At 37.3% G+C, this 60,889-nt stretch overlaps 7 protein-coding genes and 1 non-coding gene across 15 annotated transcripts in view; 5 read left to right on the top strand and 3 right to left on the bottom strand.

Moving 5' to 3' along the window:
* The window catches only part of LOC140778429 (probable NADH kinase), a 3,422-nt gene extending 1,290 nt beyond the window's left edge, over positions 1–2,132 (bottom strand). Inside the window, exons 1-2 of one of the 3 annotated variants that reach the window (XM_073123131.1) lie at positions 1,937–2,132; positions 220–465 (exon numbers count right to left, since the gene is read on the bottom strand). In XM_073123131.1, the coding sequence (XP_072979232.1) occupies positions 220–465; positions 1,937–2,029 (339 nt within the window). In that variant the 5' untranslated portion in view covers positions 2,030–2,132. The remainder of the gene's footprint in view (positions 1–219; positions 466–1,936) is intronic. The other 2 variants (XM_073123133.1, XM_073123130.1) reach the window with 2 other exon arrangements.
* Positions 2,133–2,618: 486 nt separating this feature from the next.
* LOC140779913 (serine/threonine-protein kinase 12-like) lies at positions 2,619–12,182 on the top strand. 4 transcript variants are annotated; one of them, XR_012107411.1, is made up of 13 exons: positions 2,619–2,993; positions 3,572–3,646; positions 3,760–3,855; positions 4,915–5,000; positions 5,110–5,230; positions 6,284–6,363; positions 6,502–6,561; positions 6,712–6,830; positions 7,594–7,679; positions 8,752–8,873; positions 10,194–10,305; positions 11,063–11,562; positions 11,734–12,182. XR_012107411.1 is itself a non-coding variant. In XM_073125247.1 (12 exons), the coding sequence occupies exons 1-12, from the start codon at positions 2,673–2,675 to the stop codon at positions 11,204–11,206; spliced, it is 1,422 nt and encodes a 473-aa protein (XP_072981348.1). In that variant the 5' UTR covers positions 2,619–2,672; the 3' UTR covers positions 11,207–11,726. The 4 variants fall into 4 exon arrangements, 2 of the variants coding, with proteins under 2 accessions (XP_072981348.1, XP_072981349.1); XR_012107412.1 differs by lacking the exons at positions 11,063–11,562; positions 11,734–12,182 and adding an exon at positions 8,348–8,426; XM_073125247.1 differs by lacking the exon at positions 11,734–12,182 and having other exon boundaries at positions 11,063–11,726.
* Positions 12,183–15,871: 3,689 nt separating this feature from the next.
* Positions 15,872–32,627, top strand: LOC140778943 (alpha,alpha-trehalose-phosphate synthase [UDP-forming] 1-like). Of its 3 annotated transcripts, none has more exons than XM_073123854.1 (18): positions 15,872–16,583; positions 17,054–17,516; positions 17,816–17,913; positions 18,073–18,461; positions 18,958–19,072; positions 19,314–19,415; positions 21,921–22,071; positions 22,847–22,935; positions 24,178–24,226; positions 24,936–25,036; positions 25,960–26,147; positions 26,935–27,052; positions 28,605–28,784; positions 28,855–28,977; positions 29,058–29,145; positions 29,256–29,386; positions 30,327–30,425; positions 31,886–32,627. In XM_073123854.1, exons 2-18 carry the CDS (start codon positions 17,087–17,089, stop codon positions 32,339–32,341), a joined length of 2,907 nt encoding a protein of 968 aa, XP_072979955.1. In that variant the 5' UTR covers positions 15,872–16,583; positions 17,054–17,086; the 3' UTR covers positions 32,342–32,627. The 3 variants fall into 3 exon arrangements, with proteins under 3 accessions (XP_072979955.1, XP_072979954.1, XP_072979956.1); XM_073123853.1 differs by having other exon boundaries at positions 15,873–16,671; XM_073123855.1 differs by lacking the exon at positions 15,872–16,583 and adding an exon at positions 16,796–16,815.
* Positions 32,628–34,185: 1,558 nt separating this feature from the next.
* LOC140778807 (early nodulin-like protein 1) lies at positions 34,186–35,093 on the top strand. Its single transcript, XM_073123676.1, has 2 exons — positions 34,186–34,348; positions 34,467–35,093. Exons 1-2 carry the CDS (start codon positions 34,186–34,188, stop codon positions 34,922–34,924), a joined length of 621 nt encoding a protein of 206 aa, XP_072979777.1. The 3' UTR covers positions 34,925–35,093.
* Positions 35,094–35,602: 509 nt separating this feature from the next.
* Positions 35,603–40,725, top strand: LOC140779641 (proton pump-interactor BIP131-like). The gene is made up of 8 exons (XM_073124813.1): positions 35,603–35,750; positions 36,720–37,111; positions 37,307–37,501; positions 37,595–37,774; positions 37,873–38,067; positions 39,071–39,169; positions 39,251–39,775; positions 39,878–40,725. The coding sequence occupies exons 2-8, from the start codon at positions 36,725–36,727 to the stop codon at positions 40,193–40,195; spliced, it is 1,899 nt and encodes a 632-aa protein (XP_072980914.1). The 5' UTR covers positions 35,603–35,750; positions 36,720–36,724; the 3' UTR covers positions 40,196–40,725.
* Positions 40,726–43,348: 2,623 nt separating this feature from the next.
* Positions 43,349–50,074, top strand: LOC140777513 (protein unc-13 homolog). The gene is made up of 5 exons (XM_073121673.1): positions 43,349–44,139; positions 44,931–45,800; positions 46,091–46,543; positions 48,389–48,578; positions 48,660–50,074. Exons 1-5 carry the CDS (start codon positions 43,627–43,629, stop codon positions 49,580–49,582), a joined length of 2,949 nt encoding a protein of 982 aa, XP_072977774.1. The 5' UTR covers positions 43,349–43,626; the 3' UTR covers positions 49,583–50,074.
* Positions 50,075–50,564: 490 nt separating this feature from the next.
* Positions 50,565–58,038, bottom strand: LOC140777872 (probable inactive ATP-dependent zinc metalloprotease FTSHI 2, chloroplastic). Its single transcript, XM_073122274.1, has 12 exons — positions 56,520–58,038; positions 55,309–55,481; positions 54,969–55,070; positions 54,731–54,895; positions 54,002–54,142; positions 53,372–53,530; positions 52,254–52,339; positions 51,952–52,030; positions 51,715–51,837; positions 51,576–51,632; positions 51,248–51,489; positions 50,565–51,062 (listed from the first exon to the last, which is right to left on the bottom strand). The coding sequence occupies exons 1-11, from the start codon at positions 57,868–57,870 to the stop codon at positions 51,274–51,276; spliced, it is 2,652 nt and encodes an 883-aa protein (XP_072978375.1). The 5' UTR covers positions 57,871–58,038; the 3' UTR covers positions 50,565–51,062; positions 51,248–51,273.
* A 169-nt stretch (positions 58,039–58,207) lies between these two features.
* On the bottom strand, positions 58,208–58,280 carry TRNAK-CUU (transfer RNA lysine (anticodon CUU)). The gene has a single exon. It is a non-coding gene; the product is annotated as a tRNA-Lys (tRNA).
* Positions 58,281–60,889: the final 2,609 nt, after the last annotated feature.

The following is a 60,889-nucleotide window of genomic DNA, read 5'->3' as shown; positions in this document are numbered from 1 at the left end:
CTGTAAAGTAAGAAAGTAGAAAATCAATCACCTTATAGTAAGAAAGTAGAAAATCAATCACCAAGCGTGTCTTTGTGCTGGACAGAATGTGGAACGGTAGAGTAGTAAAGGATAAAAAGAGCAATTACTGCAGTTGATACAACCACCTAGAATGGCTATAACTCAAATACCTCTTAACGATCGAGTTGTAATTGAAATTCATGGCTTGGTTATACTGACCTCTTCGAGACGTGTAGGGTCTGAATTAACTCCTAAAACTGGAATTGAGCCATCCAAAAAGTGACTGGCTTGGAGAAGAGTGCCATCCCCACCAACAGTAATCACAAGATCAGCATCACACATTCGATGAGACAAGTGGTTACGCAACAAAGGCTTCCAGTCAAGAGATTTTCGTTGCAGAACACTCTGACAGAAATTGATTGTATCCTTATGAACTCTACATCTGTCGTCTAAATAATTTAAGACCTGCAAAAACCAGAAGAAAGAATTGGATAAAATATTGAGGTGATGCAGGGGAAAGATCTGCAGCATGAGAAAGGGATAGCTTCACAAAACCAATCGAGCATTTAAAGGAGTGCATTTACATCCCAACAGTTTAATGCAGTCTGCAGCTAAGGGCATCAAATCAGAATTCACTCTCATGACTATCTTTTGGAGGGGCCTTTCCAGACAAGCAATGCTAGCGTGCCTCTCAGCCATCTATTCCATGACATTCATCTGGTATATATGCAATATGAAATACAAAATTATCAAAAGGAAAAAGAGGTGGACATAATTGGATAACCTGTATACCTAGAAAGTGCTAAATATATATGGTCAGACCTGTTTCAGGAAAGACTCAGCTCTTCCAACCTCAGGGTGAAAGATGCAAACAATTTGTCTTCCAACTTTATACTCACATCCTTGCATTTTATCTTGTGCACCAAAGATTCTGTTTGGTAATGAACTCCAGAACAAAGCCAAAGGTTGTCAATTTGGCTAGATGATCCACATAGTAGTGGGGACCCTTAATATGCAAGAGCTGGAAGCACCTCAGAAGAAGTGTACTTTAGTGTACTAAGCAAGGAAGACTGAATTTGATAAAAAGAAGATGGAGGAAGAGGGAAAAGGAGAGCAGAGCAAGAGTGAGTGTGAGTGTGAGAAACTAAAAAGGAATCACAAACGGCATTTTATAAGTTTAATAAGTGAAAAGGAAAACAAAAAGAAAAAAAATTAAAGACTAAAAACCATATCCCACCAATCGAATACTCGAGACTACAGAATACATTAATACGTACATTACCCAGTATGCTGTAAACTAGTATATATAGGGATAAGGATCAACCCAAGTTCCTAATGATTTTACCACCACACATTCCTTCTAGTAAGCTATCCTAAAGGGAAACATGTAATGAAACACAAGACAAGTAGTCCACTACATTGGCGGGTGGTGAGGTGCTTCATTTAAATCTCCCAACCCATAAGGCTCAACTCAGCATGCCTAAAATGTCTTTTTTTCTTTTTGGGATCAACAAAGCTACACTAAGTGAAAAAGAAAACAAAATAGGACGATCATTCTGATACATTGACCTGTTTCATACTGTCCAAGGAAGCCTAATAGGAGGTAGCTGCACATGAGTATCAAATGTACTAGTAGTTACAAGAATAATTGAAATCTCCCCAAGCATACTATATATATGACCATGCACTTATCGAAAGTTAACACCTTTCTCCTCTCTAACTTCAGCCCTGAACTATATGAAAGAGTATGGACAACATCACGCAGGTGCATCAATTTCTAAGATATTACTACAAATTTTGACGAAATTCTAAGAATCCTTCTTAAATCTAACATAGAATCGAAGTGAGTATCCAAGGCTTTTGCTAGTTCCCAAGATCAAAGAAGTTCGTCTTCCACAATGAAGAGCTTGCGAGAGCAAGCGAGAGAGATGAGTACCTTGGGATTGGCGGCGCGAGGTGAGGAGGACGATGGTCTCGGGGGATAGACGTCGAAGGGCTTCAGCAACAGCAGCACTCGGCGCCGAGCCATGGCCTTGCAGGTAGGAAGAAGAAAGCTTCGTGGTGCGGCCTGCCTCCGACCCAAATCCTACTTTGATCTAATACCTATTCTACTCCCCATCACTATTCGTCCCTTGCAATGGGCCGTGTGGGCCTCTTCCACTCCTCTCCGTTTAGATAGAAATCTTGAGAGCGATTGGGGGAGAAAGGAAAGGAAAAAAAAAAAAAAAAATGACCCGTCACTCTTTTTCCTCTCAAAAAGTCAAAGAAAAAGGAAAATAAATTTCTTCATTACTCTACTGTTTTCTTCACCCAGACATAGCCTAAGTATTAATTTAGTCCAAATATATAAAGTTATTCGATCATCAACAACATTGTCTAAGGGATTCCTCCAAAGCAAGTAACAGTACCGAATAACAGAGATCACAAGTTTAAATTTCGTAAATATTGAAATTAATATAACTCTTTAATTTATGAGTTCATAATATATATATATAAACCCACAGCATAAAAAGGTCAAAAGCCATGGTGTGGGTCCCGATCCACGTCTACGACGATAGAGTCGTTAACCTTTCCCTCTTCCAACGGTATTCTCTTTTTAATTCCCCTCGACTCACCGCCAAAAGGAGGAGGCGATCGACCCTTCTAGAGCTCCTCTGAGTCCGGGTAGGGAGATGGAGTCGAAGTTGACCCACCGCTTCAGCCTCGGGAAGCAGTCATCCATGGCGCCCGATCGCGGCAGTGCGGATCCCGAGGATGCGCTTCTCGGCGTCCCCGACGAGATCGGCGACGACATCCGCCTCATGTACCTCGCCAACGAGGGAGACCTCGACGGTATACGGCGGCTGCTTGGTTCAGGTGCCGATGTCAACTTCAGGGACATCGACGGCCGGACGGCGCTCCACGTGGCGGCGTGCGAGGGATTCGCCGATGTTGTCGAGTTGCTGCTCGAGAAGGGGGCGAAGGTGGATCCGGAAGACCGATGGGGCAGCACGGTATGTGCTTTTCCCGTTTTCCAATCACTATTTTGCTACGTTTACTAAACTCTTTTTTTTTTCTGGAAAGAGAGAAAAAGAAAAGTTTAATTGATCTAAAATGTGGATGATTCCGTTTGTTTTGTGCTCGATTTATGATTTCTTCGATGAACTGTGGGATATTCTTAAATCAAGCAGGGAAACTAGAAGAACTAAGCGGAGGGTCCTTTTTAGGAATTAAACGAAAATATAGGGCTTAAAGTAGAGAGGTTGAAAAGATATTTATTTGTCTACGTTGATTGCAAAAGAATTGGTTCTGCCGCGAATATATGGTCAGAAGGTAACTTAGTCTTTTTCGTATTTTTAATTATTTTACTGTTAATCTGGCTAATTGAACAAAAGAGTTATAAAATATTCAACATGCACAGAGTACCTCCTGAAGTGGCATATGCAATTGAAATTTTCACTTCACTTTGTTAGATCTACCACAAGTTAACTACGTGAATTGTATGTGTTGTTTGATCCTTTAGAAGCTTGCATAGAGTAGAATGATATCAGGTGATTTTAGACCAAGATTCTTACCATTATTGAATTAACAGCCACTTGCCGATGCAATACATTACAAGAAACATGAAGTGATAAAGCTTTTGGAGAAGCATGGTGCTAAGATTAAGGTATATCGTGCAACTTTCTTATGTATCTCTGCTGGATGAGATATTGGACAGTTTCACCCTGTTCTTTTATTGAAGATACAACTTTAACTTTTCTTGTTATGACATTAATATAGATTGCCCCTATGCATGTCGATAGCGCCCGCCAAGTCCCAGAATATGAGATAGACCCCAGTGAACTTGATTTCACCGATGGCACCAGTATAACTAAGGTACTTATGATCTTTTCCTGTCATTGCTGTGTGATTTAGAAGTAGCTATTTTGGAAAGTAAAGTCTGTATTTCTTTCTTGTCTGCTACTTCTGTAACCGGAAATAATATACATAAAGGCACACACAGGAATCATTTAACAGCAGTTTAATGCTTATAGTTACCCTATGTGACAATACACCATCTTGCATCAATTATTTGAGTAAGCCTTTAATCAGATAACAGAACAAGAGTATAGAGGTTGAGACAGAGTAAAAGAATAAAAAAAGAACATCCCCATTCTCTTATATTAACACTTCATCAGCAGAAGATCTATATCATTTCAAACTGATTACTTACTATTTCTGTTCAACCGACTGAGGAGCTTAATCTTTTAGACCTAGTCTTAAAATTCATTTTGTGTTTGATCATGTTTAGTTTTTCTTTTATTCTTCAAATTTGTCAAATAACACTTCCTTATCTGTATGCAACATATTCTTGTCCTAAATTGATTCATGAATTCTAATTTCTCTTTCCTGAATCAACTGTAACTTCTCGTAAGGCTTCCAAACACGTATTCAAATCGTTAAAATGTCAGCCATTGTAGTTTTGCTTCATAAATTGATTCATTAATTCTAATTTCTCTTTCCCGGATCAACTGTAACTTCTCATAAGGCTTCCAAACACTTATACAAATCTTTAAAATGTCAGCCATTATAGTTTTGCTTCATATCTAGCTAATGTTGGGATTTCTTTAATATAGTAAAGTAAATCTAAAATTATTTCAAGCATAAAATTTAATTAGTTTCTTTAAAACTACCAAAGTTCCAAAAGGGTAAAATGCAATTATTTTTTTAACTTTTCTACAAGTTGATAATATAATCACCTTTGTTGCATTTCATGAATTAGAAGAATTGCTTGCTCTCGTACTGATGAAATCCTGATTTTAGATGCTACTCAGTTAAACTCTATTTTAGGTTGCTATGTTCCCTGGCTTTCATGTGTCTTCTGTAATTTATTTTCTCTTTTTATTTTTCTTTTTCTTTGTCTTTTTCCTTTTGTTTTGGCTCCTCTCCCCACAGGGAACATATTGTATAGCAACATGGCGTGGAAGTCAAGTTGCTGTTAAAAAGCTTGATGAAGATGCAATTATCGATGAGGATAAAGTGTGGGTTGGGTTTCCCTTGTTGTTACATCATTTTGGCCCAATTAATTTTTACCTTTATTTCTTGATCATCTTTGATAAGCCAATTAAAACATGTTTTCTGATACTGCAGAAGGGCTTTTAGAGATGAGCTTGCCTTACTTCAGCAACTACGGCATCCAAATGTTGTCCAATTCTTGGGTGCTGTCACTCAAAGTAGTCCGATGATGATTGTCACAGAATTTTTGCCCAAGGTTGTTGAATGTCTGAGTAATTGTTTACATTGAATGCAAATAACTTCACTCTAGGTACCCATAATGTTTTGCCCGAGGTTGTTGAATGTCAGAGTAATTGTTTACATTGAATGCAAATAGCTTTACTCTAGGTACTCATAATGTTACTCGTTCCATTTTAATGGCAATATATAATTGCATTTCATTGTCGTCCTTGTTGAAGTTTGGCTCATATCAAGCATTCCAAGCTCCATGTGCCGGACAGTTCGAATAGGCCTTGGGGGCAGTGAAACGCCAAAGCCTGAGAAGATTTGCTCATTGAAGAACTTCATAGGTGTTGGAATGGTTTCCGCTACCTTCCACCCAGTTGGCTTTAAGCACAACAGTCCTTTCTTCCAATTATGTCACAAAATTTCATATAGCTAAGTCACCTCTTTGAAAATGTCATCCTTGAGGGATTTGGTCATCACCAATAACTGCATATAGTTTCTGCTGCACCATCTACCTGACAATTTGTCATCTCATTAAAAGGGACCTTTTGTTTATTGCATGGCTTGGCAGAACTTAGTTAATGATCCATGTCATATGGCTTGGCTGAACTTAGTTAATGATCCATGTTGCATGGCTTTGCTGAACTTAGCTGATAATTCAGCAAGCATTTGATGAGAAGAGCTGAGATCTTATCATTCTTTTTTTTCAGATGCAGCTCCATGTGTAATTTTGCTTTCAACAATGCATTCTGCAGTTTATCCGTAGATTGTGAATTTACAGGCACCTCTTATTTTGACTGGCTTGTATGAGTGTCCTTAACTTTCTATTTACAGCTTGCCTTTTCTTTAGAGACAATTTATTTTATCTAATGCATGAGAAAAGTATGTAGAACAAGTGTTTAATGGAGGTTTTTGCACTTTTACTTCAGATATCTGATTGTCATCACTGTCATTAATTTCATGTTTTTATTATTTTTTAATCAAAATTTAGTTATGTTTCTTAGTTATGTTGCAAGTTGCATCTGACTCTTTGATTTTGCTTTTTGAATTCCAATGGTGCAATCCATTTAATTCTAATATGCAGGGTGATCTTCGTGCCTTATTAGACTGTAAGGGAGCTCTAACGCCAACATTAGCAGTTAGATATGCACTTGATATTGCAAGGTTTCACATAAATGTTTACAATCATTTCTACTTTTCTTTGTTATCGTGAATTTAGCAATTGGCTGTTATAGTTTGCTCACTTAATTTCTGTTGCATTCTATTAACCAAAAGTTATTTTCATCTTGTAAAACTTGCCAGAGGAGTGAATTACTTGCATGAGCATAAACCACAAATCATCCACCGTGATCTTGAGCCTTCGTAAGTGTTTGTGTTATATACTTATATCTCATTCCTTTTCTTGGTTCTTCACTGATGAGTTGAAACAAACTTCATACTCTTGCTGTATGAGCTAACTGAATAGTGTGCATTTTCTTAATATGAGTTTCTGTGCCCATTGTAAGATAACAGAAATATATTGCAAGACGACTCTGGTCATTTGAAAGTTGCTGACTTTGGTGTTAGCAAATATCTGAAGATGGCAAAAACAGTTAGAGAAGATAGACCAGTGAGCTGTCAGGACACAGCCTGTAAGTTTGTCTTTTTTTTTTCTTTTGCTAGATTGATTGACATGTAATATTTGGACTTTCTTGTTCTGCACTAACTAATGATATTGGAACTTAAAAATAGTAACAAGTGATGCTACCTGAGAATGTGATTGTCTATGGAAGGTAATTTTCTAGGTAAGAAGAATATTTTTTGGATTTTTAATTGTATTACAAGAAAAATGTGAAGATGAAAACCTACTGGTTTCAGTCTCCATATTCCGTGTTATGGATTCAAATGGATTTCTCAGAATGCATGGAATCTAGTCGCCAAAATTAATAGAAATCTGGCATGTTGTGACAAAATGGAATGTCTTGTTGATGTATATCCTATTCAGTAGCATATCTTTTGAGATGTTACATAAATTTAACATGATTCTAGTAAAACATTTCCATACGGAGCATAGGAAAGAACAATGTTGTATTGGGCAAGATATGGCCATTAAGAGGCTAGCATGATGGTTGACTTGAACTATGGTCTGAATCTATCGAGGGAATGCAAATTTGCAGAAGCAAGAGTGCAAAAATCTCTATCTAGGATCCCTTTTATCAATATCTTTGTCACAATTCATGCATGATAACCTGAAAGATAATAAATTTAGCCTTGTTTCTGATCTACAACTGTATGAAGGTTTCAGTGCATTTTTTGCCTAAAAGTTTATGTTAGATGATGATGCCTGATTGTCATCGTACATTTTCACATTCTAAATTGTAGTTTCAGCCAATACATTTATAAGTTTATAACCAGGCAGGTATGTGGCTCCAGAGGTCTTCCAAAATAAAGAATATGATGCAAAAGTGGATGTCTTTTCATTCTCTTTGATTCTGCAGGAGGTAAACCTAGAGACTTCCACTCCGAGACTAATAACTATGTTTTCTTAGGTTCATCTAAGTAAATATATTTATTTATATAAACGTATGTAGCTGTCAGTTGATTGCTGTGCAATAGAAGAAAAAGGATCATGCTGCCCTAATGTTGATAGATGCAAAATTTACAATTTTCTTTTCAGCTACTGTGTATAATGATGTGAAGCTTGAGTTTAGTTATTGCTATGTATACTTCAGATCATCTTTCAGTATGTAACTTACTTTCTGCAACTAGTTCTCTCTCCTCTCTCTCTCTCTCTCTCTCTCTCTCTCTCTCTCTCTCTCTCTCTCTCTCTCTCTCTATATATATATATATATATATTGAGTTGCTTGGAAGAAGTGGTGAGAGGTTTTCATATTTAATTTATTGCAGTTGATGGGCACATACATGAGGGTGGTTTTTCGACTCGATACCTTTCTTAGCATCCTAACATACAGCAAAAGTAGTGATGTACATTATGGCATATCTTTCCATAACAACATTTGAACTTTATATTACATAATAATATATCCACGTCAACCTTACCTTAAAGTTTGGACTTGATTATCTGCTTGATTAGTGTCATCATGTACTTAGAACACATGTTCACAATGCAAATAAATGCATGCCCACTAAACATGAAGCGGTTTTTCAGTACAGGACCAAGGTAGATTCTCTGATGGAACATATGAGCTGGATTGGCAGTTCTGTTGTCCTTTCATTTGCCAAGATAGGTAGATTCTCTGATAGAACATATGAGCTGGAGTGGCAGTTCTGTTGTGCTTCCATTTTCCAGTAGATGGTTTTGTTAAAATGAAGTATGAAAGGGAAATTGTAGTTCACGGCTTCACGCTTATATCTTTTACTAGTTTTAGTGCATGTGCTGTAGTTTCTAAGGAAAAGCTCTCCATGTTCCTAAAACTTGGTCCCGTCTTTGTCCTATTACTTGTAGCTTGCATTTCTGAATGTCATCATCATTATATCTACATGTTTTGCGTAAAAATATATGGAGCTAAGTGACCATTAACATTCACTTGAAGTTCTTTTGGTAATATCCAGATGATCGAAGGATGCCTACCATATTCTCAGATGCCAGATGCTGAAGTTCCACAGAGATATGCTTCTAATGAAAGACCTCCTTTTAGAGCTTCACAGAAACTTTATTCATATGGATTGAAAGCGTAAGTTGTTCGCCAAATCCGGTGCCCTCACATTTTTAACAGAGCTTGTCTTTGCCTATTGGTTTGATTCAACACACACAATTGCCCATTTTATTTTTTAATGTTTACACCATTATGGATACAACAATTTGTGTGCTACCATAACAGTGACATCTTTAGGATTTTCTAAGTATTATAGGCATCTATCATGGAAAAGAATATATTTTTCCTATTACGTGGAGCCAGCTTCACTTTGCTGTATGTATGAACTACAAAGGCCAGAAACTTTTGTCACTTTGCAATCAGGGTAAAAGAATATGTGTTACTGTATACATTATTTTGATTTTTTTTTTCACCTCACTTTCTGGTATGAGAAACATTCTATGGTAGAACATTATTAGATTATTTTATGAAATTGTAATTTGGGCAATTATTGGAATACGATCAGCATCTTTTGAGTTTTGACTTCTCTCTCTTCTCCCTTTCACAATTTTCCCTTTTCTTTGTTTTCTTCCTAGGATAGCAATAGCCTAAACTCTCTGTGTGATAATGTGATGACCAATTAGTTCTCGTGTAATCTTGCGGGGTAAAGCCTTTGTAGAGATCAATTAGCAACTTGGGTAGTCTGATGTACTGTTATTGCTCCACTATTGGCAGAGATAAATATCCTATTTATTAGCTATACTTTCTCTTAGTAACTTACCTCTTAGATATCATTGCTGCAACCTACAGTTCGCTTTTTGTCATTTGTATTGTCTTTTGGAAATAAACCTTTTATTTTTTATCACATAATTCACACATTTTCTCTGTCATGTATGTCACTGCTTTCCGACTAACTTGTATTTTCTTATATAGCATAATGTTTACAATTATATATTTAAGGATTCTTTGGGCACTTTCATCTTTCAATTGTGTACAAACATACTGATTTCCTGATGTGCACAAGGTTTTGCCTGGTAAATAACAGCGCATTGATTGCCCATCCTGTTGTTTAGCTCCAATTTACCTTATATCTCTTTCTGCCATTTTAATAGCATGTAGCTTGCCTGGAAAGTCTGTAATTCTGTATAGCATACTGGTAGCAAATCTGTAACCAAGAAATATAATTTTGTTGTCATTTCATTGTACATTTTAATTGCACTGTTTTCCTATGTCTGCAGCTCATAGCATATATATATCTATTATATCCATAAATAATTTTCATGCTTTCTTATAGTCCAAGAACCTTGTTACTGCTATATTATGTAGAGCATTCATGTGCTTTCTTTACGGCTGTTAAATTTCAACTTCCCTTTCTTTCATTCATTTAGGAGTTCATGTCCTAGATGTCATACTGTGCAGGTTAATTGAGGAATGTTGGAGCGAAAATCCTGCTGACAGACCTCCTTTTACAGTGATAATTGATCGATTATCATTGATCCACTCTGAAATTGCTCAGCATAGGCGCTGGAAGGTATGTTTCTATATTCCTTATGATGATTCACTGCACACTTTTGAGTAAAGCTCTACTTGAGTTTGTTGGTTCTTAGATGGCCTTGTGCTGCATAAAGTAGCTCAAGCATGAGCACTAGCTTCCATGCTTGAAATGAGATGTACCATAATTTGTATTCCAGAATCTAGATTCTAGAATTTCTTTTTATTTAGAGAGAAGTACTGCAGTATCTAGATTGAAGAAGAATTATTCACTCAGAGATGCCAGAGATTGTTTTGGTTTATATTTCACTAGAAGTGATCTACTGATTGATTAAAAAGGTGGAAGATTTAACTCCTTTCTTTTCCTACAGAGTAATATGTTCAATACAAATGCTTACCTGCTGATTATTTGCAATGGACTTGGTTCCCTATGATTAGAAATTTAAATGTGAAGTTGGTTCCCTATGATTAGAAATTTAAATGTGAAGTTGGTTCTCTATGATTAGAAATATGCATTGGAAAATGCAATGCAGCTAAAACTGCAGCATGCCACCATATAATGATTCAATGTTGCTTTCATCCAGATAAAGATGCAAATACTGTACTTATCATTTTGGTATGCCTCAATCAAGAGGTGCAATAAAAAAAATATTCAAAGTTTGATTGGACAATTAGTTCAGAAATGCATCACATAGATGTACCAATCTTAGGGCTTGTACTAAGAATTCCTTACTAGATCACCATAGAATCTTTAATAAATCTCAGCTGTTTCACTAAATGTGGTCAAATGTTTCCAGATCAACATTTCGCTGATGCTCCCTCTTATGTGCTTTCTCCAGGAGAGAGCCTCAAAATTTCTCCAGAAACTAGAATCCTTGTGGAATAAATATCACTACAACCTTAGCAACAGGCCATCTCGATCATCATGCTCCTATATCTGAACTGAGGAATTTTCCTTATCAGAGATGAAAAGATTGCTGATTTCAGGGAGAAGAGCTAATTCAAGATACTAGATGGGGAAGGGCTGTATTGTCTTTGTTGCTACAAATTTGTCAGCATATCTTTTGCAGGTTTCACTGAGAGTGGCTGCTTCTTATTACTTTCAGATCGTCCATTTGTGAACATTTAGATTAGTTCTTTTGAAGATGTATATTCCAAATGTTCATATACCGATATCATGTGACAAACATGTGTGTTTGGGAGCAGCTGGTGGATTTTCAAAGTCTAGTAGTTTTGTCCTTACGCACTTCAACAAAATCTGATATATGTGATAAACATGTGTGTTTGGGAGCAGCTGGTGGGTTTTTCAAATTCTAGTGGTTTTGTCCTTAGACACTTCAACAAAATCTGATATTCATCTCAATTGATTGTCCATGTCCACATATTTTTCATACTTGATATTGGATTACTATTTGATGCACATATCTTCTGCTACAATTGACCCTTCTCAATGTATGTGATGGTGCAGGTCTCATGTCATGCTCCTTTTGAGAAAATATCCTGGCTAGCTCTTATCAAATTATTACAGCTCTATTGAACCACAGAATCACACACAAAGATGGATGCAAAACAAATCATAATGTTCATGTAGCAAAGATCATGGGAGACTCTCATGTTTGTTAAAGATAGAGAGATAGAGCCACATAATAGCATCTAGGATGCCAACTTTGGGGTTCTGTGGTGATGAAGGAAGACAAAATTGATACTTGATAGGACTCTGCTAGGTGACATGCAGAGGCATCCTATGCTCCTCATGTCCCTCATATGTTGGCCTAAAAGGTCAGATATCCCATTTGCTCCTCTCCATAATCTGGAGCTCTTTCTACCTTGTGATGCTCCTTTTAATTGATTTGTTTCTAGAAGGATTCTGATGATCTTCTACTTTCCTCCTCTCTTCTTTACTCTTCTCTCCTTTTATTTTCAAGCCTTTTCTTCTATTATTAAAGTTTCAAATGAAGGCCCTTCTTTGGCAAATTTCTGAAAGTGTTATCCTTAATTTATCGTGACAGCCTATGAAAGCCTTTTCTCACTTCTCTCAACAACAACAACAACAAAAAAAGAGCCAGCAAGATGCACATACGGGTAAAGGGAGTGATACATTTATTCATGGATGCACACAATAGTGATTAAAAGATTGTATCTGGGAAATATATATATTAAAAATTGCAGGAATACACAATGCATATGATCAATTCTATAATCATTAGCTATGAATAATGTTGCAAATCATCGAGATAGTTGATCTCATACTGGTCTGCCATCAAATCTAATAAGAAGGGGGGGAAAAAAACTTAAAAGAAGAGATAGAAATTTCAACAGTTAAAATCTACTGCTAGTGATGGTGGCAGCACCATGCAGTAGTGACATATCCACTGCCTTTTTTTTGCACCACTCTGTAACTGCTCACGTATATATGGATGGTGAAAACAAGAAGGGAGTGGTGATTCACGTTTTTTAATATTTATTTATTTGAGGGAAAGAGTGGTGATTCACACGTTGGGAGGAAAAAAAAAAAGAGAAAGAAAAAGCTAATGGCATTTGATTTGGTGGATGACAGTTCTTCCTCTCAACTTGCACTAACCATACCGAATCTACACAAAATCCTTCCTCTGTCTCTCACCATTTGACTACTTTTTAGTCAAAATGAAAGACTTTTTATCTACTTTTATCTAATCCTTAGGCTCCAAAATGGTTGAGTTTATCTTCATTCTTCAGAGGTCCCATGAATGCTCCTCCAAAGTAAATATTTTGCAGGTATGTTTTTCGAAAAACCTTTTAGGTTTTGTGTAATAAGTTTAAACCCTTGTTTTATTTTATCGAATCTAGATAAATATAATACTATAACTTTTAGATAAGTTGGTGAGTTAATAAAAACCGTCAGTTTTAAATAGCGATATATGTGCAAAACAAATCCCTAATATCTATTGATGGTTTAATCTCTACAAGCTATTGTGTGCATCTTATGCTAACTCCTAGTTAAGATGATGAGTATTTGGTGTAAAGTTTTTGAGATTATTCTTTTGGATGGTAATCAAAAGATGGGCTAAGAACTTTAAAGATCCATTTGAGGCAACAAAGTTAGAGCCTTTTGGCAAAGACAACGAATGTGATGGAAGGCTTTGGAGGGTGGCATCAAAGCCTTTTGGAAAGCGTAAGCAACAATTAATGATGGCCAGCTTCTGCACCTTTTAATTAGCTAACTATCGCGAGCCTAATGCTCATTAAAGTATAATTAACTATACACTAATGACACCAATAGAACCTTAGCTACAAAGGAAGAGGAGCTACGGCTTCTCCTTGCTTACATGTGGTTAATTAAATAATCTTCTCTTCTCATGCAATCCAATCAAGAAATTAGTAACTAGTATCTTATAGCATTTCATAACCAAAAAACCTATATAGTTCATATGTTAATTAACTCTATATGTTAAAATTACTTGAACTTAGCTCTCATATCAGTTATTACACTAAACTAGTAGCTAACATATATACACATGTCCAATTAATTAAGGTAAACCTTTAGGGATGAGATAATGATGCCTAATTTCCATCCTTAAGTGTGATAATTTTCTATAAAGATAGCCCATATATCCCAAAGCGATGAAAGGGATCTTTTAAAGATGATGCTCCACAATTCCACATACAAAAGAAAGTTTACATATATGACACACATTATTTTTCAGTATCAGATTCTGGTCTTTTCATTCTCTCTCTCTCTCTCTCTATATACACATACTTATTCTCCTATTCCAAAATAAATCCGTTTTATTCTTAAATAAACATGAAAAACACGGGATGGGGTTGCGGAATAGGAACATAGAATAAAGTAGTATCATTATTCTGAATATCTCCATTCATTAGGATAGAAATTTTAGAGTAATTCACTCACTTATTCTAAAACCCAATTGATTTATTCGCCCTCTTGATAATATATTAGAATATAGTTATATATTATAGTTTAAATTCGATTGAAATACAACCTGATTGTAATATACTTAGTAACATATTCGAATATATTTGTAGTGAAAAATATTTTGGCATGGAATGTTCATGTTTTATATTACTTATGATGGTATTGTATTTTGTGCAAATGATGATAGATTAAGTTATATTATTTTTTAGCCAAAAATTATATAATAATAATGAGAAGATAATATGTAATAGTTGAAAAATAAAAATAAAATTCCTATTTAATTTTAAACCTATTTCCTATAGTTCTCAAAATAAAAAATAATAATAATAAATACTTTTTTACATTCAACTAGAAAATGAGCAATAAGATCAATGTAATCATTTTTATCCCTTATTCCAAACTATCACAGCCAACCACTATCTTACCTTATATTTTTATTCCAGCATTTATCCATCTCTTTGACAACCTCCAAATTAAAATTAAGATTTTCTCCTGAATAAATCCTCTTTTTCTTCCAATTATATATATATATATATATATATATATATATATATATATATATATATATTTTCTCTTCTTTGGCAACCAAGTGGCTCTTAGTCAATATGAAAGGCCAGCATCTCTTTCTCATCTTCCAAATTAGCCTTTAAGCATTTATATATCCATCCTTATCGTTCTAAATACAATTATTAATTCCAAATGGCACGAATATTTTATCTTTATCCTTGAATAAATAAAAATAGAAATCATTTTACTTTCCCTTCCCTGGTGGTTGATATTATTTTTGCAGTCTCTTTGTGAGAAGAAAGGAGAATGTTTACAGCACCTACATGGTCATATTATTTGATATGTTCTCATTAACTGCATGCATGTCATATCTAAAATAGGTGTTAAATATTAAGATATCTATTAAGTCAATATTTTCTATGTTAGATTTGGTCCAGTTTCACCACAAATATTTGAAGATCTTTAATATATATATTTTTTTTGGTCTCAAGGAACTGTGCATGGGGATAACTAATCAAAAGGTAAGTACAAACTCTTTTATCCTTCTCCTTTTAAGCCATGCCAAAGTTGCATGATGTCAAACATCAAGGAATAAATTGACTGTGACAACTAATAAAAGTATAGGAAAGGAAAATATCCAAATCCATTAATGCCATTGCAAAGGTTTTCCAGTATGTCTACTTTGTATTAATTAATAAGAAATGTTACTCATCAACACTATTTGTTTTACGACAAGCTTCTATATTTGAAGAAAAGAAATAAGATCAAAATTCATGACTATTAAACAACTTTGTATATATATATATATATAGTTGGCCTTTGTGCTGTTACTGGGATAGCTTTTTATATAGATGTTCCATTAGCTTTCTATACTATTAGATTTTGTTTCTTGAGGTAGACTCTTGGTACAAAAATGACCAGTCACTGGTAGTGGGCATCAAAGAAAAGCAAGGTAGCTCTGAGAGCATCAAATGTATATCCATCTGCTGGTCTAAAGTCTGCCAAATAGTTCAGCATTAATTCATTTCTATCTATAAAATCCTCAAGGAATAAAGCTACTTAATTCGTCCACTTTCTTTTCCTTTCCTTTCCTTTGTTTTATTTTTATTATTTAAAGACAGTCAGGTCACCACTTTCCTTAGTGTCACTAGTACTTCTTTGATCTTCTGATAACATCAGAGAAGTGCATGCAGGAGAGACTGGAATGAATTCAGCCTCCTGAAGAGAATTAATTCTCAACCCGATTAAATTGTGTGATGAATAAGAACAAAAGTAAAGAGGAGGTGGAGAAGAGAGGAGATATGAGTTAGAGACAAAGAGTGATATGAATGAGGAGGAGTGAGTTAATAAATGAATGAGTGGGTGGGGGTAGCTGAAGTAGTGAAGTGAAGCGAGCAAGGGGTGTATCAAATCTTCCCTTGTTTATATTATTATTAATATATGGTGCCTGTCCTCTGTTCGCCAACTACGCACACTTGTTTGGCCTTGTCTTGGACTCCAACTCCCCAGTCCCCATTCCCCATTCCCCATTCCCCATTCCATCTCTCTCTCTCTCTCTCTCTCTGGAGTACAGCTGTGTTCTTGTTTAATTTCACCCCCAATTTAATCAACGAAATGAGCTGCTCTTCTTTAGTTGTTTGTTTGTGTTTTTTAATTGACACTCCGGAAATTCATAGTTCCATTCCTCCGGGACGCCCGACTGATGCAAGAAGTCGACGGAGCCAGCCAATGGGGTGGGGGCAAGTGGGTGGAGTGCAGGGTGTTCCTGCAGGTGAGGGTTGGAGGGGATCCGATCAGGTAGTGGGAGTACGCGTTGCTATATTTTAAGTCGGGGCCTGGAGTTCGAGATATGATGCTATATAAAGGCGTGTGGCACCTGCATGCGTTCTTCGCAGCCGGTGAGAGCTATAAAAGCGGGGGAGTTAAGAGAGAGAGAGAGGGAGAGGAAGGAGGCTTCTCTCTCACTCTCGAGTGGAAGACGAGGCGGTGATCTTCTCTCTCTCTCTCTCTCTCTATTTTGTTGTCACTCTCTCTTCTAATTTGTTTATTTGGAATTTGCCATTTGCTGCCGTTTTATATACGCGTTTGTTAGGGTAAATTGACGGCTAGATCATCTTGATCCGAACCTAGGTGGTGATCTCCTTCGATCCGAACCCTAATCCGTTCTTTTTTGTTGGGATTTCTCAATGCCGATGTATAGTTGTTACGATCTGTTTGCTTCTTCTTTTTTTCTTTTGTGTGTGTGTGTGTGTGTGTGTGTATGTATTGTTCTTTCTTGATGTGATTTGTGAAGTTTTGTTTGATCTGGTTTATTTTATCATAGTGCATGGATTCGTTCTCAAGTCGGTTCGTTTGTTTTGAAATGCAGAGGAGCTTTTAAATCAAGTGGTGGACGGATTGCATGAATCAAGACGGCGATCGCATGCCGGGGAGCAAGTACGGGGGACGCAACCCGACGAGGGTTGAGCGATTGTTGCGGGATCGAGAGCTCAGAAAGTTCAACAGGGTGTTCCAGAGCGATGACGCCAGCAGCAGCGGCTCTGGTGCCGGCGGTGATGGCCCTGGCAACGATGCTGACGTGCCTGAGCCGGTGGCGAATGGTGTCGGGAGTGCCAGGTGGGAGGGCGACGTGGCCGGCAATGGGAGTGCCGCTGAGGTGGCTTTGACGACGGTGAGGAGTTCGAGGGAGGGGAGTAGGAGATCAGGAGCGAGGATCATGAAGCAAAGGTTACTGGTGGTGGCGAATAGGTTGCCAGTGTCAGCGGTCAGGCGGGGGGAGGATTCATGGTCTCTTGAGATTAGTGCGGGCGGCCTAGTCAGTGCTCTTCTTGGTAAGTGCTAGATTTGAACATTGTTGCTATTTCTATAGTCAAAAGATTGCATTATTTTTATGTCAAACAGGAGTGCATATCTATAGTAGCTGTAAGCAAAATGTGATACCAATTGATGAACAGGGTAGGTCACCAATTTTAAATTTTGGTGCTGTTTTGTATGTCAAATAATTTATTGGTTCTTTTCGTTTATCATGCAAACTTGATCAATTGTTTAACACTGCAACTAGTAGTTGCCATTCTCAGTATGCATTTTAATTAGAGAAGTAAATATTAAGATTTCTGATTCCTTTCCCCAGGTGTGAAAGATGTTGATGCCAAATGGATAGGATGGGCTGGTGTAAATGTGCCAGATGAAGTCGGCCAAAGGGCACTGTCAAGAGCTCTCGCTGAGAAGGTCTGTCGCAATTAGAATTGTCGTTTGCCGAGGTGTCTCTATTTCATGCATTGAGCATTTCTCGGTCAATCCTCTATGTTTTCTTGTTCAATGTTAAAAGCTTATATTCACACCTTTTCTGAACCATATATTGTTATGTTGTCCTTTGTGCGAAAACAGAGGTGTGTTCCAGTTTTCCTAGATGAAGAGATCGTACATCAGTATTACAATGGTTATTGCAACAATATCTTGTGGCCACTTTTTCATTATCTCGGGCTTCCACAGGAAGATCGACTCGCAACTACTCGAAGTTTTCAATCTCAGTTTGATGCATATAAGAAGGCAAACCAGATGTTTGCTGATGTTGTGAACCAGCACTATCAAGAGGGAGATGTTGTTTGGTGTCATGATTATCATCTCATGTTTCTTCCTAAATGCCTCAAAGAGTATAACAGCAAGATGAAAGTTGGTTGGTTTCTTCACACACCTTTTCCTTCTTCAGAAATTCACAGGACTCTGCCATCTCGATCAGAGTTATTAAGATCTGTTCTTGCTGCTGATTTAGTCGGGTGAGAAGATCTCTTGTTTAGATACTATAGCATAAATGGTGCATGTCTTGGGATTTCAGATGCCATCTCCCATTCTAATCGCAACATGTTGATGTATAATAGTGAAGTTTGAGAGAGAGAATTAACACCAACATTAGTCTCTTTCACTTTCTTTCTTCGAAAAGAACAATAAGAGAAACGACAAAGAAGGCAGTATTTTGTTTCTAGATACACTTGCAACTTTGTCATACATAATCTGTTACTAAATACGACATAGAAGGATTCTTCTAGCTTACTTTCTTCTTTTATGATAAATCAACTCCTTTGTTTCTTTACTTGTTTGTTCCCTGGCCTAACATTCTCCTGGGATATTTTAAAATTCCTCGTTGGTTATCTGCATATGTTTGACAGTTAGATTCTTTGTTTTATATTGGCGAGATGTTTGCTTATATCCAAGTTAATTATTTCTGTACGTTGTCTTTATTGCAAGTCCCATCTCATTTCTATGTTTTTTCAGGTTTCACACTTATGATTACGCAAGGCACTTTGTCAGCGCTTGCACCAGAATTCTTGGTCTTGAGGGCACACCAGAAGGGGTAGAAGATCAAGGAAGGCTGACTAGAGTTGCAGCAGTATAGTTTCTGAATCTGAATAGTTTATTTGGTTCAAATGATTACAATTTTTAATATATTTCTATCATATTAAGTTATTAACGTCATGCTCTGAAATTTTCTGTCTCACTTTCACTGAAGTTACAAATATTGTTTGATGCTCTCAAGAACTGTTCTCCTTTCTTATATTTATTACTTTATAATCCATTTTGATCTAAGATTTGCCGATGTCTTGCACTCATTTTTGAAATAAAATCTTCAGTTTCCTATTGGTATAGACTCTGAGCGGTTTAAACGAGCAGTTGAACTTCCAGCAGTTAAAGAGCATATCAACGAGTTGACACAACGATTTGCTGGCCGGAAGGTAAAACAATAAAATTATTTTATATCTTATGCAAATTCCTTCTTTAATGAAGTTTACTGTAACTTTAGAATTAGCAAGTAATTAATGGATAAACTATCTAAGTAAAATATTTTCTTAGTGAAGGAGAAAAACTGCTCATCTGTAGCATTAAGCAGTCCTTACATTTTAGAAAATGTCAAATATTGATGTATATAACATCTAAGATTATGATCGTCATGCATGTACCATATTATACCCTTTTATATAGGTTTCCTTTTGAAAAACTTCACAATCTTTAAATTGTCCTTTGCCCATGGAAAACTTTTTGCCTTCCAAAACATTATCATTGTTCCAAAGTTCCTTGGCAAGAGGATATATTCTCTAGTAAATGTTTCATTTAAGAACTCTACATTTTTTTCCTTGCATATTTTCTGTGTGTGATCTGATCTAGAGTTCTAGACATAGTATGGCTTCTTTTGTAGAACTCTTTTGAAATATCCCTTGCTATTAGGAGAATACAACCACGATTCGCAGAAGCTAAGACTTATAAAGTATATTATGTGCTTTTGTGATGGGTAAAAATTTTGGGTCAGTGCATAGATATGCATGCATGTATATATTATGTGGATATAGTTATCATATGTTGTCTGCCATGTATATTTTAGGGACTATAGGTTCTGCGACATCTTGATATTTTGAAAGTTTTGTAAGTCATTTTAACGAAATGAAGTGCTTGACTTTTGTCTTATATGCATCGAGTGGAAGTAACATAAGGTGTACATGTAGCTATTGTTAAATATGATCTACAATTCTACATCACCTAAATTGCATAAGACCTATAAATGAAATGATTGTGTTTTGTCTGATATGCATCAAATGCAAGGATTATAGGCCAGGATTCTAGAACGTAGATCTTGACAGATCCAAATATTTCTGAATGTAGATCAATTGTACATGCTTCATGCTATTAGAGGTGTCTATTTTGAAATCGTATTCATAAATGTTTTGACATGTGATGTTGGGATTATAAGCTCTTTTGGTGGAGTGAGGGGGCCATTTTGTGTGACGGTTAATGCTATCACTATCTTTACCAGTAGTACGTATTTGTGGCATAAGAAGTCCTCTTATATAACGGGGAAAAGCCTATGTACAATTTCTTGCCTGCGGATCCTGAACTGTCGGAGGAAGTTTGTGACTAAGACCCCTTTTAAACTTTTTAGATGGTGTAATAATTTTTGGCAGCGATATTAGATCCTTAATCAGATGTGCAGACTGCAGACTTTTGAATTTTGATTGAGAGTCCTAAATTTCCTCAAAGGCAATATAAGCTTAACTTTCTCTTGCTATACAGACACACTTGTACATATGTATTTAAACACTTATAGACTATTAATAAAAAAAAACCTAAGTATACATACTATGATATCTGCCATAAGCCCATAATTAGGGCATTCATCGAGATGATTTTGGATGTTTTCATTAGGGAGATCAGTGGTGTATTACTAAATTCCCACATGATGGTGGTACTTTTGAGACCTCCAATGTAAAAATGATTCTGTTTGTGACAGTTCTCGTGAAGCTTCTGGTTGATGGTTTTGTTGTACTTGTAGGAAGGCGGAAAAGCTAGTCTCACGAGGCAGTTGACATCAGTTTTTGTACAATTGACATAATCTGTATGCATCACCTTGTCAGCCATGATTGTGTTGATGTCAATAACCTTAATAAGGCAAGGCATGCTTCATCCTAAGTCTGACTGAATTTGTTAACTATTCTGGTTGTGTAGCATCCCATTTTATTACATACCATGATGGATTGGTTTATATAAACGTGATGCTTTATATCATTCCTCACACAATCGATTTTAATACAACAATTCCTTGAGGAACATTCCGTTTTGGGAGTTTCCAAATAATGAGTGGATAGTTAGGTTTTAAGTTTTAACCATTTTGGATATGTTGAAATCCTTTTAATCTTAAATAGAGTTAAGTTATTAATAATATTTAGTTTGAAATTTGGTTCTTTTCTTTTCTCAACTTCATGAGTTATCTATCTTTTTTTTATGTATTATTCATTTTTGTAATTCGTGTTAGATTATCATTTGCTGGATATGCTTTTTTTTGTCTCTAGACCTGCACCTTTTAACTTAGTATCTTGCATATGTCTGCATTCATCATTCTTTATCAACATTGTTCTCTATTTCCTTTGCGAAGTGTTCTACATACCGAATGAACTTACATGATCTACATCCATCAGGAAATAACTGCTCCCTCCCTGTGAGTCTTCATATTGTTATTTTAATTGGACTGAAAATTCCAATCTCATTTGATTCTGTGAACTTGCATAATTGATCTACTTTCCAGGATTACTTGAAGAAACTCTATAATTATTATATTTAAATTTTGGTAGTACTGTGGATAATGGAAGTTAATTGTTAGTTGTGAACTTTACGTATTTACATTTTGTGTAATTGGTTTTTCTTCTCCTGATTACCTTTTTCTCCTTTTTCTATTTTTCCGAATATGATAGGTTATGCTGGGTGTTGACCGTCTTGATATGATAAAGGGAATACCGCAAAAGATATTGGCTTTTGAAAAGTTCCTTGAGGAAAACCCATCATGGCGTGACAAAGTAGTATTGCTACAAATTGCTGTACCGACAAGAACAGATGTCCCTGAGTGTAAGATCTACCTCTATAGCTTTTGTGTCTATTTCTATAGGATTCATGTTTAATGAAATAGTATTGCACAATATAAATCATTTGAATACGTAAATATGTAACTCTTTTAAATAACTGCATCTAATAGTTAGACAAAGAGTTTTGAATATGTACTGAATATGGGTAACCCCTTGAAATAAGAAACATTTTAATTGAAATTTTACCATACATACAGTTTCAGTATTTAAACTTTGGAAAGATAAATATTGTTTATTGCGTTTATAATTGACCAGAAAATGAAACCTTGAAAATCTTGTATACAGCAAGCTTACTTAGAATGAGAAATCTTTCTTTCATTTGCCCATTTTTATAGCTTTTGTATACTTCAAACGGTTCTCACATTCGGGAATTCATCCTTCCCTTGTTGAAAGTTGAAACAGTTCCAGTACCTATTTTAATGATTCTTAGTTCTTATAACCGGTACATATATAGTGAGCAAAATCACATCTATTGTTAGTACAAATTTGTCTAGTAGATACTCGTAAATTTTAAATTTATAAGCTCCTTTCAGAAGATTTTTGCTTCTACAGTGGTATAGTTTCCAACTTAGATAATAACATAAAATTTAATGTTGGAAAGTTGAAAGTAAATGATACAGATAGCTATGAAATTTTTTTTTAATAATTGGTTGAGATTAGATGGTGAACATGATGCAAATATAATAAAATAGCAACGTATGCTTCTGAACATGATGGGCTGTACATATGATCCTCATTTACTTCTTTTTGGTAACCAGATCAAAAGCTTACTAGCCAAGTCCATGAAATTGTGGGACGGATAAATGGCCGATTTGGAACACTAACTGCTGTTCCAATACATCATCTGGTTTGTAACTGTGCACCTGCCCTGTATCAAGATTTCTATGATGCTTATGTCTTATGTTCTCAAGTTTTCTAATTGTTGTCCCTTTTTTAAGAGAGAAATTTTTATTATTGTTCTTTTACATTCTTGAGGATACTTACAGTGATTTATCACTTATGCTGCTTCTTCAGTTACATGGTCTAAACTCTAGAACTACCTGAAACATAATCTGAAGCACTAAATTAAAAAAAAAAGGGCCATGTCTTGTAATTTATCTTTTTCTGATTTTAGTTTTTAGAGTACAATTAAGTAAAAAGAGATCGGAAGAATGGAACATCATTATTGGCTGTAACATATCAACATATCTTTTTCTTATTCATATTAAGAACTACTACATGCTTCATCTTTTGTAAATTGTAATAATTTATCCAGTGTTACTGTCAATTTGGCTACTCCCAATTAGTCCTATGATGAACTTATGACACTTGACAATGAATTGGATCAATAAAAACCTTCTTCCTAAAATGTTATAGAGTGCCATGAATTAGCTTGAAATATGAACGCTTAAGAAGGACTGTTTAATTAGATAATGTTTAATCATAATTGAATCTGACAATATTTTACAAGATTTAAAATTGTAACAGAGTTGCAATTAAATAAAAGTATGTTTTGCGACTCTACCTATACATCATAGTATCAGGCAAGGGAACTTGATTCGCTTAATTCTCACACAACAAACCTTAATGATTATGAAAGACTTATGTCCACCTGAAATTCACTTGAAAGACAAGGATTAACTTTTTTTTTGGGGGGGGTGGGGGGGGTGTTGAGGATATTACCCCAAGATAGAAATGAATGAACAGGATCCCCCATGTACCTGGCCCCAATTAACTTGGACATCTCTCTCTCTCTCTGGGTTGTGTGTGAGTATCTATCTGTCTATCTATAAATATATGTGTATGTGTGCGTGTATAAAGTTGCAATGAATTCCTTCTTAGATGCTTGTCCAAAACTTTTAATAAATATAAAACCTATATAGCCTTGTTGGATTGTTTTCAGGTTTTATCCAGTGCAAGTTTTTCCAATAAAACTCTATTAACTTCAAAGATGTATATGTTACTTTAGGATTTCCTATGGTGATCACATAGCTGTTCTCAGTTTGTTTATGTTATGTTCTTTCAATTTAATTTTCAATCATTAGCTACTTCTTGTTTTCTATATCTGACCTTGAAGATATCAATTTTTCTTAAAGATAGTTTCTTACAGGACCGATCCCTGGATTTTCATGCGTTATGTGCTCTGTATGCTGTAACCGGTAATCTTCTTCTGCCTTCATATTTTCTTCTGTTTCTATTAATTTCTGCTAGAAATTTTAATGCTAGTATTCTCTCTTACTTTAATTTTGTTTAACAAGACAAATATAGAAGTAATAGGAATTCGTTGAGTAAGAATTAATCACCCTATTGTGGAACAACTCGGCCATGTCCATGGATTTTTCAGTTTCCATTTTTATTCCTCCCGACAAGTATGAAAAGATGAAGTGTTTGAGAGGATGTTCTTTCAATGCTTTACTTTCTCTAAGTGCTATTGAAAGCGATGTCCTGGCTCAACTTATATCATTATAGAAGCCCCTTTGAAGAGCCCCAACGGATTAGAACATATAGTTGTGATGATGATATGGGGAAAGGATTTCCCTGTGGTAAAGAAAATTGATTTATTGGAAAAGTAGAATTTAATCTGTCTGAAGTGCTATCAAAATTGTAACCTTTCCCATTAGCTTACTGTTTATATACCAGCATTTTCTGTATTTGTAGATCCTGTAGAAAATTACGGTTGATGCATTTTTTATATATCGTAAACTGCTTCTCTACTTGCATATAGAATTTAAAGTTGCCATGTGTTGTAATATTTGGTGTCTACTTTTACACCGCCACTTCTGTTTTTAGTAATAGTGTGTGCTCTTATTATTTGACTATCATTTTTATTGTTCTTATCTAAGTGTACTCTTTTTCTCCCTAATTTAGATGTGGCTCTCGTAACATCACTGAGAGATGGGATGAACCTTGTAAGCTATGAGTTTGTGGCATGTCAAGGCTCAAAGAAAGGGGTTCTTATACTAAGTGAAGTAATCACCAAGAACATTGCTTATTTATTGCTCAATGTTTTCTTGCATTTGTGGACTTAAAGTTTATATTCTTCCTAGTCATAATTTTGAAATATGGCTGTCATTTAAGCGACCACTGACTAGCATGCTTTCATTGGAAATCCCTAAGAGCTTTTCTTGTACATAAAGTTTTGCCAATATGTATCTTTATAGTCCTTGAGCTGGTTTGCTTAGCCTTAAATCATCTCCAGTCTCGTTTCAGATGAAGCCTTTAAGTTCTGTGTCAGATTCCAACACCTTCATCCTTTGAAATCACCTTTGTACTTAAAAGCTGATAATCTATAGGAGCATTGCCAGGATAAGACAAAATTAGCTTCATGTTTTGATGATTTAAAATTCATCAGTCTTGAAGGTTGCACCATACCAGTTGATGAGGCAGCTAGCGCTTTTGTGCCAGGAAGTACAGACACTTCCTTGCCCCATGTGTATTCCTATTGTGCAATTTGCTTGTAGAATACTTCCAATACATAGTAATACTTCCTTATCAACAGAATATTTGCTGTATGCTTTCAGGTACACATGTGATACTTCTTTTAAATATCTGATTTTGTAAAATAATAAATATTGTGTACTATGAGTATATATCCTTGTGAGCTTGACCTGCTTAGCTATTTTGGGTTCCTATGCTTGGACTATGAGTATGTGTCAAGCTTGTTATAGATTGCCTTTTGTTGTTATTTGAATTACGATAGTTCACAAGTTTGTTAGTGTAAGAGGTCTTCAGGCTAAATAGTTGTAGGCCATATCCATTAGCTTTGGTAGTTCAGTAGACACTGTTATACTTGAACTGTTCTGTAAGTCGGCTTCACATATTACCATTATAGAATAGCGATCTATCCTTAACTTACATGTCGGTTCGTAACTTAATTTTATTTTAATTTTAGTTTGCTGGAGCAGCACAATCCCTTGGAGCTGGTGCCATTCTAGTAAATCCATGGAATATCACTGAAGTTGCCGCCTCAATAGGCCAGGCTTTGAATATGTCTTCTGATGAAAGAGAAAAACGACATAGGCATAATTATGCTCATGTAACCACACATACTGCGCAAGATTGGGCTGAAACTTTTGTAAGGTGAGGATCTCTGGCCTCAGTTAATTTGAAGTTTGATCTCCTTATTCTGGTCTTGCAACAAGCATGCTTGAAGTCGCCGCATATTTTTGTATTTAAACTTCTCTTTTTGTGATCCTGTTTATGACAAGTTTGAACACTGGAAATATAACAACCATCACTCCTTGGATAGTCATCCAACATGTGTAGTTAGTTTTCTAAGTCATAGTGACAAGGAATAATGCTTGTTGAAATTCATAACATGAAGAAGATAGCATAAAATTAGGAGAAAGAAACTGTATGAGTGTATATCAGATTTTAGTTTGAAATTCATAAGATGGAGAAATAATATATTCACATCAAATTGCATAAAATTAGGAGAGAAAAACTATATATTAGATAAACGTCTACTAGTTCTCATCTGGGGTCTACAACAGACTTTTAAAGTCCTCTTTACTTTTTCTTGCTAGTTGCTATTTTGCTATTTTTTGTCTCCCTTCAAAAAAATTTTAGCAACCTGTCTGTGATGCAAGTATGCAACACAATATAAAAAGTAAAACTGCTTCATTTAATCATTGTATTCATTTTTATGTACTTCACTTTTGAGATTAAGGAGCCTTGATCTGAAGAATGTGGTATCTTTTTCAAGCTTATATTTGCTTCACTGATTGATCTGGTGTATACTGTTTATTTCATTAACCCTTTTGCTATCTTCTTGTGCAGAAGAAACTTAAGGTTTTTTTTTTGTGTTTTTGGATAATAACTTTCTTTATTTCTTAAAATTTATCTTACCACATTCTTTTGCCTGTAGTGAATTGAATGATACTGTTGTTGAAGCACAACTTAGGACAAGGCAAGTTCCACCGTTACTACCTTCTGAAACAGCAATAGAACGATATTTGCAGTCCAAGAACCGGTTGCTCATATTGGTATTCTCCTTTCTGCATCCTTTTATCATCATTGGTTGTATGCTAATTGCAAGTTTCACTTCCTTCCTTTCCTTTTCTGTTCTATTTAATGGATCATAAACAGAGGTACTGAGATATGGTAGTACAACTTCAAAGTATTAAACGTGTCTATTGCTTATAATATTTCTTATTTAACGCTTGTTTAAAGCTAAGCTGCCCTGACTAGACACGCAGCCAGCTCAAAACTCAGAAAGAAAAGCACTTAATATAGGAGATCACTTTTTTCCCTCTTCTTCCCTTGGATCCAAAACTTCATTCCACGTTCATTCACCTCTCACCTATTGTTGGGAATTTCAATGGATGAGATCTTCATCCCCTAGCTTTCCCTAATGCTGGAGTTTCTAACAGATGAGAAGTCTCTTATGCAGTTATGGAACAGAGATACTTATTACATACCGGGCATTTGTGTTACTGTTCATTTGATTGGAGAAAAGATAGTATCTGAATGTTGATATGCTAGATTAAAATAACTGGCCTCCGATAATTGTTCTTATTTTTCTTGAATGTGCCAATCTGTTTTTGTAGCACTCGAAACTGTTGATTTGTAGTACGAGTTCTTGATATCAAAATAGTGATGCATGGGATTATTAATTAGGTAACAGATTCTCTTGAGATATCATGAATCTCTAAGGTAGAAGATATACAAGGAAGACTGTTGTTTCTAATGAAGCAGACACAAGCTATGAAGTCGAATCTCACTCGAAGGATGGAGCCGTAGTGTGGGGAGGAGAAGTTGCCCTCCCTGGATCTAAAACTCTATTATATATGCTTGTGTTTAAAGAGTTCTTATCCCCTGTCACTCAGAAGTTAAATAGAACAAATTATTAGATGCACAATATTTCAGTACCTTTCCTTTTGCAGATTTTATCTCCAATTTGAAATTGAGGACATGCTTGTTACATTCATAATAATTATTAAATAAGTACTATACTACGAGATTGTTATTGTATACATATGGTTACAGTAACAAAATTTTAATTCATAGTTGCCATCCCTCAAGTCTTCATTTTTCTGAAAAAGAGTAATGCTTGATGATTTTACCGAGGATCATGTGCCTCCCTATGCCAATATTTGTGTGGGATGTCACTGTCTGTTGTGTACCGCGAAACAGATCCTATGCCAATTTTAATGATCCTCTCACAGTTTAGTCCTAAATTTTTTATCAGACACTCAGTGACTTTACCTTGCAATTGATTATACCTCAATTTGGAATTATCGAAGCAGCCTTGCTTATCTGTGAAGAACTGTTTGTATGGAAAGAGTCAATTGTTAGTGTTCCTTCCATTTCCATATCCCCCGGTGGTGAACACTAAAAGAAGCACAAATTGTCAAAACTTAAAAGTAAACTGCTCATTTTTAAAGATCAAAGAATTAGTGGAGAATGATAGATCAACTTTCAGCCAGTTAGCAATTGCATGGATGTAGTTCGTACTGATGGTCTATACTCTATGGTTTGTCAATATGTCCTCTTTATGTGATTCTGACATATTTTCTGCATGTTGCCAAATATTAGGGTTTCAATGCAACATTGACAGAATCAGTTGAATCCTCTGGAAGAATAGGGGGTGATCAGATCAAGGAGATGGAACTCAAATTGCACCCCGATTTGAAAGCATCTTTGGCAATTCTTTGCGATGATAAACAGACAACTGTTGTTGTACTTAGTGGAAGTGACAGAAGTGTCCTAGATGATGTACTATTGTATATTCATTCTTTTTCAGTCTCCAAAGAAATATATTCACTGCATTTTTGCTTTTCCACAGAACTTTGGAGAGTTCAACATGTGGTTGGCAGCAGAAAATGGGATGTTTTTGCGTCTCACAGATGGAGAGTGGATGACGACAATGCCGGAGCATCTAAACATGGATTGGGTTGACAGTGTCAAGGTGATTATATGTTTCAGGCCTTTTCTTTTCAATTGCAAAATTTTGATTTATTATACTTCTAATATTAACTGAATTTCCAGCATGTATTCGAGTATTTCACTGAGAGAACGCCTAGGTCTCATTTTGAACACCGTGAGACCTCACTTGTGTGGAATTATAAGTATGCAGGTAAGCTTCTAGCTCATAATGGAATACTCTGGTAACCTTGTTATACTGTATGGTGCGCAAAGTCATGATTCTAGTCACCATTTCAATCCTCTATAATATGACTTGTGCAGATGTTGAATTTGGAAGACTTCAAGCAAGAGATATGCTGCAGCACTTATGGACAGGCCCAATTTCCAATGCAGCTGTTGATGTTGTTCAAGGTAGCCGGTCTGTTGAAGTTCGGTCCGTTGGTGTTACCAAGGTTTGCGACATGCTTACTCTTCAAATAAAAACTATCATAAGATTTTGTCTTCATGTAGGTGACATTTCTTGAGCTGATAATATTAGTAGTAGTATTTGAAGGATTGGATCCGCAGATAAATTGTTTTTAGGATCTGCAGAAAATGTGGACATGAAGTTTATCTTGAATATGGTAGGAAAACTTCTGCACCATTTGTAGGTTTGGTTTTGCATTCCCATTAAGCAATGACATTGATGTGCAACTAATATTTACAAAGGAAAAGCTCCATTGGTATGCTCCTCACCGCCAATCAAGCTTCGATGCTGCTCATGATAGGCTCAGCTTAAGCTGCTAGCATTCAGTTTGCATAAGTAAAGTCTCCTCAGTCGGTTCGCTCAGGTGGTCTTCTGAAGGGGAAACAAAGCTACAGCATGCACATTGTTTCTCCAATAATGACTACTTTAGGTCATGCTACCTTTGTCATACAGAGTCCAGATTTGTTGTATCATCTCTCTTGATTGCTGGATGTTTAATACACGTCCCATCTAGTTGTTGCTATTTTATATGTTCTTTCTTCATAGCCGAGGAAGCGGTTATATGAAAGCACTCTTAAGCATCTCAAATCTTCAGTTGATCAGCCTGGTAGAACTTCTTTAAATTATTTCTTTATTTTTCATTCCATCTTTTGTTTTGATATCTGAGAGAATTTAGAAGATTAAATGCTCCTTTTATTCTATTCTGATAGCATTTTCATTTAAGTTTCTTGTAAAGCTACAAACTATCTGCTTTGTTTTTATTTTTGATTTCCAAGGTTCTTTGCAATTGCTCCCAAAATTTGCTACCTGGAAGTTTAATTTTTAGATGTAGCTTAAATCTTAAGCCTAATGTGCACTTATCCTGCGAGGTGTAGAATACGTCTTATAAGAATGGGCTTATTTTTGTGTGTTTATTATCTTTGCAGGGTGCTGCAATTGATCGCATTTTAGGGGAAATAGTTCATAGCAAATGCATGGTTACTCCGATTGATTATGTTTTATGTGTTGGCCACTTCCTTGGAAAGGTAATCGCAGACAACTTTAAGCTTTTTGAAGGTACTCTTTTTCTTGCTATTTAAGAAATTAATAGCAAATCCAAGCACAAAAAATGTGAAGTGGGGAAGAAATGTAAACAAGAATTGATCCTTGACTCCTCCAAATGCCATGGTCTATCCATTGAATCATAAGATGTGATAAGCTGATGATAAAATAGCATTGCTTCTGCAATTTTTCAAGGTTTCTATTATTTACCGGCAGATTTTGGAGAAATCATTGCAATATATGATGGTAGGGCTATTGAACAAATCAAGCTTTGCACGAATAGCTCAACCTCAGTCAATAGTAAGATTCATTATGCTCGACTCGAAACTGAATGAGCTGATCTTGATTATAAAAGTTCCACTGAAAATAATTTTGGGGCTGAGCGGACTCCTGACTCTACCAGGCTTGGTAACTGTTAATTAATAGCTGTAAAAAGTTTGTGTACATATTCATATGCATGCATATCTTTTGGATTGACCTATATAAGTGTTCGTTTATGGAAAGATATGAAAACATATTAAGTTATATAGTGTTATATAGTTCTTATCAACCTCTCTGTTCAATTGAGTAGACAGGCCAAATCTCGGTATACTTGAGCTAAACAAGATGAGCTTGATTCTAATTTTTAGGTTCACCATAGGTTTCACAACAACCATAATTAGTCTTATGCTTGACCAATATCAGCTGACTCAGGCCCCCAGCTGACAGTATTTCGTGATGTTTCAGAGAATGCTAATTGTCTCTCCTCTTGGTTGTCTGAAATACATTTACATAGCCATGACATACAACTGGTAATTCTACCTTTACATGCACTTTGCACTCCTCATTGTACCTCCTTGCATATTGTTCTTGATGATATGATCTGTTAGGTGCTGGAAACGTTTCTTTGCTGTGCTAAATGGTGTTTTTAATTTATTTGAAACATGAAGGGGCAAACATATCCCTGTTTAGAATGTTCAAAACATTAGAGTGATCTTTTATTGCTTCAGAATGCTCTCATCCTCTGCTAATTTTGGCATTTTTATCCTTAGGAAGTGTTTTATGTCCATGAAATAGTAAAGGTTTGTAGTTTAATATTTTATTGATTTATTTTACATTACAAGTTTTCCTTGTAAATTAGTACTCACAAAAGACCATGCAGTAAAACTTTGCTGAAAATCGTTGCTTTCCTAGTGTTAAATTACAAATTGCCCAAGTAATTTCGAAGTCCTCTCCTGTCTTACATTGCCATCTTCAAACTATATTCTTTCAACATGCACCTATTGTAGCTCTCGAGAACATAGGATTTTTGAATTATATAAAGCATACTTGATTCATTGTTTGAAAATGAAAAATGAGAGATGCTGCTCAATTTCAGCGGCAGACTGATGAAAGGCGTGTCTTTCTTCTGCAATGAACTCCGATGGCATTTAACAAAAACATGATATTGGTAAATTTTGTTCAGGATGAGGACATATATACATTCTTCGAACCAGAGCTTCCATCAGAACCTGCAAATTCTTCAAAAGGTAAAGGTACCGAGGGAGGAAGGCCATCTCCTGATAGGAGGTGCGGAAGGTCGTCATTGAGCAGGAGTAACTCAAGAAATTCACAACCTAAGACTCAGAGGATGCCATCTGGATCAGAAAGGAGAGCGTCAATGAACCATAACACCTCAACTGGATGGAGACCTCCCCAGGAGATCATGTCGTGGCGTGAGGGATCTTCTGTCCTTGATCTCAAGGGTGATAACTATTTCTCCTGCGCCGTTGGGAGGAAGTGTTCTAATGCAAGGTATCTGCTTAACTCATCTGACGATGTGGTCACGTTCCTCAAGGAGCTCTCGAAGGCTGCAGGTCATGGTACCCCTGCAGCAACTTACCACGACGACGCCAATCATAGGTTCCCAGGTTGGCAATAAAATCTAGCTGACATGTTTATCAGAGGAGGCCCACAAATTTGTCTCTCCGGGTTGGCTCAAACTCCAGCTCTACGTTGTTAAATATGTGTAAATGTTATCTTTAATAAGGATCAAGACGTATCAGAGGGACATCTTTATAACAAATGTGACGTCGTATTAGAAGTTCATTTTTCTTTGCTTCCATACATATATATATAACCTGCATGTTATGTAAAGAGGCCGTCTACTCATTCTCTAGCTCTTCTGCTGTTCTTTGTTCCTGAATAAAGTTAGGTCTTTTTACTAATATTTCTGTATTACCAGTAGCTTTTTGACAATGCAATCCTTTTTTTCTTATGATTTTGCAGCACTCTCTGTAGAACAGTTATTGAGGTATCTATAATTTCATGTTATTTGTAACACAGTCACACAATTCAGTTTGAGCTATATATTATTAGTAACTTAAAATATGTTGGTCTTCTTATTAATATTTGGAAAATAATCGTTGGCTTCTATAGTTATCATTCCATTGGTTGGTAATTAAGCTTAGCATAAGCTCACGGTTCTCTCTGCACAATTACCATTGACCGTAACTATCTAATTTGAACACCTTTGCCCAACCACACGTTTCTCTCGACGGCATCTTCTTCCTGCTGACTTTGCATCAACACTCATCTACACTTTCTCTTAAAAACTCGTCATTAAAATATTGCCTCCTCTCATTAACGTGCCTAATTGTGCTATCTTAACTCTTCTATCCGACGTGCAAAGCAAACTAGATAAGCCTGGTCCGTTTTCCCACAACCAAGGGCTTTTAGGGCACCCCGTGCTGATCTCTCATTGCATTGGGCCACGTCACGTCGCCCTTGTGAACCCATATATGCTCATGTCAGAGGTCTTCCCCTCCCACCCCCCCAATTCTCCAAGCGCTTGGTATAAATCCAATACGATTCGTTTCTCAGGGCTTGGAGATGGTCGATAGCTTCATTTGAAGGTAAGTGCTGATGGACAACCATGGCCGTCCGATTGGACCCCACCCCTCATCGTCCACCCGATCGACCCCGATAGATATCCCGAATAGCGCCGGGATAGCGACCAGAGGGAGCGGGCGCTCCCTAGTCGTGGAGGAGGAGCCGGAGTGCGAAGGAGAGTTTATTCCACCCCATGTTGTGGTGTCCCGCAGGTGGACGGTAATAGGGGAGGTGATGGCCTTCTCGGTGTGCACCGGACAAGGGAGGACTCTCAAGGGCCGGGATCTTAGACTCGTCCGCGACTCGGTGCTCCGGATGACTGGCTTCCTCAACGACTGATTGGGATTGCGAAAGTAGACCCGCGAGTGATCATGATCAGACCGTGTGAAATGGAGCGAGCTAACCTTTGGAAAAATGTCTTTTTGGAAATATTAGTTCCATATATTAAATGCATTAAAATAAAATAAAATAAAATTCAGAGCGATGCATAAAAACTTCTTATGTATCACCATGAGATCATCTTATACACATCATGTTACCATGTCATCATGCCTCATGGATGCATACGTATGTAAATATCCCGGCCTGGCCCACTAAAACGATGATGGGCCATAGCCTCGTACGGCCGGCCTGTATTCCATTTCTATCAAATTTCCACCGTCTGATCCCTATCCAGATCTGCGTGGGCCTGCACGGCCTTTAATAGAGAACCCCCAGCATCTAAGGCGGTTTAATATGCCACGCGGACCCAAAAGCTTCGTTCCTGGAACCTCCACCTGTCCGTTAACTGTAAAGTAGTACACCCGTGCTGCCCCATGGATGATCCCTCTTTTAGTTGCTTCTGTGTGTTTGGTGGAGATAGTGACAATAGAGATAGAGATAGAGATAGAGATGATGGCTTCTAAAGCCACGTTTCTTCTCATCTTCATGGCATTAATGGCTTCCGCAGAAGCTCATATCTTCTACGTTGGTGGGAGAGATGGCTGGGTTGTTGACCCTTCTGAGAGTTACAACCATTGGGCTACAAGGAATAGGTTTCAAGTCAACGACACCCTTGGTATATAGTTCAAATAATTACAGCTACTACTAGTTTTCTTCTTACCTCTTTAATTATATCAAGGATTTATAGTTCATCAAATAGTTTAGATATGTAAAAAAAATTATCTCGACTGCAGTATTCAGGTACAAGAAAGGGGAGGACTCGGTGCTAGTGGTCAACGAAGTAGACTTCGACGCATGCAACGTGAGCAATCCGATCCAGAGACTGGACGGCGGCGACTCGGCGTTCAAGTTAGACAGGCCGGGCCGGTTCTTCTTCGTCTCCGGCGATGCCGACCGATGCCGGAAGGCCGAGAAGCTACTGGTGGCGGTGATGGCTGTGAGGACCAAGCAGCCAATCATACCCCCATCTCCCAGTACTTCTCCACCTCCATCTTCTTATGGTGGTGATATGGCTACTTCTTCTCCTCCTCCATTACCTCCATCCTTGCCTCCCTATATTGTGGGCCTCTCGCCGGCGCCTTCTGCCTTTGTGCCGGAAGCGACCTCCTCTTCGTGTCCGTTGAGTGTGGCAGTTGGACTGCTACTTGTGGTGCAACTCATGTTAGTTGGTTCAATGTCGATGGCTGTTTGATGTGTTCTTCTACGTACAAAGGTTGTAACTTGTAGTTAAGTATAGTAACTAGAGACATACGGTGTTGATACTTTAGCTTCTCATCTTAATTTATCTTTTGTTTATATTTGCATGCATGGTTTACTGGTTCTTTGCAGACTGTAGGATTATGTATATAAATGGATGATTAAGATTGGGAGTTTTTTTTTTTTTGATATATTTGTGAATAACAAGGTGCAGGTCACTTGTGATCAAATTTGATGCAACTTATGTTTCCTATATATATATATATATATATATGGGCAAATACGGTAAATATTAGGTAAGATTATATTACCGTTTTAACTTGAGTCATTAAATCGAGCGTTATTATTTTTTCTACCTCTTAATTTTGTCGATAAAAACTAGATGAGCCCATTCCCTTCGTTAATATCGCTCTTTAATTCTATTCACATGGTACCGACACCCACCGTGGAAACCCCCATCTCGACACCCGCATTCGGCCGAAGCCTAAATCCTCGCGGCCTCAAGCTCTCATCTCAGGGTACGTTTAATTAGTTCTTAGTTCTAGTGCGCATAAATCTACCCCTGAAATAGACCGCCACGTGGTACTCTGCGGGGCCCACTTTCCTCTTCGGAAACGCCTCGCTATAAATGGCTTCGGTCACTATCTCTTCTTCCCCGATTCAAAAGAGCAAGAGAGAGGAGCTTTCTCTTCTCCGATTCTCTAGTCTTTCCGCGAAGATCCCCATTCCTCTCCCTCAAAGATCTCGCTTTGTTTTTATAGCTATACTTTGAGAGAGGGGGCAGAGATAGAGAGAGAGAGAGGCGAGGCATTTGACTCGAGGTAAGGATTTGGTTCTCCCATTGCTTATGTTGAAACCTCGATCGTTTCTCTTGTTCTGGTTTCGTACTTGTTCCTGCATGCTTGGATTTGGGATTGGACTGTAAGTTAGTGGAGCTGGGGAAGATACTAAGGCGTAATTCTTGTGGATCCAATCGCGGATCTTACTCCTTTTTGTCGGATCGGAGCTGGATTCTCTGTCTTAAGTATTGTTTTGTGAGCAGAATGTGATCTGGATTGTTATTTCTGGATTAGAATTGTTGATTTTCTGGTGATCACATGGCTTCTCTATAAAATTGTTGCAAAGGTTCGATCTTTTTTGAATCCTGAGATTGGGTTTGGTCGGAGGATTTTTCAGAAATTAATTAGCACAATTGTTCCTGTTTGGGGGTATCGTGCATGCTGTAGGAGCTAACGTTGTACAATTTGGACTGCTCGATTTAACTATTTGGTATAAGATTAACCTACTTCCGTGTAAAGGAGAGTAATAGTTAAGCCAGATAAATTTTAACAAATTTCCATCTGAACCATTTCCTGGTAAAAGTAGGGAGGGCCCATTTGATCCCTCTGCTGTAAAATGCTACCTGACATGTATAGCAATGTGCCTCACAAGTATTAGTTTCAGAATTCTGATAGGTTATATATAAACATGCTAGTATGCTACATAACTCCTTATAAAAGGGGCTTGAGTCAATAGATGAAAGGAATTCACTGCCCTATTGAAGATCTTAATATACCTTTGTTAATAGAAGGAAGAGAACCTAGATCCTCTTACAAGTCCGAGATCTTAATATTAAGGGCAGCTAGCTATCTTTATTCCCTTGCTCTTTCTTTTCTCAGGAATGCCATTCCTCTTTTCTGTTTTTTTTTTCCTTGATACTTCTTTGCATCTATGTGCCTTTTCCAGCTAGTCGTGCAACGCATGCATGTTATTCTGTTCACCATCACTCTATTAACTCAATTCTTTTTCAGAGGCCATGGGTGTGGAAGTTCCTGAAGCTGATGTTACTGCAGAGGAGGTCGAGGTAGTCAACACAGAAGGAAATCACCCCCCTGAGATGGAAAGTAAAGCTAAATTAGATTTGGTTCAAGACAGCAAAGAGTCTGTCAATTTAGTTTTGGTTGATAGCATAAATGAAGCAAATGTAGAGACAAAGGAAGTGGATCATACTGGTAATGCCAATTTCCCAACAGATGTCGTGGATGAGTGGCCTGCACCAAAGCAGATCCATACATTTTATTTTGTTAAGTCCCGGTCTTATGAGGACCCCAAGCTGAAGGCAAAAATTGACCAAGCTGACAAAGAGATCCAGAAGAAGAACCAAGCTCGTTACCAGATAACTGAAGCATTAAAAGCAAAGAGGGTATGCCATGCTTTAATGCTGTTTGTGGACACTGAAACTCCTTGCTTATCGTTACTTGCCATGGTCTGAAAGATACCATATTAAGTTCAATTTTTCTAATTTTGCTATAATGTAGTAGTCTGTTCAACAGCAACCTAGTTAATCTGTAAAAGGAAATTGTCATCCATTTGATAACAAACTATTTCTCTTATGCAGTCTGAACGAGCCAATATTATTTCACAGCTAAAGCCTTTGACTGCAGAAAACAAACAATACAATGAAGCTGTGAATGGGAAGATAAAGGAAATGGAACCTCTTCAGACTGCTTTGGGAAAGTTCCGTAATGCAAATAATGTTGTGAGGGAGAAGGGCATGGGTTTGTGCTATTCAGAAGAAGAACTTAATGACCTTGTGAGCCTGAATTATCTCATTGTTTGGGTATTCTATATTGTGGTGTTCTATACTTCTTGATGTGATGACAAATTGCCTCTTTGGACCAAACAGATTAAGAGCCTGCATTATCGTATCAGTCATGAAAGCATGCCCTTGGATGAAGAGAAACAGTTGCTGAGGGAAATTAAACAGCTTGAAGGAACAAGGGGAAAGGTGATTGCTAATGCTGCTATGAGGGCTAAGATACAAGATACGGTGGGTCAGAAAGAAGTTATTCAAGACCAGGTTAAGGTAAACAATTTTTTTAATGCTTTTTTCCTATTCCTTGCCTTCTCAATATCAATATGTTCAGCTAGAAACATTCATTATTTGCATGTATGTTCTTCCAGATAATTGGTGCTGATATTGATGGAGTTAGGAAGGACCGACAAGCAGTTAGAACAAAAATCAAGCATCTAGAGGATCAACTAAAGGTCATTGATGCTGGGATTAGTTCTTTACAAGAGGAACTTGAATCTGTGAATGAGAAAAAGGACAAGGCATTTGAGATTCTTAATGAACTGAGAAAAGCACGCGATACAGTCGTAAGTAAATCTACTATAAAGATAAAATTTTACGGTGATAGACTGGTATAGGATGTAAATTGTGTATGGATTAATAAGCTTGAATATGGCATTATAGGTCACAACTTACCATTACAGCCATCATAGCCGGCCATGTTCCAGTCTGCCATTTCCCATCGGGCAGCTGTTATGACCTTTTAGCAGGACAATGACTATAAGTAAGACACCTTCTCATAGATGCACATAAAGGTTATTGTACACCCAGATATACCTTTTTAGCTATCAAATCTGAGAATCATTGCTAGAAAATTGCTGCTGCCACTTACTAGAAGTACTTCTATGTCTTTCAGTATATCTGGAAGAACCTTCAACCAATGCTTCTGGTTGTTAAAATGGTGAACCTCATTTTTGTTGCTAGAAATTTAGGTTAACCTCATTATTATACACCCAGAGATACCTGTTTTAGCTAACCAACTCTGAGATTCATCTGTAGAAAATCGCTGCTACAGGTTACTAGAAGTATTTCTTTTTCTGTCTTTCTACATATGTGGAAGAATATCCAGAGTGATGCTTCTGGCTTGTTGAAGTGGTGAACCTCATTTTCTTCTAATATTCCTGCTATATTGACTTGCCACAGTGCTTAAAGGGTTCATGGGAACCCCTCTAGTAATCTGATTTTTCCTTCACCACAAGTTCGCACTGAATTTTAGATGGTTGATGTCTTCTGGTTGTGGGTTTGTCATTTTTCTTGGTGTATCCCTGCCTACTTTGAGTTATCTGCTAGCCAACCTTGTATCCATTGGAGAAGACTTCGATGATTGTTGTCTTTTTAGTCAATTGTAATCATAATTGGGTGACAAACTGTTAGATGTCATTACCAAAGACTTGAGTCCAAGATTTTTGTCCATCTTACACTTCCAATTCTTAATAGTTTATTTTTAAAGCTCCAATTATAAAAGATCAAAATGAAGTACATATTGTAGAACTACCAATAATGCCCTTGTTTGTTTTCTGAATAATTCAGAATGCATGTTATTACCAAAATCGTTCACTCTTGAACAATGCCAAGGAACTTGCTGCAAAGAAGGATATAACAGCATTGGAAGGGCTCTGTCACAGCGAGGTGTGTGTCTGCAATACTTTCATTTGGAGTTTATCCAGCTTTTTAATTTTTGTATGTAAGTTCTCTCTTTTTGCATGATAGGTAGAAAATTTCATGTCAAAATGGAGCAGTCATAAAGTCTTCAGGGAGGACTATGAGAAGAGGATATTGACATCACTCGATAACAGACAGTTATGCCGCGATGGTCGGATGAGGAATCCTGATGAAAAGCACATTATGGAGACACAACAAGCCTTGGTGCCAGAGACTACACCAGCAAAAGTGACTGTGAAGCAAGCAAAGAAAATCGTCAATCTTGAAATTTCAAGAGCTGACACTGCCTCTATTGACAAGATTCATGACCAAGAGATTGCTAAAGTTGCTGAAGCTGACCTGAAATCAAAGAAAGCTCACTCAGATAATACAGCAAATAGCCATGATACTGAAAATTCTCAGAAAGAGTCAAGAAAATCTAATGAGATAGATGCTGAAAAGTTGAGAGAGACGAAAAGAGAAGAGGATATTGCAAAATCTAAGTTGGGCATGGAGCGGAAGAAGAAGTTAGCTGAGAAATCAGCAGCAAAGGCAGCAGCGAGAGCTCAGAAAGAGGCTGATAAAAAACTAAAGGTAAGTGGTAATTTTGCAACCTCCTTACTCCCCCCCCCCCCCCCCCCCCCCCTTCAATCTTTGGATATGAGGACACATTCACAATCTTAATAAAAATAACAGGACAAGGAGAAGAGAGCTAAAAAGAAGGCTGCTGTGTTAGCACCTACTATGTCTGATGAGCAGGTCGAATCAGAGGTTGTGGAAGTTGCAGAAACCAACGGAAAGGTGGATGCTCCAGCTCCAGAAGAAGCTAAACAACCAAAGGAGAACATTAGGTATAGAAATTTCAAAAAGGGTCAGAATCAACTTCCAAAGGTCATACTGAAAAGAAAGAAGTCTCGTGCCTATTGGTCATGGGTTGCTCCTGCCGCAGTAGTTCTCGGGCTTACTCTGGTGGTTGTGGGATTTGGATACTACTACTTGCAAAAGGGTACTTGAAGTGGTTAGTGGTAATGCTGATGGTGATGGAACAATTTTGCAGCTGAAGAGCACCATGTCACAATGATACGCGTTACCCGTGTTTTGTTGCTGTTTTATTTCTCTCAGAAAGATCAAGCTATTCTATGCATCTTTAGAGTAGCAAAGTGCAGCAAGACAGTCTTGTAATCTTATAGAAATTTCACCATCTTTTTAAAGCCTGTAGCTCATGCACCTGATATTTATGAACAATTACATTGTCAAAGACAGAAACTTGAGAATTATCCTAAAATACTGTTGGTGAATAATATTTCCTGCTAGTTCAGGTGTGAAGAGTGCCTCGAAGGTGGTTGGTCCTTGTGAAAACCCTACTCACAGTTTTAAATCTCTGGTTACAGATGAAACACCAGGGATCAACAATAATTTGGATGAATTCCGAGGTAACCCAAGCATTATCCTTTCAATCATAACTGTTGCTGCTGATGCTAGTTACTTGTACTGCTGAATGTGAGCCTCACAGAATGATCTGCTGCATTATCCAGGTAACATTTATGAAGACTGCTCCAAAAGATAACGTGATTCTACTTTGTTTTAGGAAGATTAATGTGTTTGTCACATAAGTTTAATGTTACATCAGCCACTTGCTCTCATCTTTACATGCATGGTTGATTGTTATATAACATATTCCAGGTTGATACTACTTTAGTGAAATCCATATCGTCCAGGTTGGTCTTTTTATCCTCTTCTTGATTAAAATCTGGTCCAGCTGCCCTTGTTGTTTATCCCTCCCTCTTTCTCAGGGAAAAGAAAAGCAAGTCAGCAATTTAAGTCTAAATCGTGAAATGTCGAACTAAAGTTCTATTTGAGCACTTGATTGGTTGCTTCTCACTGAGTACTGGAACAGCCACCAGAGATCTGCGTTGATGGCAATTATGTGCTTTGATAGCACTTTTGTGTGAATTTAAAAAATAGTAAGTACCTGCATTATATTCTTTCCATTTAATGCTGTCTAGCTTGTCGATCATAACGAAAATTTCTCACTTTTCTCAAAAGAAGAATTAAATCTATGGATTTGCCTCATAAATTTCTCTACTCAGCTTTTTGACAAAATGTGCAGGTTGAAGACATATCTACTGCAGCCTAAAGGTAAGGCAACTGATTCTTTTTCTTGCTCGTCATCATCAACCCATGATCCCATAATTCATGGAATATACTGCAATGAAAGCTTGATCCCCATCTTTTGTGGCAATGTTTTATGTATAATAAATGAACAGGTCAATTCTAATGAATTGCACCTAACAAGTAAATGCCTGAATCCTGTCTCATATTCCTAATTATATGCAAGAAACAGGAATATATTCTTGTCAGCTCATAATTGGCTGCAAAATCCTGAGCAACAAATAGTTGAAGTAGAACAAAACAAAAGAAGTCATCTCGCAGAACTGGAATTACTCATTTGGTCTGATAGCTGACAGTTTTCATATGACCTCTTCTGTAGGGCAACTGTCTCTGTCCCACCCATCAAACCAATTTGAGTAGGTATCAACAGGCTTAAGGGATTAAGGATAATATTCTCCTATTTGGTTCTCTGCATCCATTACAACCCATCACCTCTTTGACATACATAGTAGAAAGGGAACATGCCAACTTGGGATTGAGGAAAAAAGATTATGAAGGGATAAACTCTTCATAATATTTATTCAAAGTATTTAAATGGATAAAAGTCTCCTTATCCACATCACCTTACCTAGGAGATCCATTTTTGGAAGAAATAGATCATCCGCATACCCAGACTGCAGGAATTTCATGCAATCAGGATGCAATTTACCTGGCATATAATTTACTTCTTATTTTGAGTATTTTTTTTTTAATCAAAGTAGCAAAATTTTATTTACTGAAATAAATTATATCCGAATTTAATACTGAATGTAGTGAATTGTTGTCAGCTTAGTTTTCATATCATAGAGTCAATCAAACCTTAAACTGATCACATTTTATTACTTATAAAATGAATTGCTGATAAATTTAGTATTTGCTTATCAAATAAAATATTAAAACGTTCAGCATTTTTTTCTCTTGGGATGCACTATATTCAATTTTAAAGTCTGATACATCAAGTCTATGCCTTATTAATTTATTTTAGATAGTTGCCTTACGACAAAAGAAAGTTAACATGACTTATCTTCTAAGGAAAATACTAATCAGGTTTAGTATTTTATTTACGACCTTATGACATAGAAGCTGAGATAGACTCAATTTTTGACATTTAGTTTGGATTGTGTTCTAATTTTGTTTGAAATAAATTGTGGACTAATTCGTTTGATTAAAATTTGGGGAAGGAGGAGATTGGCATACCTGAGTGTAGGAAATTCCTGCACCGGGGGGATGCAGATGATCTTGTCCCTACTTGGAAGGCACAGGTGTTGTCAAAGGAGCAGTCACGGTCTGATGGTACAGCTGCTTGCCAGCTAATGCCAGAGAGAGATTTCATATTCTCCCATCCATCCATCCATCCATCCATCCATCTATCTATTATTACTTTCCCTATTAATTTTTCAGAAAAATTAAAAACCCTCTCCTCTCTCTCTCTATCTCTCTTTCTATATATATATATATATTATAAGATTTAGATTTAAGTTGAATACGTCTGAGTCCTATTTTGAATCAAACCTCAAGTTTTCCAGTTTACTAAATATCCAACACAGTCAATTCTTTTAAATAATAGCTTATTCAGTTTGGTTTTTTTTGGTTGATTAGTTATACCCAACATCCAATTACTAAATTGACATGAGAGAGAGAGAGAGAGTCAGCAAACAGTTGTTGTTATGATCCTTGAACACAACACATGAGGAGCATCAATGGAAAGTTGCAATGGAACATACCCAAGTTCTCTCAGAAGTTTCCAAGGCTGACAGCCAAACATGCCTCTGGATCCAGCAGGGTTCTGCCAATCTCTGGTATGCTGATTGCCAATGATTGATTGGCTACTATATATATATATATATATAATAAAATCTATAATTAACTCATATTTATTATTTTTGACCTTCAAACTCCTTAAGGTCATTGAAACACATATAACAACCTGAGATTAATATCTACTCGCGTATCTCTCTATCTCTCTCTCTCTCTTATTTCAATCACACCCCCCCAACCCCAAGTTAGCCGTATGGAGTCTAACCGCAATCGAATCCCAATCGTTCTCTCGCGCCTGGCTATCTATCGTTTTCACCACGTAGGAGAAAAAGGAAAGCAGCAGCACTTCACCCGCTTGCTCCTCTCTCTCTTTCTCTAGTCTCTCCACGCAGTAGTACCCACCATAAGATAGATAGATCCTAAATCATAAAAACAAAATAAGCCGAGGGCTAAAAGGAAAAGAAAAAAATATTAATAGAAGAGAAGAGAAGAAAAGAAAAGAAAAGAATCCACTCCTCCTCCTTCTTCTTGTTTCCATGGCTCGCCTCTTCAAGCGAGACACCAACGGCGACTCCCTAAGAAGGCTCTCCTCTGGCCCCATGGCGTCGTCCTCTACTCTACCCTCCCCCTTCGGCAACATATCCACCTCCCTCTCCGATCCGGATCTCCGTGAGACCGCGTACGAGATCTTCGTCGCGTCGTGCCGCTCAACCGGCGGCAAGCCGCTCACCTACATTCCCCAGTCATCGTCCTCCTCGTCCGGCGCCGGCGAACGCTCGCTCTCGCCGTCGGTCTCCATGTCTCCCTCGTCGTCGATCTCGCCGTCGCTCCAGAGATCGCTCACCTCCGCCGCCGCGAGTAAGATGAAGAAGGCGCTCGGGCTGAAGCCGTCGTCTAAGAAGAGCCCCGGGAAGGATGGGAGCCCTTCGAAGTCTTCCCCGGCGAAGAAGCCCGCCACGGTTGGTGAGCTGATGAGGGTGCAGATGAGGGTTTCGGAGCAGACGGACTCGCGGATCCGGAGGGGTTTGCTCCGGATCGCTGCCGGGCAGGTCAGCTCTCGAGATCTTTTTAGGGTTTCTTTCAGTTTCCTTTAGTGTGAATTTATGTGAATTTTAGTTTATCTACTGGTTTAGATGGTTCTGGCTTAGATCTAGCTTGGACTGGGTAACATTGACTCATGACCAGATCAATTTTGTGAATTCCTCTGAGTATTAGCTGTGAATCGCATTGTTTTGGAATTTTGCCTATTTTTCTCATTTAAGTATAAGCTGTGACTTGTACTGCTTGGATTGTTATGGATTCATCTGAATTTAGTTAAATTTCCAGTGTAAATAGTGTTCCTTTAGATCTAGCCTTGAGTCTGCGTTTTCTTCTAGATCTTGTCTTAAAATATGCTGAATTGAGCTCGATTATGTGAATAATTTTCTCTATCAACTGGTCGTGGTTCTGTGCTTTTGTACTATCTTTTCTTCTTTTTTTTCCAATATACGTGTTAGCTCTTCTCCTGCTTTTTGTATTCTCCTACATATGCATTCAGAAGTGAATCAATTGAGATCTTTTCCAATACGAGATACCCGTGTCTCCTATCAATATTTTTGCTTGGAAAGCTGGAAACCAGCACTTGGACTTGCTTCTTAAAACATTTAGGTAGTTAAGAATGTACTGTGCGTCTGTGACAAAATAACAATTTCTTCATTGCCTAAAATGAATGTCCCTTTCATGAATGGGAAATTATAGAAACTATACTGGAGTGAAGAACAAACTGCTGGTATATGATTATTCAGGGGTCTCAGGATTTATGTTTTGACTTCCCGTTTCTATCTTCCTCCCATGATAACAGCTTGGAAGGCGCGTGGAGTCTATGGTTTTGCCTCTAGAGTTGCTGCAGCAGTTCAAGGCATCCGAGTTCCCTGATTCACACGAATATGAAGCCTGGCAGGCTAGAAACTTGAAGCTACTTGAAGCTGGATTGCTCCTACACCCTCTTGTTCCATTAGAAAAATCGGATGCTTCAGCACAACGGCTACGGCAAATCATACGTGGAGCTTCAGATAGGCCCCTTGAAACTGGAAGGAACTCAGAATCGATGCAGGTTCTACGCACTGCTGTTATGTCTCTTGCTTACAGATCCTTAGATGGATCTTCTTCAGATGCGTGTCACTGGGCAGATGGTTTTCCGCTGAATCTCCATCTGTACCAGATGCTTTTAGAAGCTTGCTTTGATAACAGTGAAGAGGGCTCGATAATTGATGAGATTGATGAGGTTTTGGAGTTGATAAAGAAGACTTGGATTATACTTGGAATAAATCAGATGCTCCACAATCTTTGTTTTACTTGGATTTTATTCCAGCATTTTGTTTCCACTGGTCAAGTGGACAATGATCTGTTGTCTGCAGCTGATAATCAGTTAGCTGAAGTTGCAAAAGATGCTAAAGCAACAAAAGATCCAATTTATTCTAAAATATTGAGTTCAACATTGAGTTCAATAATGGGTTGGACAGAGAAAAGACTTCTAGCTTACCATGACACCTTCAATAATAGTAACATTGAGTATATGCAAACTATTGTGTCACTAGGAGTATCAGCTGCAAAAATTCTTGTGGAAGATATATCTCATGAATACCGTCGTAAGAGGAAGGAAGAAACTGATGTTGCTCGCAGCAGGATTGACACGTACATAAGGTCGTCACTCCGTACTGCTTTTGCTCAAGTAAGCTCATCAACTTCATGTTTAACTCCCTATTATGCATCAACTTCTAAATTTTTTTAATTTCTTCTATCTTTGCTTGATTAATTTTCTTTGCCAGATCTAGTAGATTTAGCTGAATATGTTATGGAGTTTTCTCTTTTAAGTATACTGAGTTATCTATGTGCAGATTTGTACTGTCAGTATACGCATAGTTCCTTTAGGGCTTTACCTATTCTTTTTTTCTTTGACATATTTATTAGACCTTTTCAGATTGATAAAATAACATAAATATGACATCTTGATTTATGCAGAAGATGGAAGAAGCAGATTCAAACAGGCGATCGTCAAAATCCCAGTCTACTACTCCAGTTCTTTCCATTCTTGCGAAGGACATTGGTGATCTAGCAAGCAAAGAAAAAGAATTGTTCAGTCCAATATTAAAGAAATGGCATCCTCTAGCTGCTGGAGTTGCAGTTGCAACTCTTCATTCTTGTTATGGAAATGAGTTAAAGCAATTTATAGCTGGTCTGGCAGAGTTGACGCCAGACACAGTCCAAGTGCTTAAAGCTGCAGATAAGTTAGAGAAGGATCTTGTGCATATTGCTGTTGAAGATTCCGTTGATAGTGACGATGGTGGTAAATCACTAATTCGCGAGATGCCACCTTATGAGGCTGAATTAGCTATTGCTAATCTAGTGAAAGCATGGATTAAAACAAGAGTAGACAGACTTAAGGAATGGGTTGACCGGAACTTGCAGCAAGAGGTGATTCTTTCCTATACTTTTGGCTTCCTTTTAGCACTCATTGTACATATGTCAGATTACTTCATGTTTTGGAGGCTTCAGTTTCCTTTCTTTATTTTGGACCATGTAATGGTCAACCCATAGATAATATCAGTCGGTGATGAGTGTAGGTGTATGATGACGGAAATCTTTAGGAACCATTCATGTGTGGCTATACTTGCATCATAGGGTGTTGTGTGTGGTTACATGCCACACTTTAAAATTTAAATATTACACAGTGATATATGCATAACGAATCAGCTCCATGGTTTCCAAGTTAATGTGGACCATTTTCCATTTACTGTATTCTAATATTTCTGAGCTTCTGGCCTTTAGAATGCCTAATCATCTGAATCATTTTAATAAATTCAATCATGTGTTCACACAAGTCTTAATGCTTTTACTTTAAATATCTGTCTATGGAAGCATAGTATTTTCTTCAAATACTCATTATCTTCTGTCACTTTCCACTTCATGCAACTTGTAGATAGAACCCTAGCTCGTTATCTTGCTGAAGTTTGATGTAATATAATTATTATTTTCATACATTTCTTAATCAAGCAATTAAGGCCAATAGTTTGCTTTTCTCACAATTTGTTCATCTCTAACTGATGTGATTTCCTCTACTTTAAATTATTCTAGCACATACTTCCTCTTTCTAGATCTGAAGGAAACCCCAATACATGCATGCCATGCTCTGCAAAATTTTGCAGCTTCTGCACTATCCTTAACTCTTTACTCACCACTCGCCACTCACCATCCTTATTTGATTATTAGTTCCCAGATATACCTCTCCATATTCTCATTAGATAGGTTCATCTCCACCCAGTATTTGTGCCTACTGCATAGTATTGATCTGTTTTCTATTATTTTAGAACTACCACACAGTCTCTTGTCATCCTGTTTCATTATTCAGCCCATTTGTTGCAGAACCATCCTACCTTACATTGTAGCCCGTGTCTCTATGTCTATTAGTTGTAACCACATTTTTCTGACTTTCTTTACTGTCTTTATTTTTTCTGGTATTATTTTTACCTCATCAGCGATTGCCAAATTCTGTGCCTGTTTTAGTACAAAGTCTATATGCCTCATAGTTCACATTGCAGGATATTTTCATTTACCCTTCTAAAGTGGAGTAGGTTCACTGTTGGCATCGTTAGCAGTTGCAGTTTGGTTTTTCCATTGAGAAGTAGGAAGAACATGCCACTATGAACATTAAACTACATTTGAATAGATGTTATAAAAAGCTAAGTAAGTGCACCTGCGCCTTCTCCTACTGGCTTACAAAGCAAGGAGAAACTTGAGGTTTTAACTGTTGCTACCTGCAATAATTTCCCCTAATTAGGAGTTGGACGGCTTCTGCCTTAGACACTGACTGTCTGACCATCATATCTCTGAGGAATGTTCATCTTGTGATTTGCATATATGTATGCTTTTGTCTGTTCTTTGTGAAGTTTCATCATGTATATTTATCTTACCATCTTAAAATTTGTTTGGTGATCTCCAATTATCTCACACAACTCCAGAACTTACTCTTTGTAACTTTCTTGTCAAAATGGTTTATAGAGTTTTCACTATCATGCTCAGAAGAATAAGAATTGCTTGTTTCTTTATGCAATTTATGTGTGCCAGAGTTTAGCTTTCCTTGGATAGCTTGTATTAGTGAGATCATGGCAAAGTGGTATCATTGTTACAAATATTTTTGTTCCATTTATCTACTCAAGGTGACAACTCTCCATTATCAATGAAGAGGAGAATTGATTTTAATTCATTGATGGTATGATATTATTATCCATTTTCAAGAAATTTTGGATTGGTACTTTGCAGAAATGGAACCCAGGGGCAAATAGGGATAGTTGTGCTCCCTCTGTAGTGGAGGTTCTGCGGATAATAGATGAGACTTTGGATGCATTCTTTCAACTACCTATACCAATGCACCCTGCCTTGCTTCCAGACTTAACAGTTGGACTCGATAGAAGTCTGCAACATTATGTATCTAAAGCTAAGTCTGGCTGCGGTATGTTTGATAGAGCTGAAATTGGTCGTTGCATTATATTGCGCAATAAGTTGTAACTAATGATTAATCTTTATTTCTTAGGAACACGAAATACTTTCATTCCTTCGCTGCCTGCATTAACAAGATGTGAGGTTGGTTCAAAGTTATGGAAGAAAAAAGAAAAGTCAAACAATTTGCAAAAGAGAAGGTCGCAGGTTGGATCAATGAATGGAGGTGATTCTTATGGATTGCCACAATTATGTGTACGGATGAATACGCTCCATCATGTCCGAGCAGAGTTGGAAAACCTGGAGAAGAAAATTGTAACTTGTTTAAGGAATGTTGAATCCGCTCAAGCAGATATAACAAATGGATTGGATATCAAGTTTGAGCTTTCTCTAGCAGCATGTCAAGAAGGAATCCAGCAGCTGTGTGAGACAACAGCATATAAGGTTATCTTCCATGATCTGAGTCATGCTCTGTGGGACAGCCTCTATGTTGGAGAGACTGCATCTTCCAGAATTGAATCTTTTCTGAGAGAACTTGACCCGACCCTAGAGACGATATCCAACACTGTGCACAACAGAGTGCGTAACCGTGTAATTACAGCATTAATGAAAGCTTCATTTGATGGGTTCTTGCTAGTGATTCTTGCTGGAGGCCCTTTGCGTGCTTTCTCTCGCCAAGATTCTCAAATAATAGAGGATGATTTCAGGTCTCTCAAAGACTTATATTTGGCAGATGGTGACGGTTTGCCAGTGGAATTGGTTGAGAAGGCTGCAACCCAAGTGAAAAATGTTTTACCACTACTTCGAACTGATACAGAAAGCCTCATCGAGCGGTTCAAACGTATGATTGCAGAGACATATGGGTCCGCAGCCAAATCTAGGTATCCACTACCTCCTACTTCCGGGCATTGGAGCCCGACCGAGGCCAATACAGTCTTGCGAGTTTTATGCTACAGGAACGATGAGGCTGCCACACGGTTCCTCAAGAAAACCTACAACCTTCCGAAAAAGCTGTAACTTATCAAAACAGTAAATTTGTGGTAGATTGATCAGTTAGTGCTTGCAGTGTAAATTACCAGCTTAGACTTGGTACTACTTGGTCTTTACTGATTGCGCTATGTAACATGTCTTTGTAAAGGTATTCAGAGGAGTCTCCTTCTCATGGGAACATTTTCTATATGCCAGATCGCCATTGCAGCCTTGGAGATGTATCGAGTTGGTTGAAAATTCTAAGGAATGGTGAATTTGGTTTGGTTTGTGGTTTGGTTTGTGTGAGTTGCTGTCAGTAGAAAAGGAGGATGGGCACCTGATCAATCTTTCACGCAACAGGGTCTGTTGGAGGTTAAGATATTACTCTACGATATTTAGAAGCATTCTTTGGGTTAGCTGGAGCTTTTGGTTACTTTATTATTCTTATGTTATCTAATCGAGTTCTTTTTTTTGTCTCCTGACCGAATACTGTGTGCATTGGATAAGTTAAATGACATCTGCTGTGAATAAGTTCCTTTCTGTCGTGATAACCTTTTTACCTGTTACCGCATCATTGTATTAAATGCTTGGGTGGTCCTTGATATTATTATCTGTATGTTTATACAAAACTACTGATGTAGTCTTCTACGAGCTATCCTTCGTCTTATACTTTTTGGGAATCCCTTTATACTTTCAGGATCCTCAAGTCATAATCTCCTCCTGGTTTATGTAAAGCTTGGGTAACGAGGGCCGCGAGATTCCGGTGTTCTCCTTCCCTGCTTCAAATTTATGAGGTTTCCCTTGATTTGGGGTGCCAGTCTTTGGCATTTTAATTATATTTAATTTTTTTATATATAATAACAGATTCACTTATTGTATGTATATATAAAAACTATATGCATCCTATTAAAACAAAACTTATATCAACAATAAAAAAATATTTAAGCCCAATTTTATATACTAAATTATAAAATCAAGGTCCTAAACAAGTTACCTACACCATGTATACTTGCAAAAGCCCCCCTCAAGATCCTAAACAAGTTACCTATATGTAAATTATAATTAATTTGCAGTAAAAGGCCGACTTTGCAGTGGTGGTTTAATTGTGACTTCAAGAACGACGTCACACACACACTCTCTCTCTCTCTCTCTCTCTCTCTCTCTCTCTCTCTCTCTCTCTCTAAAATTGAAACTCAATAACAAGCATCCTACAGCTATCCAATCACTCAATAACAAGCTAACGCATTTTTCCTCTGTTGCCCGAAAAGAAGGAATGCTTCCCAATGTTGGTGAACAGCAAAAGCAGGGCCTTTTACATTACAAGTACTGCAAAGAAGTGAATAATTTGTTGGTGAGATTTCCATAGCACCTTGCCAAGCAACTCTCAAAAGAAAACCTCCTGCTGAATAATCTCCATAGAGTTACTTAGGTTCCTGTTTTGTGGTTTGGGAGATTAAGCTATTCAGCAATTTCCGATAAACTGATCGGCAGCTTGAAAATAACCAGCTGCATGGGAGAACATATATACCTGCAATGATTTCAAGCCTCTAAAACATGAATGCCTCAATAATCAAGGGCACGACTCAAAGATCAAACAATAGCAAAGAGTTAAAAGGGATGTTAAAAGCAAAGAAATACTTTTGCCCAAACACAAAATATGCAATTAGAACAAATTAAATAGTTGAGAAAGTTATAAATCGACATAAAACATACCTAAAGGATTTTCACTGGTATCTTTCTCATGTAAAGCTTTCACAAGCTGCATTCTTCAGCCCCATCATCATTTCTTGAAATTGCAAGCGCTTGGCATTTCTAATACTGATGATATCTTGTGGCATTGGCTCAAGATGACCATTTTCTTCAACCAGCTGAAAGAACTCCTTCTTAGTAAGACTTTTCTTCTCAACTAAAAGATCAACCACAGAATCCATAAGCTTCCTATTTCGCTGAAGAATCTGAAAGAGATAGGTGGTATAAGATGAGTTGGGCATTCTGGTTAGGAATTAGCAAAAAGAAACTAGTACTTACAGTCACTATATACCTCTTTTGCTCGTTCATAACAATTGTTTAGAACACGGAGTGCCTCCAAATCAATTTCCTGATGGAACAGACAATGTCATATACAGCATAGAAAAGAGAGATGCACATTGTAGAAAATAACTGTGAACATAGTAGCATACGTTAATATGATCTGATACCCAGAAGTCAGATAATCCATAAAACTTCTCAGAAAGACCACCAAGAACATAGTTCCGTGCAGCTGACCTGGCATTATCTGCTGTTTCCGCCCAAATCGTACTCAGCTGCGAAACATTCCATTTTGTAACCTTTAAGATAGCAGTACATTTGCTCCCAAATAACAGACAAGAGCCATAATGATAATAAATACGGTACCAGAAACATTATGTGTTACACACCTGACCCTCACCATACCAAATTTCATCAGCAGCACGAGGAGCAATCTGAACAGTAATGTGGTCAAGAAGAGACTGCCGGCTGTAATGATATAAAGATGTAGACGAGCATTTATATCATCTTTGTTCAAGAGAGTGCAATTTAACTTCAAGACTCAGCATGAAAGAAAATATCTGAAGCCCACTCCCTACTGAACTTATAGAATATCTTCAGTCTAAACTAATTAATGATTCAATCAATAGACATTCAGTTGGAGATCTTGTTCAAAGAAAGAGAAGAATTCAACAAAAAATGGCATAAGTACCTAAGCATTCCTTCTGTAAACTTCATGTGATCCATTTTCACTCGCACATAACCCAACTCCCTGCCAGCTCGAGGTGCAATTGTGACCTAGGTAGATTAATCAAAAATAAACATTGTCACCAAAAGTTTGACAAGGAAGAACCAGAGAGCTCTTCATTGTCTCATTGATGAAAAGAAAAGGTAAGCTAATTAATTATTGTGATATGTTGCTATAAATTACAGAAAGGATCAAGCAACTCGTCTTGATGTAACCTGACCTCGAACTTTGTTAAGATTTCACTGAAGGAAATCCCATTTTGTCAAGACTTGAAACGAAGATTATCTAGGTGGAGTGGCGATGTCAACCAAAAGGAAAATAATATAACTATTAAAAGGAAATTGGATAGAAGTGTTCTACTAATGAGGTTACAAATTAAAAGATAGCAACACAACTTCCATACTAACTACCAAAGTTAGTGAATACATTATGATTAAATCATCAACTCCCCAACAAAAGCCACAAAACCATAACAGAAAGTGGGAGAGAAAGATCAGTACAGAACCAAATGACTAAAAGACAAGTTTGTTTTATTCTACTTATGATGCCTTTATAAATTATAACCAACAATGAAATGAACTCAACCAAGTTGAACACATGGATACTGTAATCTATGATTGACAACAGCAACATATCATTAGCAGCTAAAAAGATGAAACACATTATTTTGTTAAAACTCAGACAAGTGAAAGGAGATGCAACTTGACTTAACATCATAATGCAGTAAAAGTCTTTAGCTAATATGAAAGACCCAACAAGAAGAATCTCTTGCATAATTAAAAAAGGATACTAACATTGAAGTGCGATTACATTTTATTGTTACCAGATATAACATAAGCAGAAGATAAGTTGGTCTAGAGATAATGTAGCGAAGAGATGTACAATTAAACAAGCAAGTTTAAAGAGAGGTACTGGAAAGACTGGATATGATTCTTAAGACTGAAAATAAATAAATCAAAGGTGCTATGCAAGATTGTATGATTATGTCGGGTTGCAGAGTATTGCGCAGAGGGAACTAAGCAGAAAATGAATGACTTGGCACAATACTGAGAAAGGTAAATGCAGCGAGTGCTGGGCAATACAAACTCAATATTCTTGATATCAGGAAAGTTCACAGCTACAACAGCCATAGCTGCCTCGTTAAGAGCCAATCGTCTCCACATATCCAGACTTCTATCCTTTTTATCAAGCATTCCTCTTTCTTCTATTTGTGCAGCTTGCAATAAGTCGTCAGTAGTTATCTGTACTACAAAAGTCATCTTCATTACTATCCATATGTCATGAAACTAGTAATTAATTATAATAAAGAGAAGGTAATAAGCAACACCATGGAACTGATGGAAGTTGCACAGCTAAACTTGTTGATTCATCAGTAGGATAAAACTTAAGGAAACAGCATAATGTCTAGCTAGTTAAGAAAATGAAGATCTGCTGCATTATGCAAATGTTTGATCCATGGAACTATGGAAATTCTGCATGACTAATGTATAAACTATCTTCTAAAATCCTCGTGATGTCAAGAATCATCTCCAAATAGTCAATCTGTCTTACAACAAAAGTGGAGAAAATGGCAAGTAACCAAAAGAGTAATTGCTACTCTATCTATTTAATTGAATCAAAATTCCACACAGCTTTTCTTTACTTCTTTAACTTCCGAGAGAAACAGCTAAAGAAAACTTTAGATCACTCATAGAAGACAAAAGGTGGCTTACCTCAGATCTCCCATCACGCATCATATTTATTGCAGCAATCTCTACTATATTTGCTAATTCAGCACCAACCATTCCATCAGTCATACTAGCAACTGCCATATAATCTACATCATCAGCCATTGGCTTTTTCCGAGCATGGACCTGTTAATGGCAATTTGTAAAATGTTACTAAAATGGAGGTTAACTTTATTGCTATGCGTACTTGTAAAATTATTAATTAATCACTAATATGCAACCTAAATCATCATATAAAAATCCGTCGCTTTGCACAAGGCTCCTGCTAATAGGATCTAGAGAAGAAAGAAGTATGCAGCCTTACCCTCATTATATGAGGGCCAGTTAAAGCAGCCCATGAACTTTAAATATGAACTTCTAAGAATATGCTCAAATGAGAAGATATAGTAGAATTACAAAATTTCATGCTTTCCAAGCAACGACTATATTGTTAATGGCTTAATGCTAGCAGCTTAAAGCATATACTATCAAATTCCAATTTTGAGTCATAGTGAACATCAAATCACAAAATCAGATAGTAAGTTTTAGTAACTAGAGATACTAGACATCAATGTTGAACTTAGCAGGAGAATTACATAGGAGAAAAAGGAAGGACCAGAGGACTAAGGGACAAATATAGTAGCAAGACATCAGAAATTAGAAACTTTCCCTAAATCTCAGCAAAAATATCTGTAGGACACAATGGTAATGCTTAAAGAAATTCTAAACCAGTACCTTGAGAATCTCAACACGACCAATGAGGCTAGGCTTTGGAATATAAATTTTCCTGTCAAATCGCCCAGGTCTCACTAGTGCTGGATCAAGAATATCTGGTCTATTGGTTGCAGCAATGGTGATTACATCTCCTCTTCCTTCAAATCCATCCAAGCACACGAGGAGCTTCAATGAATCCAGTGAAGCAATATGTCAAATAAAATGAATATTGTGGACACACCATACTGTTACTCCTTACCTGATTTAAGGTAGCATCTCGTTCTTGTCCACCAGAACCCTTAATAAGACCACGTTCTCTTCCAACAGCATCCAACTCATCAATAAAGACAACAGAAGGGGCCTAGAATATGTAAAATACTGATGATTATACATAATCTGGAGGACTCTCCGGTGAACACACATTATTATGAGTTCACAAATTAAGTCCATTGCAAGATAATTGATGTGGCTATTGTATCTTAAGATGTAATTAGCGTTATCCGATTTTTGGAAACAAACAACTTCTCCGAGTAAACCATCAAAAGTAAAGTTAGCAGAGGAAATCTAAATGGAAGTAATAGCAACTTGACAGATCTTACATTCTCTTTTGCTTCTTGATAGAGTGCACGAACACGAGATGCACCGACACCAACATATATTTCCACAAATTGCGATGCTGAAATTGAAAAAAAGTTTACACCTGCCTCACCAGCAACAGCTTTTGCTAGTAACGTTTTTCCCACACCAGGAGGTCCACAGAGAAGTATACCACCTAAATGAAAATTAATTATTCAGTATATAAGGAAATTTTACTCAATCCATAAAGATATTAGGGGAAATAATAAGGAAAAGCTTAATAGGACATTTGATGACAACTGTTAGGAATGTGCATGCTTTTGAGCACACAAATCAGATCTTCTCTTCTGGACTTTCTTTTGAAGCACTAAGCTTTGACTTGTCTTCTAGATGTTGACAGGATATAGCAAATAAACTCATTGAACATGGCAATTATGATTACAACTAGACAATGAAATTAAGTTTCCCCTTTAAGACACATTCCACATTTGATCACAATTTTCCTTTCTTACTTGTACCTATCGTATTTCTCTGCTGATCTTATCTTATGCTTTCTCTAAGCCAATAAGAATCATATGTAAGCCTCTCTTTCCTGAATATTCCCATTGAATTCTTCCATAATAGGGCCATATGGTCAATCTCCCCAGCATCAATATAAGCATACTTGCAGGAACAGATATTAAAACTAAGACGTCAATTTAGCTATCATTTTCTGATTATGCCAAATAGAAAGAAAATAATGTAATATTTTTGCTAGAGTAGAAGATTTGGTTAGTTTTTGCATAGTAAGGCTCAAGGTTCAAGTTGTTAAAACTTAAAACATGTCTCACAAACTGGATTGATCAGATGACTGTGGATAAAAAGAAGTAAGGTAAGGTGTGGTCAGAGTAGCACAGAGATGATTTTATGGGAATATGTTTTATTTGATTTATCCAATAAAAAAAGGCTGAGCTATGAGAAAACCAAACAATGAAGGAGGATGTAACTATGTTCTCAAGAAATTTCGTGTTACCTGACCATAAGTTAAAGATCAGTTTTAGTACCTGTTTATGAGTTAATGCTTGAAGGACAGCATCTGACTTCCAACGATATCAAATGTAGCATATGATAGTAAAGAAAAGTTACCCAAGGGCATTGTATTGCCTACTCTCATGTTACCCTAAACCTAATTCATTCATAATCAATTAAGAACTAAGAGAAACTAATCATGGAATAACATGTGCAAGATATTGACCTGGAATTTTCACTCCTCGCCTCCGATACATCTCCCCCAATGTGAAAAACTTAACAATCTCCTCGAGCTCCAGTCTTATGTTCCCAAGACCAGCAACATCACTGAACTTGACATCAACACCCCTCTCCATGTACTGCGGCAGCCTCTTGCTGTGTGCGCGCCGTACCCGGGCGCCAGATTGCATAAACTTCATAGCCATCTTAAGGTAAGGGTTATCCTCACCTCCTTTCGCCTCACCCTCGTCGTCCCCGCTGCCCTCAAGCCCCGCCATTTCCCTTTCTAACTGTCTTATCTTCTTCTGCTCTTCCGCCTCAGCCTTCTCAATCTTCAGCCTATCTTCATAATCCTTCTGCTGCTTCCGGTAATTAAGCACGACCGTCCTATAAAAGATATAAAATATCAAAAGCCCAACCCCGGTCGCAACATTCTTGTCCCTCGCCATGTCAGCCCACATGTTTGCCATCTGCTGATAGTTCTTCCTCGCCTGCCGTAGCGACAGCTCATAATTAGCTTTCCTCATCTCAAGCTTCTTCCTCCTCTCATCAGCCTTCTTCTGAGCTTTGAGAGCCTTCTCCATCATCTCCCTCTCCCGCCTCACCTTTGCAAGCTCTGCCCTTCTCCGCTCTGTTAGCTCCTTTCTTGCCTTCTCAAGCTCCAACAAACGCTTGGACTTGGGTTTCGGCTTCAAAACCGACAACAAATGGATCGGCACATTCGCCAACACACCCAAGTATGGTGCCGGAACATCTGGTTTCTTGATCGGTGGCGTGTAGGCATTAATACAGACAGAATTCAGCTGCATTCTGTCCCAATTCTCCCAAAATTTCGCATCCCTCTCTGCAGTCGGGAGCACGGCTCGGAAAACCCTAGAATCTTCCAAAACGACCAAGACCGGGTCTGCCCGCTGCCGCAAGCTAGAAGACGGAAGCTTTACAATGTGCTTGAGCTTGCCCTCTTCCTTAAGGATCAAAAGCTCCGTATAAGGGATCCGATCCCCGACAGTAGGTAGACCGCGGGACCAATTCTTGAGGTCTTCCGCCGACAGGGCGGCATCAACAGCGGCGGTCGACCGCTTCCCCGCGCGCTTCTTCTCCGCGACCTTGGCCTGCGCCGCGGATTGCGGGAGAGAGGAGGAGACCACAGTTAGTGTCACGGAGAGTTGCAGCAACCTCGAAGAAGTAGATCTCTTGGAGTCGGACTCCTCCTCTTCGTTCGATTCGTTAGAAGGGATCGAGTTGCGAGGAAGGATAGGTTTAAGGCTAGGGTTCCGTTTGGTTGGGTGGGTTCTCGATGGTGTTGGGACGAGGGAGAGCGGACAGAAGAATAAGGAGCTCGAAGCAGCGAGCTCCATGGGAATAGAAGGAGAGAGGAGAAGAAGGAATCAGAATAGGGTTTGAAATGTGTGTTTGAGAGGAGAGGAAAGAGAGGGGAGCTCAGAATTGGCGCTCGCCATGGGGATAGCTCCGAGAGCTCGGGCGGGGGATATGGATAGAGCAAAGACGTTTCCCTGTCCCTTAAACTACAAGGCCCATCTGTTAGCGGGCCGATATAAGTTAATAACTTGTTCCAATTAGAGATCCAACTCCAATGCCTTCCAAAATTGCCACCAAACCCACGCTCTATATTAATTAATATTGCTCATGTATTAAAAAAAAAAAACAACAATAAAAAAGATGAAACGTTAAAAACGCCCACCGTGGGGCTCGAACCCACGACCACAAGGTTAAGAGCCTTGCGCTCTACCAACTGAGCTAGACGGGCTACGGAGGAAGCAATACAAATTACTCTGGACAAGAAGAAAAGGTAAATCTGAAAAGGTGGGATGGAGCATCAAGGTGAGTGACAAGTCCAACACCGAAACCGAGGTAGCTTGTCCGAGATCCAAAGTAAAGTAGCGAATAAAGTAGGTCGTCCACAGACAGCCACATGTCTTAATCGGTACAGTGGCTTGGTGGATTTGGGCCCTTCTTTCGAAAGCTGCACAGCACAGTAGAGAGTGCCAGTGTGAATGAGGCCGAGAGAGTGTGAAAGACAACAAATCACGCCATGATTTAGTGGGATGTTTTGCCCCTTCTTTAAAAGCGCACTAAGGTCTAAGGAGGAAGGACCAAACCCACCCCCAACCCCCTTTTCACTTTCTCCGATCCGCATCTAAAAGTTCCAAAAAATTTAACTAAAGCACTACTCTCTCTCTCTCTCATCAACTTTTTATTATTATTATTATTTTCTTTTGTTTTTTAAAGTATGTAGTATTGTTTTTTTTCTTTACCTACTCTCCTCTCCAGTAGTCCATTTGACTTGTGTTGTTAGTATTATTGTAGGACTGACTAATGCACTGACGTGATAGGTAATAAATAATATATTAATCTTACACTCATATCGCCGCGTTAGAGCAAACGGAGACCAGCTTAAAATACATTCATTGTTAATCCACACATGTATCATTGATTAAACGTGTCCGTGGGCGTGTTCGCTGTAATTATATAGCATATATGACTTAGATTAAGCATGTGCACTGCGTGGATAATTTGTAGCAATTTCTCTAAGTTACATAGACAATAAAGAGACTCATGTGAATATTTGACCAAAAGGAAAGAACTTGTTACTCCCCCCACCCCACTGTTTCATAGTAAAGTAGCACCATACGGAGACTGCTTTAGAGGAAAGAAAATGAGATATTTTCAAGTAGGAGAGCTATCAATTTTTAGTTAGAAAAGCTTAACTGATTTTGATGGATGAACAAAATATACCGTTGGTTTGTTCCCATAACCAATGATTACGAGGTGTAAATGAGCCGAGCTGATATGACTCGACTTAGCTCAACAGACAGATTTTTTTTGACTCGAGCTTCATTTGAGTTAGAAAAGCTCAGTTCAATTAGGCTCGCCTTCGGTTCTATTAGGCTCGAGCTCAGCTCGATAAGTTAATATAGCAAATTTATCATTGGAATATGCTAGGATACAAACCTAGGTTAAGTTGCCTAAGCAATCTTTACTGGCTATGTTTGATAAAACTTATAATATATATATATATATAATAATTTTATATATTATATATTGAGCCTACTCGAGTCAACTCTAGCTCGACTTGGCTCGTTTAGAGTTTGAGTGAGCTTGCAGACCTCACAAACCTCATGAACCGACAAACTTTTTTAACAGCCCTACCAATAATTACTTTTTTAATATAAAGTTTATAATTCATTTTAATACTTTCATAGAGTTAAAAGCAAGAATATATTTACCATTTAATTTAGATTCTTTTTTTATCAAAAAGAAAATTTACTTTTTGTTTACACTTGTTAATGTAATATATATGTATATAAAGTATGATATAAAATCAATTGTGGCCTTGCTGTTAACCCTATACACTAGATTAATCCACAGGGGCCAGTACTTGTTGGGTATCTTATTTGGATCTTGTATCCAAATGAAGATAAAATACAAGGTGGGGCTATTGTATATCTTTCCACCTTTATAAAAGATAAAAAGAAGGATACCATCCCGACAATATAAAGTAGAAAGTATGGTAAACTTCTAACATGAGAATCAAACAGAAAAACTTTTTGACTATTGGTCAAAATATTTCAAAAATAGGGAAGGACTTTAGGTATGGAGTGAACTTATGACAAGTATTTAAGATAAGATAGCTACACTTCCTGAGGTCCAAACCAATAATTTTGACTCCACTATCGCTTAACGCTTAACGGTTAAGCGTAACTCATTTCCTAGTGATTGGGATAGGGTACCAAAAATTTCGACTCTGATACTTAGATATCGGATCAGATATAATCTATATATCTAAGTTCCAATTAAATAATTAAGTGTGAGAAACAGAGTAGAAAATACATAATAAGACGTAAATTTATGATCCAAATCCGACCGAATATACACATGTCCATCAAAAGCTAATTGTTTATATAAGTCTATTGCCGTTATAATGATGCCTAATTCTCTCGCACGGTAATTTTCTTAATTTTTATTATATTATTAGGACACTTTGGAATCCTATTAGTTGGATTTGGTCCTTCCCTAATCCCAGTGGAGGACCCATATAACTTTTCTTTTTCTTGTCCTGTTAGGCAATTGAGTGATAATAATTTAATTCGTTATGGATAGGATGCCAACCAACAATTACATTTGAAAACTAATGCTCCAATATGTTGCTAAAACTACTTCTTTTGATTTGTATTTGGTTTTCTTCCTTTTTAATTTCACAAGGAAGTTACCAATTAGTTGAAATATTAAGTATATTACTTTGTGACTTAGTAAAGTATTAGCCACAATAAGATCGCATGCACTCATATGATCATAACCTTTTGTTATATCAATAAAAATTACTTTATATTTTTCTTTCAAATCAATCATATATAT

Source organism: Typha angustifolia, chromosome 15 (genome assembly GCF_048772165.1).
Source record: "Typha angustifolia cultivar Huaian chromosome 15, ASM4877216v1, whole genome shotgun sequence".
NCBI classification, from domain to species: Eukaryota; Viridiplantae; Streptophyta; class Magnoliopsida; order Poales; family Typhaceae; genus Typha; species Typha angustifolia.
This window is presented reverse-complemented; position numbering and strand designations above follow the sequence as displayed.

Excerpts from the sequence above, each read along its gene's own strand:
- LOC140779641 (XM_073124813.1), top strand. The coding sequence starts at position 36,725 with ATGGGTGTGGAAGTTCCTGAAGCTGATGTTACTGCAGAGGAGGTCGAG. Across the intron at positions 37,502-37,594 it reads AAGAAGAACTTAATGACCTT|ATTAAGAGCCTGCATTATCG; the intron begins GTGAGCCTGAAT and ends TGGACCAAACAG. Across the intron at positions 37,775-37,872 it reads TTATTCAAGACCAGGTTAAG|ATAATTGGTGCTGATATTGA; the intron begins GTAAACAATTTT and ends ATGTTCTTCCAG.
- LOC140779913 (XM_073125247.1), top strand. The coding sequence starts at position 2,673 with ATGGAGTCGAAGTTGACCCACCGCTTCAGCCTCGGGAAGCAGTCATCC. Across the intron at positions 7,680-8,751 it reads TCTCTTTGATTCTGCAGGAG|ATGATCGAAGGATGCCTACC; the intron begins GTAAACCTAGAG and ends GGTAATATCCAG. Across the intron at positions 10,306-11,062 it reads CTCAGCATAGGCGCTGGAAG|ATCAACATTTCGCTGATGCT; the intron begins GTATGTTTCTAT and ends AAATGTTTCCAG.
- LOC140778807 (XM_073123676.1), top strand. The coding sequence starts at position 34,186 with ATGGCTTCTAAAGCCACGTTTCTTCTCATCTTCATGGCATTAATGGCT. Across the intron at positions 34,349-34,466 it reads TCAAGTCAACGACACCCTTG|TATTCAGGTACAAGAAAGGG; the intron begins GTATATAGTTCA and ends TCTCGACTGCAG.
- LOC140778943 (XM_073123854.1), top strand. The coding sequence starts at position 17,087 with ATGAATCAAGACGGCGATCGCATGCCGGGGAGCAAGTACGGGGGACGC. Across the intron at positions 26,148-26,934 it reads TGGGCTGAAACTTTTGTAAG|TGAATTGAATGATACTGTTG; the intron begins GTGAGGATCTCT and ends TTTTGCCTGTAG. Across the intron at positions 30,426-31,885 it reads TTGGCCACTTCCTTGGAAAG|GATGAGGACATATATACATT; the intron begins GTAATCGCAGAC and ends AATTTTGTTCAG.
- LOC140777872 (XM_073122274.1), bottom strand. The coding sequence starts at position 57,870 with ATGGAGCTCGCTGCTTCGAGCTCCTTATTCTTCTGTCCGCTCTCCCTC. Across the intron at positions 55,482-56,519 it reads GCGAGGAGTGAAAATTCCAG|GTGGTATACTTCTCTGTGGA; the intron begins GTCAATATCTTG and ends ATTTTCATTTAG. Across the intron at positions 54,896-54,968 it reads GAGATGCTACCTTAAATCAG|CTCCTCGTGTGCTTGGATGG; the intron begins GTAAGGAGTAAC and ends GATTCATTGAAG.
- LOC140777513 (XM_073121673.1), top strand. The coding sequence starts at position 43,627 with ATGGCTCGCCTCTTCAAGCGAGACACCAACGGCGACTCCCTAAGAAGG. Across the intron at positions 44,140-44,930 it reads TCCGGATCGCTGCCGGGCAG|CTTGGAAGGCGCGTGGAGTC; the intron begins GTCAGCTCTCGA and ends CCATGATAACAG. Across the intron at positions 45,801-46,090 it reads TCCGTACTGCTTTTGCTCAA|AAGATGGAAGAAGCAGATTC; the intron begins GTAAGCTCATCA and ends TGATTTATGCAG.